This window comes from Saccopteryx leptura, chromosome 5, assembly GCF_036850995.1.
Source record: "Saccopteryx leptura isolate mSacLep1 chromosome 5, mSacLep1_pri_phased_curated, whole genome shotgun sequence".
In the NCBI taxonomy this organism is placed as follows: domain Eukaryota; kingdom Metazoa; phylum Chordata; class Mammalia; order Chiroptera; family Emballonuridae; genus Saccopteryx; species Saccopteryx leptura.
The window spans coordinates 147,854,055-147,915,002 of record NC_089507.1 but is presented as its reverse complement, the minus strand read 5'-3'; the positions used below and the strand labels follow the sequence as shown (position 1 = coordinate 147,915,002).

At 52.1% G+C, this 60,948-nt stretch overlaps 1 protein-coding gene across 1 annotated transcript; it reads right to left on the bottom strand.

Annotated features, from left to right (window-relative positions):
• Nucleotides 1–7,770: 7,770 nt before the first annotated feature.
• Nucleotides 7,771–10,253, bottom strand: ID2 (inhibitor of DNA binding 2). Its single transcript, XM_066385879.1, has 3 exons — nt 9,758–10,253; nt 9,374–9,425; nt 7,771–8,529 (listed from the first exon to the last, which is right to left on the bottom strand). Exons 1-2 carry the CDS (start codon nt 10,103–10,105, stop codon nt 9,381–9,383), a joined length of 393 nt encoding a protein of 130 aa, XP_066241976.1. The 5' UTR covers nt 10,106–10,253; the 3' UTR covers nt 7,771–8,529; nt 9,374–9,380.
• Between the last annotated feature and the right edge of the window lie 50,695 nt (nt 10,254–60,948).

The following is a 60,948-nucleotide window of genomic DNA, read 5'->3' as shown; positions in this document are numbered from 1 at the left end:
ACGTGCAGCCGAAAGCCCCCCCAAAGCACCCCGAGACACAGAGCCCCACTGTCAACGCAGGCCTTCAGGTCGGGGGAGCTGCCCGTCTGCCCTGTGCAAAGTTCTCCTTCCTCCTCCCTGGAGGCCACAGGGCTGCTGCTGGTGAGTCAAGACTGGGAACTTCCCTTCCAGCGGCAGGGGGTGCAGGGTAGGGGCGCCACCTGTGGTATGGAGGAACCTAAGGACTGGCAATGAGTTGGGAGCACCAAGCCACACACTGGAATGACCTGTTCCTACAACCAACTGAGCATATATATATATATTTGTCCTGAACTTGATATTTGGAATAAGAGGCAATATCCTATGCTTCAAAATTCTGTTTGTGGCCGCCAAGTAATCACTTTCTCATCAGCAGCCCGATCACTTCCTTATAAAATTCTCCATCACCTTCTGGCTGTGCCTGAATCAATAACGACCCCAGTTATCACGTGGCCGTTATTACTACATTAGTCATTACAGTCAACGTTACATTAGCAACTGCAAAACGGCGGTTCTCTAATTCTGTCTTTCTCTCCCGGTTATCTGAAATATAGTTCATCCTGGTCAGGCAGCACAGATACATGATTATCTCCCTTTAGTTAACCATTTCTTAGAATGAATTAGTGCACCTGGGATCCAGAGTTTTATTTTTATTTTTACCTACTGTCTTAGACTGGGAACCAGCCAAGGAGCTCTGGTCACTTGGTGGTTAATGGGTCAAGAATACAGACGGTAGCCTGACCTGTGGTGGTGCAGTGGATAAAGTATCAATTTGGAATGCTGAGGTTGCTGGTTCGAAACCCTGGGCTCGCTTGGTCAAGGCACATACAAGCAACCAATGAATAACTAAAGTGGAGCAACTATGAGTGATACTTCTCACTTCCCCCATCCCTTATCTCTGTAAAATCAATAAGTAAAATCTTTAAAAAATAAAAAAGGAATAGAGACGGTAGAAGGGGTGGGTCTTACTGCTACGCTGTCACTGCATCCAGGTGTTTTTGGTGGAAAGCTAGAAAATAAATATTTTTTAAAGAGAAAAAATGAGTGTAAACTTGTTTTCAGTTCAGATATATTATTTCTGGGCACTTACTTTTTAATTTTAAACTTATACCTTATTTCTCTTACACTGACATTCTGGGTTCCTAATCCCATCAGCATAATTGCTTCTTTGCTTATCTTACATGTATGTACATTCCATAGTCTAAAAATAACCATATCGCCATTACTACTCACAACATGACAACGGCTCTCCTTGTCCTTAGGACACATCCACCTGGAACGCACAGTAACACGACTATGTTCTGAAGTTAATTGGCATGATCCTTCTCCCTGTGTGGGGATGTCACCAACTTGACATACAATCAGATTCATTTGTTTCCATTATTTTTAAAATTTACATATTGCTCTTTCCAATTAAAAAAACACACATATTCTAAAGTCAAAACCACCTAACAAGATTTGTTCAGAAACACCACACTTTCATTGTCTCTTCCATTCTGTTCTCTCCCTCCCCAACCAATAACCATTTTAAGGGACTTGGGTTTATGCTCCTGCTTTATTTCTCTGAAAATATAAACAAATGTGCACCTTTATATGTATGTTATATTTTCCTCCTGACACAAAGATTAGGGTGCTATGTACGCTTCTCTGTATTACGCTTTGACAATGTTATGTCCTGGAATCCCACGTCAGGGTATAAAGCTCTTCCTCATATTGGCTCTGGTAACCTGGAGCATATATTGTTTCACATTTTTTGCAAGTGTAACTTTGGGATAGATTCCTAGACGTGCATAGCTGGAGGAAAAGATAAGCTTATGTATACAATTTTGCTAGCCATTGTCCAATTCCTCCACATAGGGACTCCACTATTTTATCATTGACACTGTCTTGCCGGCAGAGTATCTGGTCACTTTTGAACTTTTTTTCTCCGTCTGCTGGGTGAGAACTGGTATCTCACATAGTTTCCATTTGTATGTAACTTCATTATGAATGAAAATGACCACTTTTTTTTTTTAATGTTTAAAGCCATTGCATTACTCTTAGCTGTGAACTCTTTGCCTCATGTTGTTGGACTTTTTCTTCTTAAACTTGAGGACCTGTATGCAGCGTGGTGACTTGAATACAGGTTGGTCTAATGCTCAAGTTCAAGTTGCTTGCATCCCGTGACGCACTCCCCAGCCTGTCCCAGCCTCAGTTAAGTCTGCCATGTCTGCTGGAGCTTCTCATCCCGGCTTCGCACCCAAGACCATGGCTTCATCTTCACGGTCCCGTGCTGTGTTCTGGGTATTTCTTCAGCTTCCTCTGCTTGACCGGCAATTCTCTCCTGGTAGTTGAAAAACAATTATTTATTGCGGTAAAATATGTTTAATATAATATTCATTATCTTAATTATATTTAAGTGTATAGTTCAGTGCTGTTAGGAACACCACCATCCATCTCAGAACTCTTTTTGTCTTGCAAAACGAAACCTTTCTACCTTTTCAACCCTAACTCCCCTCGCTGCCCTCCTCCCCTCCCTGCCGACCCCCGGAACCCACTCTTCTACTTTCTGTCTCTATGACTTTGACAGTACTGCGCGTAAGTGGTGTCCTATAGTATTTGTCTCATGGTCACTGACCTATTTCACTCAGCACCATGTCCTCAAGTTCACCCACATTATAGCATACGTCAGAACTTACTTCTTTCTTCTGGCTGAGTCACGTTCCATCGTGTGCCTGTACCACATTTTGCTTCTATGTTCTGCTGAGGGACACTTGGTTTGTTTTCATGTTTTAGCTGTTATGAGTAAATAATGTGGGCATACAAGTGCCTCTTGGAGACCCTGCTTCAATTCTTTCAGTGATCTGTGCCCAGAGGTGAAACGACCAACAACTGGAACGTGCGGCAATTAGATTTTGGAATGTTTTGTGGAGCTGCGGAACCGTTCCTTACAGCGAGCGGCTATTCCCACTTTATATTCTCACTCACCGTGTACGAGAGTTCCAGTGTCTCCATGTCCTCTAAACGCTATTTATTTTATGGATTTCATTGATAGTACCCATCCTAATAGATGGGAAATGATATCTCATTGTGGTTTGGATTGGCATTTCTCTAATGATTAGTGATGTTGATCATCTTATCATTTTTTTTTCTTTTTTGGCCATTTACATATCTTATGTCTTGAATAGAAATGTCTATTCAATTTCCTTTCCCCAGTTTTGAATTGGGTTGTTTGTTGTTGTTGTTGTTGAGTTTTAAGAGTCTTCCACATAGCCTGAATATTAATACCATATCAGATGTATGATTTGCAAATATTTTCTCCCATCCTTTACTTTACCTTTCACCCTGTTGATAATAGTCAATTTTTAGGAAGTCCAGTTTCTCTATTTTAATTCTTGTTGCCCATGTCTTTGGTGTTGTGTCTAAGAGATCATTAACAAGTCCAATGTCGTGAAGCTTATGCTATCTGCTTTCTTCAGAGGGTTTAATAGTTTCACTATTGCATTTGGAGTTAATTTTTTATGTACAATGTTAGGTAAGGATCCAGCTTCATTCTTTTGAAACGTGAACATCCGGTTTTCCCAGCACCACTTGTTGAAAACACTGTCCTTTCTCTAGTGCATGGTCCTGGCATCTTTGTGGAAAATCATTTAACCACGCACATGAGGGTTTATTTCTGGGGTTGCTAGTCTATCCTGTCAGTTAGTATGTCTGTCCTTATGCCAATACCACACTGTTTCGATTAAAGTAGCTTTATAGTAAATTTTGAAATAAAAAAAGTTGAAGGTCTCCAACTTTGTTCTTTTTTTTAAAGATTGCTTTTAGCTATTTGGGGATCCCTTCAGAGCCCATTAAAATTTTGGAATGGATTATTTTTCTATGTCTGTAAGAGAAAAAGACATCATTGAGCTTTTTGATGGGGATGGTGTTGACCCTAGGTTGTTTTGGGTGGTGTTGCCATTTTAACGATACTGTTAAATTTTCCAGTGCATGGCACGAAGTGCCTTTCTGTTCACTTATAGCTTCTTTGATTTCTTCCAGCATCGCTCCCTCATGCTCCATGTGCATCTTTCCCTCCTCAGCTAATTCCTAAGTACTTTGTTCTTTTTGGTGCTATTGTAAATGGCATCGTTTCCTTCATTTTCTTTTCAATTCGTTTGACATTCGTGTACAAAAATGCCCCAGTAGTTTTTAATTTGGCTTTTTAACCATTTCATTTAGTCTACAGTGTCAGTAACATATATATCTTGTGATGTTTCTTATGTTTTCAATTAGTTCTTTGATTTCTTTAATATTTTTACCATCCTTATTTATAGCCTTTATGTCTCTTTGGTTTCTAACCTTTCCATTGTCTACTTAACCTCTCACAGCAAATTGGTTTTCTGTGGTTAAAAAAAAAAGTAAGTTTTAAACTTAACTTTTAAGAAGCCACTAAACAGGGAATGTCTTGTGGTCTCTGCACTGAGGGCTTCCCTCCAGAGACCTTTTGTCCTATGGCTGCCAAATACCCTAAAGGCACCACCACCCAGGGACCCATTTTTATGTTAATTTATCAGCATTCAAATTTCTCAGACTAACTGGTTGGTATATGTTTGGACCTCCATTTCCTATGAAGACAGACCTAGGCTATGAGTTTCCAAGGAGACATTTTTTCCCCATGCTGAGCACAGGCAGACAGACAGGCTTCCTATAACCTTCCTGGGCTAGTGAGTGCTGATGATATGCTTTAGCTGAGGTTGCAGGCCTCACGCATCCCGTACGGCCGTCTCAGGTCCAATGTCGTGCTTCACATTGTTGCAGAACCCTGTCTCCAGTTCCTGTTGGGCCAATGCCCCCTAACTGGCTCATGTGGGCAGCCTCACCCAGGACGTTCACAGGATGTGCCTGCTCTTGTCACTCAGACTTCCGGTTCCCTCTTCACTGTCCCAACATCCCTGCAGCTGCAAGCTGGTATGCCTCAGACCCTCACACGTCTACAGCTGTGTGCTCTACTCAGAAGCCCCTTCTCCATGGACTCAGTCGGTCCACAGACTGCGGTGTGCCCTCTGTCACCCACTTTACATCTCTGAGCTCAGATTCTGTTCGCTGGAGAGACCATAGCCTGCCCTGCCTCAGAGGCGCCGCCCACAGTGTTGAGAACTGAAATTAAATGTAAACTGACCTGTACACTTATTGTTTGAGGTTAGCGTGACCCTGATTTCAGAACCAGATAAGGACAGCACAAGAAAATAAACGGTGGCTCCGTTTCCAGTAAAATACTGGCTAACAGACCTGAACGGTGCTGGGCTGTTCAAGTAGGACGGACTAGAGGAATGCACAGAAAAATCAGTGTCATACACTGGAGAAACAATCAGCACCGTAAAAATATTTTACCGAACGCAAAACAAATTATGTGTTAAAATTCCCAACAAATAAATGAATAAAAGCCCTAACAATGGAAGGGATCCCCCTAAAAGTGAGAGACTGTATATTCCAACAAAACCCTAGAGTCGTGGCACACATCACGGGAGAAAGTTTGATCCGTTCTCACTAAAGATCTGGAAGGAGACAAAGGCACCCACCTTTCCCCATGCTTCTGTAACATCAAGTTGGGAAGTCCTGGTTAATGCTGTTCAGCAGTTTTTGGGGGAAATAAATAAATAAAATCAAACAAAAAGTTAAGGAAAAAAGAAGGGAAACCGGTCTGGCTTTCCTTTGACATCACAATTCATCCCCCCCTTCCCCCGTCCACTGTCCAATGATAACCTCTTTGAGGCCAGAGATCAATGTCTGATGCATTTATTAGAATCCAGGACAGTCCCCGGTCGAGAGTTGAGGGGAGATACTTGTTCACGAAAGGTTGTAAGATGCACCGGTGGGAAATGGCGGCAGCGCCCGTGCTGGAGAGGTCATCTCGCATAACGTCTTCATCCACTTCCGAAGGCTGCACGCATTTCCCGGTGGTCTCTCCAGCCCGTGGCCCACGAGGACCCCTGCTCACCAGCCGCCTTCCTCACGCCCGCCAGCAGGTGGCGCTCGGCCTCCATCGGCCGGACCCCAAAGGGCGTCCTGGCTCCTGCGCGAAAAGTCCCGCCGAAAGGTGCCGCTTTTCCTCGAGGCTGCTGCCACTCTGGGTCCCCGTCCCAATGTTGCCAATGGTCCCCGGCTCCCAGGGACCGTGCCGGTGCTAAGCAGGGCCCCGCCCCGCCTGTACGGCTGCCCCGGGAAAGGCAAGGAGCCCGTGCAGAAGACCGTCGGTCCAGGTCAGTCCCCTCACCTCTCTGGGCAGACCACGTGTGGGTTACCGCCTGCTGTCCCTGGAAAGACAGGACGGGGATGGGTAACGGCCAACAGGTCCTCGTGCTTCCCTCCCCGCCCTCACCCCACGGGGACCCAGCCCATCGGCACACGCTGGGCGGCCTGATGACAGGTGGCCCCGAGGTCAGGTGGCAGGTCTGAAGGGTGGCCTGCCCTGCAGCAGGATGACCTGCCGGTCCAGTCCAGGTGCAGTCAGAGCCCGCTTCCCTGGGGGTATGATTATCAACAACGATGGCCTTGGGCACTCTGCTTCTTCAAAGCGAGGGCTCACCTGCGGGTGGGGCTGGAGCCCCCAGCTGCCATAGGCCGCCCCCCACCCAGGGCCAGCGATGGATTCTCTGGATTGTGTGTGTGTGTGGGGGGGAGGGTAGACTTGGTGGGGCCAACTGAACACCTGCTCACCTGGCCCTAAGAGAGTGGTCCAGGTGAAACCCTATCCCTGCCTGCCTTCCCCCTCAGACAGGATTTCCAGGACCTACTACCCCCACCCTCACACACCTAGGGCAGCCTCCTTCAATCTGAGAACATAATGTAAAGATATAGGTGCATGTGAATTTTTGAGACGTTATCTATAGTAACTATCCATTTTAAAGCAGGGTCACATGTTGCCACATCAGGGCTGCCATGGCATAAGCACGCGGTTGTTGTCCCCTTCTCCCTCCTTTCCTTTTCTGGGAGGCCAGGGGTGCAGTCAAGGGTGAAGGGCGATCTAATAGCCACCTGTGCTGGAAAGTGGGCCAGGCCCAAGCCCTGCCTCCTGGAGCAGGCTGAGCTACAGGTGGAGGGGAAACAGGGGCAGCTGGGGCAAGAGCTCAGGGGCCTGGGATGGCTTAGTTCCATGGCACAGTCAAGAGGAGCCAAATGATTCCGAGGGCTTCCTGCCCATCCCCTAAATCAGGGGTCCCCAAACTTTTCACACAGGGGGCCAATTCACTGTCCCTCAGACTGTTGGAGGGCCACCACATACAGTGCTCCTCTCACTGACCACCAATGAAAGAAGTGCCCCTTCTCAAAGTGCGGCGGGGCCTGATAAACGGCCTCAGGGGGCCGCCTGCTAAATCTTACTCCATTCTGAATTCTGCAGAGCCCCTTCTTTTCTGAGGAACATGCCCTTTCATTTACTCAGGAAGTGTCTGAACACCTAAGACAGGTATCCTGCCCTTCCAGACTCCAGGGTGATTTTGAATGAGCAAAGGCTTGGGGTCCGCTGCAACTGCAGCTCCTTCTAAGTGTGAAATCAGCGACAAGGCACAGAACTAATTTTCCCAGAGGGACTAAGAGAAACTTCTGCATATAACCTTCCTGGCAGTGACCACACATCCGAGAAGATCCTCTGCACACCAACTCCAAGACTTAGAGGGAGGAGGAAGGGGTGAAAGAGAAGGGGTTAAATAAAATGTGGTGAGAGACAGAGACAGAGAGAGAGAGAGAGAGAGAGAAAGAAATAGATCTGAAAAATCATCCAGAATTCAGATATTGAGTCCAGACATGTTTTATTATAGTCTTATACAGTCTACATGAATTTGAGCTTGTACTGATCTGGGTTCAGGTATAACACAGCATGATAAAAATCAAAGCACTGGTCTTCTGAAATCAAGCAGGCAATCACCATTCAATAAACACACTTGATTTATTTTGTATAAAAGGGTTAAGTTTACAGCTAAACTTTTATAAAAAGTTTAGTGTGAGTAAGTACATCATTACACTTTGTATGCAGAAATAGACATCTCTGCCACTATACAAGAAAACTCTAATTAAAGAGTTCACAAGGTTTCACTCAATATATATATATATTTATATATAAATATATACACAGCATTCAGTAGGCTTGCGTCAAAAAGGTAATTTCTGACCAAAAGACTTCATTTAAGTAACTGAATACTGGATCCTTCTGGTAGTCACGCTCCACCTTTAAAAAAAAAAGGCAAAGTCTGCTTAAATTGGGCAATTCCTTGTGATTTTAACGTTTTCGCTCCCCATGGTGGGAATAGTATATAAAGAAAACCTTCCAACTGCAGAAAGGACATTAAAAGTCTTTTTTTTTTCCATAAATAACTAATATCACAGTCCAGGTCAGAAACACTCAGGGGAAGATGATCTGATCCTTCTTAGTTTTGCTTCCATTTTTTTTTTTTTTTAAAAAAACGTCCATCAACTTGTCCTCCTTGTGAAATGATCGAAAAATTAAGTTCCTGTAGATTTGTTGTGCAAAGGAAAAAAAAAGTCACGGAACACCTGCAAAAGATTGCGAGAGAAAAGCAAGTTTAGGAGAATGCAACCTAAGGGCAGAGGCGGGCAGACTGGCGCCAGGAGGAAGCCACAGTTTGAACATTTAACCAAACACTCAAAAGATTGGGCAAACCCTGGCGTCCAGATGCAACGCTGTACACACTCAGGCTCGACAGCGCAAATTAAACATTAAAACAGCAGAGACTCCAGGGAAAAACTTCTCCAGCGCAATCTCCTATTTGGATCTCCAGCGGCAGAGCTTACAGGCGCCAGTCTGCTTCTTGTAACAATTATTTGATTGAAAACAGCCCTTTCGTTTAACAGATAGGGAAGTCGGATCCCACATCACAGGGGCTGGCTGAGGCACAGGGCAGCATTGCTCGCCTAGCCGAATCCCACAGGGCTCAGTTTTGGGAAGCAGGGAGGATCCCTGCGGAATTTGTGGCGATAAGATGAATTATACGGAGGTTAGTACCTCATCCTACCAGAGCAACGGCAGAAGGCAGCCAGGACATTACATTCCAGACAGACGCCAATACACGCTTTTCCTTGGCCACCTTCATAGGAAGTTATTGGCCTTTTTTTTTTTTTTTTTAAGGAAAATGTTCTGTGATCTTGAGTAACCAGAGGTAGAAAGTCCCTATATGCAGATAATGTACTACCCGTCATACATCTTAAGTATACATTCACTTTGCTAAATCAAAATTTTTACAGATACACAAGTACCCGCACCGCCCCCCCCCCCGCCCCAACACACACACACACACACACACACACACACACACACACACACACGAAAAAATGCTCCAAGGGGCAGTTTAACCAACGGGAGCCACAAGCAAACACTCACCATTTATTCAGCCACAGAGTGCTTTGCTGTCATTTGACATGAACTCAGAAGCCTGCGAGAGGAGATAAAAGGCACACGATGTTAGACCATCTTAAGGAAAAAGGAGCTATTTTTAAAAGTAGTCCACTATATAGAACAAGTCCCACTAAACACACGTTTACATTATAATGCAGATCAGAGACCGACAGGTCAGAACTTAACAGCAATTCCACGCACGGCTCAATCCACAGCAGATTCGTAAAGACGTTAAAGTTATATTCGCTCGTCAGTGAACTCACCGATCACAGCCGTCTGGACAAAGGGGCTGGCTGCTAAACGGCGGCCCAAGGCGATTGCCGGGGTTGGCGGCAGCGAGCGCCCCCCCTCCCCGGGAGCAGGTCTTACCTGCAAGGACAGGATGCTGATGTCCGTGTTTAGGGTGGTCAGCGGCGTCCTGGACGCCTGGCTCTGCCCGGGTCGCTGGTGGTGCAAGCTGACAATAGCCGGGTGCGAGTCCAGAGCGATCTGCAGGTCCAAGATGTAGTCGATGACGTGCTGCAGGATTTCCATCTTGCTCACCTTCTTGTTCTGCGGGATGCTGGGCACGAGCTCCTTGAGCTTGGAGTAGCAGTCGTTCATGTTGTAGAGCAGGCTCATCGGGTCGTCCACCGGGGTTTTGCTCCGGGAGATGCCCAGGCTGTGGTCCGAAAGGCTGTTTTTCCTAACGGACCTCACTGGGCTGAAGGCTTTCATGGCTGACCACGGGGAATGAAGGAGAGACCGGGAGAGAGCGCAGGCTGCCCTGGACCTCGGGTGGCCGCCGCCGCCGCTGCTGCTAATGCTGCCGCCGCCTCCGCCGCCTACAAACCCTACAGCACTAAACACCGGGCTCCGCTCAGAATGAAGCAGAGAGCGCGGCGGGGCGGCTTTTATCGGCATTCTCGGGCCAGCTTCCTTGCAATTTCATTGGAAGAAGGCGAGCGTCTATCTGGCCGGACGGGCAACCCTATTGGTGCGCGCGGGCGCGGGGCCAGAGCTTGGTTTTTCCGCATTTGCAGCCAATCGTCGTGGGGTAGGCGGGGCGGGCGCGAGCCCAGCTGGGGTGGTAAATAGAGTACAGTACACGCCGGGGCAGGAGGGGGAAGAGGGAGGAGTGAGGGGTACGGGGCCTGAGAGGAGGGAAGGACAGGGAAGAAGGAGAGAAAGGGGGGTTCATAAGAAAGGGTGGAGGAAGGGGAGTGCCCGGGAATGTATGCATCTAAATTCTAACCCCAGTGGTGAGGCGGGACCCTAGCCCCATGTGCGGGGTGGGGACACGGACGACCCCTTGGAGCTCTCGGCAGCCGTGGAATCACAGCGCCCTGGGCAAGTGTGCGGCCCGCAGAGGGACAGCGACAGTTCACCCAGGCAGTGTCATCGCATACACAGCATTTCTACACAAAGGGGAAAATCCAAATAAGTTTGCTATTGACAAGTGACAACACAGAGTGAGTTCCATTTCTTTGTGGAAAAAATAACCCACGTGCGCGAAAGGCAGGTTTAGTGTGGGATCTTGCAACCCCGAGCCACGCGGGTTTGGGGTGGGGTGTTGGGGGGAGGCGTTATTATAAACTCAGTTGTGTGCGTTAACCTTGCGGATCGCCTTGGAGCTCTGCAAAGCTGGACGCTCTTGGGGTGCGTTTTCTAGAAGGGGCAGAACTATTATAATGATCCTGCTAATCAGAAATCAATAATAAATATGTATTTTCCGATGGCTTTAGGCGACCCCTCTGTTTTGGTCGTTCGACCCCCGCCGGGGTCGCGACCCACAGGTTGAGAACCGCTGCATTAGGGTAATTTGTAAATATATTGAAACTGTATTTACATACATTGCCCTTGAGGCTGTGGGTCTGCCCCACAGCCTAGGTGGCAAAGTAATGTAATTAATTATGCACAAATAGTGATTTCGGGTGTCACATTCCAGCACCTACAGTACTTTCAAAGCTTTGTGATAGGTAGGTGTTCCTAGCCATTGATCGACAGCGTGCACGCTATTAAAAAAAAATCTGTCATATATGAGGTTTGGAATCTTTTCAACACTAGTACTGAATACAGCTTCAGGATTTTTTTTCCCTGTAAATCTTTAAAAACTCATTTCTGGTGTCTAAATATAAAAAAAAAGTTTGCAGCTCTTGATTGAAATACTTTTAGTTAATTCACACATAATTCTAGCTTAACTGAAGACCACAGTACCTAAATTAGCTGTGTATTTTGAAAATCACACTTGGCCCAAATACAATCAACCGGAAAATCCGAGAGCGATGCAATATTTGTAAGTGTTTTGTTTTCTGTTTTGCTCTCCACCTCCTTTGCATTTAAAAAGAGGAAGGGGGCAGAACGGGAGAAAAAGCAAAGCTTAATAACGGGGAACTATTTGTTCCCCATTAATGATTAATTCCTCAGCTGGTGGGCCCGCCCTGTGCCTGCCTCAGGGCTTCTCTTTAGGGAGGCGGTGTGGGTGGTGCTTAGGTGGATGTCACTTTCAGAAAATCCAGCCACTTCATTTTGGAGGACGGAGGTGGATGGAGATTTCGTGACCAGCAGAGAAATCTGCTGGCCCAGGGCCTGGCCCTGCAAATGCCGCCTGCGTCTCCGTTCCCAACAGGGTTCGATGAACAACCTCTCCTCGGATATGAAATCTGGAAATAATTTAATACCTGAGTCCCCTACAGCTCCAGGCTTTTTTGATGGACTTTGTGTGCATGTGTTTCTGTCACATACGTGCCACAGTGGAACAGATTTTGTTTTGACACTATTTTGGTTCATGATGTTATACTTTGACTATTTTACAATAATAGCCAATGTAAACAAACTTCTTTGGGATTCTCAAATTATTACTTGTGATTCTTGGACATTGCTGCTCTGAGATACTGATGCATTCCTCGCTTTTCCCAAGGACAGTGTCTGTTAACATCTGTGCCAGCCTCATTAGCCATCCCAACAGCGGGGCTCTGGGCTGGGTGGGAACACGAACGGTGCAGCGTGCCTTTACGACATACTTGCGGAGTTGATTAAAGCAGCGCCTTCTCCCGTGATCATTTTTGTACCCTGGTGTAGTAAAATGGCTAAATATGGTGAAAGTTCTCTGGTGTTTCTTTCTTTAGCTGCCATGTCAGAGTCCAGTCAGCTTGATTGTGTTGAATTCGACTCCATTGGCAGGCTACCCAGTTGTACATTCATTTAAAGATCACTTTAAGGGGATTATGAGGCTGTATAAGTTAATGATTAAAAAAAAAAAAAAAGTCCTGAGTTACTGGTATGTCTGTCTGTCTGAGCAAGCCCCCAATACGGAATCACCTGTACAAATGATCTTTCCATGGGGGGATTAGTGCTGGTGGGGGCATTTTCCGGGTAGGTTACACCGCAGCGAAAGACCCGTCAATGGGTGCCTCTGTGGATTTGCATTTGAGGCCTCCAGAGTTCAAATGGTCTCAGCAGCAGAAAGGGCCCTGGATTGGCGAGATCCGTGGGTGGCGAGAGGGTGTGAAGGGCTGCCGGCGGTGTGTGTGTGTGTGTGTGTGTGTGTAGACACCGTCCCCCACTTAAAGCATCACACCGGAGCTGGAAGTCCCCCTGCCAGGCTACAGGGCCCTCTGTTTCCAGCCCAGGTCAGGCGGCGGCTCACCAGCATGTCCAGCCCGGCGCATTAATCAGAAGCAGCCCGGCCTGGCCCGGGCGCGCGCGCGCTGCAACGGGAGTCGGGCGGAGCCGGCAGCCGGGCGCCTCCAGGTCCTCCCTGCACATCTGGCCCGATTGGGAGCGCTCGCCTTTCTTCCCCCCTGGTTTTGTTCTCGCAGCTGTGTCCATTCCGCCCGTGACCCCTCGGATGATCCCTGACAGGTGATGAATTGGCGGCGGCGGCAGCGGCGGCGGCGCGCGCGGGCCGGCCGCGGCGGGGCCGGAGCCGGAGCCCCGGAGCAGACTCTCTGGCGCCAGGCGCGTGACGCCGCCCATTCACGCCGCCGGGCGGCCTTGTCCTCGCGGCGCCGCTCAGGCGGCTGCCATGGCAACCGCGCTGTCACTCAACGCGCGCGACCAGCTGATCAATGCCTGCGAGGCCCGGCGGTCCCAGGCTCGCCCCAGCCGGGCCGCCCGGCCCGCGCGCACCTGCAACCGCCGCGCGTCTTAAGTTTCCAGCGATTTGGGGGAAAGGAAGGAAGGAGGATGCAGAGGAAAAGAAAAGGGGGGTCTGGGGGAGAAGAAGAAGAAAAAAAAAGCAGGGAGAGGGAAAAGAAAGAACTCTTCCTTTTTGCCGAAGGAGGCATCATATGGCTTAGAGGTTGCCAAAGCCAAAGGTTTTACTTTAATTTTGTTTTTGCAACTGAGGTCTGCAGGGTGGGGCTGGCGCGAGGGAAGGGCGGACGGGCATAAGGGGACTGCCATAGCGGATGGCGAGATTTATTGATCGCTTTGGGTCCTAGGCAGGGGTGACTGTGATACTGGGCTCCTAAAAATACTTTGGGAAGACCCTCCCCACACACAGACACTACCCCCTGCCTTCCCCTTCGGGACCCCTGGAGGTGCCACTGAAAACCACCATCCTTTCCCAGAACGGCACCCCTCTACCGGTGTGGCGGAAGCGGATGTGTAGCGGACCGGGCACGCGGAACCTGCCCGCGAAGAACCAGTATCTGCTCCCTCATTACCATTACAAAGCGGGCCGGCGTCTTAGCCCCTTCTAAGGCCGCCTTTTTCCACCGAGACCATCAGGAGGTCAGAAACTTCCAAGGCAGCCCGCGGACGCAGACGCCGCCTCCGTCCTGGCTTTCTCTCTAGGGAAAGTTCCAGGGTCGGACCAGATGCCAACATTCCCGACAGTTCATGGCATCTGCATCCCTTGAGGGGGCTCCTCTGCAGTTAGGGTGTCAGCAGCAATTATTTGTCGTGGGCCCTGGAGAGGCGTTCTTGATGGTGGATGTCCTCTGTTGGCCCTGAATCAGGGAGAAGGGCACGCCTGTTCTCGACTGTTATCTGGTGTCGCAGAGTCTGTTGTGGTTTTCTAGGAAACAGCATCTGGATTACATGAGGATTCAAGTTTTTTGCTTTCCTTGTTTATTTAATACTTGGCAGGAGGGAGCCCTTACCCTGAAACCAGATAACCGAATTTGGGCTTAAAACAGCCTCAGATGGGGGGGGGGGGGGCAAGGAGAGGGGAAGAACATGAGCAAAGCCACAAAAAGCAAACAAGGGGATGTTTATTTTTCTCCCTTTGGGTATTTTGGAAAACCTGCCTAACCTCTCTAATTCTTGTCGCGCATAGTTAATTGCACTAAACAAAACACCTCGGATACCGCCAAGGCTTAGCAGTCCTGCAGCCCAGTTCGGTCCGTATCCTTTCGAAAATTCGCGAGGTTCTGCCTGCCCGGAGCCTCAGCTGCCCCCGGGAAAACGCGAGCGGCGTCCACAGCTCTCAGCCGAACCCAACTGCTTGCTCTCAGCCGTCTGACCTCCTGGGGAGATCGGCTTTCAGCGCCTTGCCTTCAAAGAAAGCAAAGTTTGGGAAGTTTGGCGGAGGGGCCCAGTTAATTACCAGCACGGCAAATATTTAGTTACAAATGCTGTGAAGTGCCCGGGTTTGTGGCTGTGTTTGGCTTTCACAAAGGATTTTCCTGGGACTTTTGTTCCGGTCACCAAATAAAAAAAAAATTTTTTTTTAAAGAAAGAAAAAGAAAATTAACTTGAGCGAGAGATAACGTCTTGGAAAACAATCCTGGGCCGCCTGAGAGCTGGAAGGCGCGCGCGCGCGCGCGCGCGGAGGGGGGGGGCGGTTGGCGTCGCAGAGTCTGCACCACCCGGGCACGCGACTGGGGGTCGGCCCCCTGTCGGGATCCCAGGTCACCGCGGAGTCCCCGGCAGCGGCTCCACAGCGCGCATTCCCGGGTCCCCGGGACAACCGTCGTACTGGGGGAACCTGCGGCCGCCCTTCTCCCGCCAGCCAGCCACCCACAAGGGCCAGCTTGTCCGGAATCAAGCTGCATCCTAATATTATAACGCAGCACCAAAAGCAGACCCCGAGGCCCTGGCTTGAGAGTCCTTAACAAGAAACACATTGTACTTTTTGGCCGAAACCACGTTTGCGCGCCGGCCTCGCGGATGCCATGCGCCAAGTCCATGACTTCAGTTGGGAGGAACCTTCCCTCCCTGCACCATGTGCGCGCCCGCCACCCCGCTGGGCCTAGCGCCCTGTCTGGCAGCCTGCTGGGTGCGGAGGTGCTCAGGACAGGGCAGGGTTCGCGGGTGGGTGGGGCGTTCCATGGACATGTGCTCTGCGATGGCCGCGCGGGAATTCTAATCACTAACTGCCCTCTTGGGTGGGCTGGTGGAGAGACTTTTTTTTTTTTTTTTTTTTTTTACAGAGACAGAGAGAGAGTCAGAGAGAAGGATAGACAGGAACGAAGAGATGAGAAGCATCAATCATTAGTTTTTTGTTGCGCACTGTAACACCTGAGTTGTTCATTGATTGCTTTCTCATATGTGCCTTGACCGCGGGCCTTCAGCAGACCGAGTAACCCCTTGCTGGAGCCAGCAACCTTGGGTTCAAGCTGGTGAGCTTTTGCTCAAACCAGATGAACCCACGCTCAATCTGGCGACCTCGGGGTCTCGAACCTGGGTCTTCCGCATCCCAGTCCAATGCTCTATCCACTGCGCCACCACCTGGTCAGGCGAGACTTGTTTTTAAAATAGTTTGACACCTTTCTCCTTCCCCTACCCAAGTTTCTGAGGCTTTCACTCCAAGATTCTGCCCTCGGGTGCACCCACACCCACACCTACACACACCCATCTCCCTCCCAGTTAGAGAGAACTCTGTAAAGGTGTCTCACACCCTCTGAAGCCAGGGGCCTTCTCTGTTTCAGTGCAGGGGCTGACCATCTGCTCCTCACTGGAGGAAAGGCTGTGGGAATTAAGCTGTATATTTTATTTCAACCATGCCTGCTTTCCCCAGAGTCTGTGTGTGAAGAACCCAGAGGCATTCCATTTCAAAAGAAGAAAAGAGCAACACGGTGGCGCTCTTTATGGGTAGGTTAAACATTCAGGTTAGGTTAAGAATAACCATTTACAAGCCTGCTCTCAGCTCACCTAGCTTGCTCTTCACTATATCCCTCCCCCCCCCCCCCAATTTGGGAACTCCAGGAGCTGTCCCCATCCTAGAGCAGAAGGAACTGAGGCACAGGCCAATGACAGATTCCTCTGTGGCCCACACTCCCTAGGAAAAATACCCTGTGGATGGAGGATGCAGGGCTGTGTGACCTTCACCCCAAGCAGGGGATTGATTACTTTTTTATTTTGAAATTTGTTCCAGTCCTGCAGGCTGGATTGCCTAGAACCAGGAATTTGTAAAACACTTTGTTCTCACCTTCCTCAGAGTTCACATTGAGCCACTGAGTTTGACCCTTTATTAACAAAAGGTCAACTGAGATCTGAGGACTTTGGAAACCTTAGTGTTGGTGAGCATCCCCTTTCCACACAGAGGTCTGGTGCCTCCTTCTAGAAATTCTGATTCAGGAGGCAGCCTTTTGGACAACCTCCTGAGGAGATGCTGGTGCCATAGTACAGGAGTCACACTTGGAGAAGCTCAGTCCCCCAAGCAGTGGCTATCATTGTCCACTGGTTAAGACAATGCTTTAGCCAAGTGAGCCATCCAGCCAGGACTGTCCACTGGTTAAGAATGAACCATCTTGGACCCTATGAGAACCCAGACATTTGTTTCTAGAAAACTCAAGAGGACAAGGACAGCTTATTATATTTATCCCCAATTTCCCTTTTTCTTTCTTCCTGCTGTTTCAGTACTCTTTGGCCACTTTCTTTTCTGTATCAAGATCATTCTTTAGATATTCTTTTAGGGTAGGTGGGCTGTTGACAAGTTCTCTTCATTTCCCTGCATCTGAGAAAGTTTTGTTTCCCCTTTGACTCCTTGACTCCTGAAGGCTATTTTTGCTGGATCTAGAATTCTGGGTTGGCATTTCTTTTCTTTCAGCTTTTGATGTGTTGTGCCATTTTCTTTGGCCATCATGGCTTCTGATGGGAAGTCTGCTGTCGTTCAACTTGCATTTTCCTTTCTGGTTAAGGTCCTCAGTCTTTCTCTGTTTATTTTATCTTCAGTTTTCAGAAATTTGCCTTTGATGTATTGTGGCATGAGTTTCTTTGTGTTTTTCCACTTTGGGGTTCTCCCAATGTTTAGACCCTGTAGGTTTAAGTCTTTTGCCAAATTTGGAAAATTTTCAGCCATTAATTTATTCACATACCTTTTCAGTCCATTCTCTCTCTTTTTTTCCTCTCCTTTCAGGATCTTGATGACAAAGAGTGCTAGCTCTTTTGTTATAGTCTCAACAGGCTCTGCTCATTCTTTTTTTTTTTTTTCTTTTTTTTCTTTTGTATTTTTCTGAAGCTGGAAACGGGGAGAGACAGTCAGACAGACTCCCGCATGCGCCCGACCGGGATCCACCCGGCACGCCCCTCTGGGGCATCACTCTTTTGCGATCAGAGCCACTCTAGCGCCTGGGGCAGAGGCCAAGGAGCCATCCCCAGCGCCCGGGCCATCTTTGCTCCAATGGAGCCTTGGCTGCGGGAGGGGAAGAGAGAGACAGAGAGGAAGGAGGGGGGCAGGGTGGAGAAGCAAATGGGTGCCTCTCCTATGTGCCCCGGCCGGGAATCGAACCTGGGTCCCCCGCATGCCAGGCCGACGCTCTACCGCTGAGCCAACCAGCCAGGGCTCATTATTTCTTTAAAGTTTACTTTCTGTTGTTCAGATAAGCTAGCTTCCATTGTTCTGTCTTCAAGTTCATGGATTCTCTCCTCTGTCCTCTCCATTTTGATTTTGAGCCCATCCAGTGAGTTTTCTGTTTGTTTTGGCTATTGTGGTTTTTTTTTTTTTCTAAAATCTCCATTAGATTTTTCTCTATGTCTTCTTTTTCTTTGCTGAAATTTTCTTCTGTGGTTTGAGCATGTTCATAATTGTTCACTGAAAGACTTCTTTTGCTAGCTGCTATAAAAGTCCTTACTAGTTAATTCCAACTTTATGTCAACTTGTTGTTGGCAGCTGGTGGTTGTCTTTTCTCATGCAAGTTGTGCTTTTCCTAGTTCTTGGTGTGACATGACAAGGAATTTTTGATTTAGACCTGGACAAGTTGAGTGCTATGTTATGAGAATCTGGGTCTTATTTAAATCTTCTGTTAGAGAAGGCCTCTGTTGAAACCACCCAGGCTAAGAGTGGGAGAGGTGCTTCCTTACTGCTCCCCATGTGACCTCTGCAGAAATTGTGGAGGTGGAGGGCTCTTACCTCTGGATGGCACTGAGTGTCCCAGCTTGTCACTGTGCCTTCTCTAAGACCACCTGGTAGGGAAGGAGGGCCCTGCCTTGTTACTGCTGGGTGAGGGTGGAAGTCCTGGCTCCCAGGTGACCTTGCCAACACCAATGAAGGGTCCATTGACTGTGAGCAGAGAAAAGTGCTTCTGCTCCCCATTCCACCTTCTCTGAGACCATCTTATTGTAGAGGGAAGCTGAGACGAGGGCCCGTCGTGACCGCAGGGTGAGGCGGGAAGTGTAAGCTCTCCATGCGGCCTTTGCTAATGGGGGTGGGGTTAGTGCCACAGTTTTCTCTGTGGTGCTTGGTTAGGATGGTCATTGTCTATGGTGTTTTGTCTGATCAGGCTGCCTCTTTCCTGGTCCCCTGACTGTGTCCATTGGTGTTTCTGGGTGCAGTGTCTCCAAGACCAGGTCCAAGATCTATGAGGCACAAAGAAAACCCAGAGAAAATTCACCATGGTGTTCCTCGGGCCCCACAGCCACTAGCCTCTCTGCCTCTTCTCCCTTCTAGAGTCTTCTGCTGCCAGTTTTACACCTAATGCTCAGGGTTTTTTAGCTTTGTCTAGCAGGAGGAAGAGAAGTACATCTATCCATCTTTTCCAGACCTGGATATTTTTCTATGTTCATTGTTAAATAAAACAGAAAACAGAGAGTGGTGACAGTTGTTTAAGGAAAATGATTCACATTTCTATATTTTGAATTTGCATAGCACATTCTCATAGATCTCATTTCATGAAGTCATGGATGTTAAAGAATATTACTTAACTGTTATCTTTGCAAGCCCCCACTGGCCCTGCCAGCCCAAGTGTAGAGGCCTTGTTAGGTCTCACTGTGGGATCCCTGGCTTAGACGAGGGTTATTCTCACCTTTGACTGGAAGGGTTTGTTAGCGTTCCTCTAGGCCAGGTTTGATTTGTGCCACTAGCAGCTTTCGGGGTCTTTCTGCAGAGGGGAGCAGAGGAGGACTCCCCCCCACCCCAAGGGCCGGGTCCCACTTGTCTCTGCTGCCTGCTCTTCTGCCGTCACACAATGACAGGGCCCACTCATGACCAAGCAGCCTATGCAGTGGCACACAGGAAGGGTGCCACGTCGTAGGGAGGGGGCTTTGGTGCTTCCATCTTACAGAGGACCCTTGAATTATGCAGAAAGCAGAGCAGACTGGGCGTAGGAGGGGAAATGCAGAAATCTTGTATTTGGGTGTCTTCCCGGGGAGGAACTGTCACTCGAAAGCCCAGTAAAGGGGGTTGGTTCCTTGGCATAGAGAGCATGCTGTGCGTTCATATAATTATCCCTGAACAAAAGCAAGAGGAAACATGCAGGAAGCTATTTCCATAGTTCTGTTATTAACGTTTACGTGAATTAATGAACATGCAAACAGAGCTGATGAAAACATGCCAGTAGTAAAACAACAAAGGTAGTTCTAAAGGGAGATGTCACCGGCTTATGAGCAATCAGATCTTACCGCAGCTGGGTGAGAAGACAGGATTTCCAAGCTCAGAAATTGCAGCCAGTGTGAATGGAGGCACAGATAAACTAGAGCTCTAGGTTAGGCCTGGGTGTGTGCATCTGTGCATCCATCCATCCATTCGTCCATCCATCATCCACCCATCCACCCATTTATCCATCCATTTATCCACCCATCCACCCATCCATCCATCCATCCACCCACCCATCCACCCATCCATCCATCCATCCATCCATCCATCCATCCATCCATCCATCCATCCAAGAAATAGTTACTGAACACCTACTATGCCCCAAACCCTCTTCTAGGAACTTAGGAATCATCAGTGAACAAAAATCATAAAAAAATTCCTGCCCACCAGGATGCTACATTCTGATGGGGAGAGACAAAGAAACAAACTTGGTGAGTGACTCAAATGGGTTATTAGGTGACGAGGAAGGCTATGGCGATAAAGCTGGAGGGGAAGGGGCAGTGTGCGGAGCAAGGGTGGTGACGGTTTTGAATAGGGTGGTCCTGGTAGGCTGCGTTGAGAAGGTGACATCTGAGCAGAGACTTGAAGAAAGTGCATCTCCCTGCTCACCCTGCTGGGGACATGAGGACAGTCAGTGCATGAGGCAGGGTCAGGCAGGCATTGGGCCCACCTGTGGGTGGGCACTTAACCCTCACGACTGCCAAGGGTAGCGGCTACAGATTCAAAGGGCTCCATTTTGGGGGAGGAAGAAGCTGAGACTCAGAGAGGTTAAGTAACAAGTTGGAGGTCACAGAGCCACTAAATGTCAGGATCTGGGAGCAAAGCTGGGGATGGAGGATCCATTCTCTGCTCCTTGGAGTCATGTATGGGGACAACAGTGAGGAAAGTTATCCTCAAGTGGAGCAGAGCGACAGAAACCCAAGGACAGTGTTTCTGTGTCTGCTCAGGAACTGATGGTCACCTGGACTGCGCTGGGACGTTGCTGTTTTATTCTTGCAAGCACTGCTGGCAGAAACCTGGCTAGAACAATCTGGAAGCTCCTTGAAAATGTGGGTTTGTAGACCCCTAGCCCTGCCTGTCCCCTATGAATCTGGCGGTGGAGTGAGGAATAGGGCCAAGGACTTGACGTTTTTCACAGGATTCCTGAGCTGTCCAGGGAGCATGCCTTAAGAAACACTCCCCAGCTCCCTAGACCCCTGTGCCTTTTAGCAGAGGTGGAAATCTGACAACAGAACCTGCCTTTTAGACAAGCCCTCCCCCCCGCCCCCCGCCCCCCGCCCCAGTGATTCTAATGACCATGTGGTGATTGGAAGTGGCCATTTTCTCATGCAGTGGAGGCTTTGACTTTTGGGGACGTTGTAGGAACCACAGGAATGAGCCACTTCAGCTTTCCTCATGGACCATTTAAAAACATAATTACTTATCATCAGAATAAAAGAGTTCATTCATTCTCAGATGGAAGCTGCACAACGGAGAGATCAAGGACAAATTTCTAAAGCAACCAGATTTAAGCAACCGTTGCATTTTGATAGTTGTGAGGTTCTGCTTTTCGTTTTCACTGGGTAGAGTGAGTGTCCCTAGTCCCGTCCACCTCTCTGGCTCCCATTACGCTCCTCTCCTCTGTCGGGGAAAGTTCTAGTAAACACAGATCAACATGACCTTGTGTTTTGTAAGAGCAGCGGTGGTTCCCCCGTCTGTGGATTCTCGGCCTGCCTGTTCAGCTCTGCCATCCACCTTCCATCCTTGGTCTCTCGGGCCCTGGCCCGTGTCTGCCTCGGCTGGTTTTGACGACTGCCCTCCCCCACCCCCACCGCACCCAGTATTTCTCCAGGTGACTGACTCAACGTGACTTAGCAACCTGACTTTTTAGGGGAGCCAGGATAGTTTGCCACACAATATGGTAACATTCACATTGTTTAGCCAAATCATTGTTAATGAAACATACCAGGGGAAAAAGAAAAAAAAAGAGGCCCAGATGTGCTCACAGCCAAATTGGAGAGATCAACTCAGGGGTGCAGAGAACGAGTGTGAAAAAGCCACTGTCTCCCTGGGGCCAGCAGCAATAACATGCTTCCGAGTGGAGAGGGACTGATGGGCTGTCCCCTCCTCAGTTTAAAAGATAAAACAGCCAGCCAAGAAGATGCTGGCTCAGATGGTTAGATGTCATGACCACCATGACTATATCCACTTTATTTATTTTTTTGAGAGGGAAGGTACAGTTATTCCAGATTTTTAAGCCTGGGGACTCTTTGACTGCTTGTCTCTCTAAGTGGCCTGAAGTGTGGCTCTTTGAATAGGACAGTGCAGCCCCTGACACTTGGCAGTCTCTGCGGATGGGATTTGAATGCCGTGAGTCCTGTGGGGAGGGCTACCCTCCCTGCAGAAAGGAAGGAAAGCCCGTGCAAGCACCCTGCCTCCCTTCCCCCAGACTTTCTGGGGTCACTGTGTCAAGCCTTCAGTTACAGAGCAGCTTTGAAGCAGCTGGTTTGGGCCAGCCTCCTGGTCCCGGGATGGCTTCTCGGTATTTGGTGCTCACGTGACCACAGGCACCGGATTCCTGGCCTTTTAGAGTTGGGTGTTTTCTGTAGCTGAAGTAGCTTGGTATGCTGCAGAAAGCGTGTTTGCTTTTTAGGTCATAAACTGGAGCTGGAAGACCGAGCGAGGTTTTATTTCTTTGCTTTAATGTCTCGTCTTTGTGCTGCACATGGGGAGTGTCTGGGAGTAAGGATGGAGAGCCAGAGATTGCTGGTGGAGAGGTTTTTGCAAACGTCTAACCTGCCTTGTGGGGGTGGTCCTCAGGGTTCCGTCCAGGTCCGAGTTTGTCACGGAGGGTGAGGTGGCCTTCACAGGTTCTCAGTAAAGCACCTAACACCCTCCGGAATGTTCTAGTATAATAAGCTCTTAAGGGGAGGGCCTCCTCCCACTTTGCAGCGCAGGAGTCCCAGGACCTACAACAGTGCCTGGTGCACGGGAAGGAAGGAAGGACAGAGCCTTCTACAAGTCAGCTGTAATGACAGGTTCTCTACATCAAAGTTGATTCACTGATTCTCCTATAAAAATAAAATAATTGGTGTCTCCAGTTGCCCCTGAATCAGCGGGAACGGGGAGATGGGGAGGTCTGTGTGTACACTGGAGAATGTTTGGCTGAGCAAGGCATCCCAACAGGGCGTTGAAGAGCATGGCACCCACACACCAAGTGCAAGACACCCTAGCCTAAACACAGGCTTGTGTAATCACTGACGAATGGATTTTGACCATTGGGGACGAGTACCAAATGGAATGTTGATCTGGGAGGGGTCAAGAGCAAACTAGCAATTGATTGCTTTAAAGAAAAAAAAGGTGATACGTGGTCTGAGTTTCATTTTGCTGCTTAATTTTTAACTGGTAGCAGCTCCTCTGAGTTTGCTTCTTTGGTTTCTGCCCTGTTCTTGGGCAAAGGGGAACTTTGCTCTCAACGTCTGCCCACCGCAGCACGTGCTGAGAGATGAGAAACAGAGTGGGGCCCAGCCTCTGCTGCCCTCAGGGAACTCACAAACAAGGCCGCACGGGTGGACAGACACATGTGTGACACACACATCTCGCCTGGCCCCCAACGGGAGACGGTCGTGGGTAAGAGACGCGTGATCCATGCGCAGGCATCCTGGACATTCTAGGAGATGGAGAGACCTGGACGCATGGGCTTCTTTCTGTGGAATGAAGGCTGACGTCAGATCTTGATGGACTTTTTTGGACACACGTCTTCTACCTTGACAAGACTCTACCCTGGGTGTGAGAGAGCCCATGTCCATGTCCAGACACCAAGTGGCTGGCTATGTGGTACCTTTAGACGGTAGGAGGTTTGAGTGGGGTTACACACATGGCCACCCTGGACTTGGTCGTACTCAAAAAAGCAGGGAGAGATAAGTGCAAACACCACCTAGGATTTTACTGCTTTGAGCAACAGAGTGTAAGACGGAAGGACGTGGAGGCGAGCCTGCTAGCATGCTCCCGACTTAGACATTACAAGGCCAGGCAGGCTTGCAGCTGCGGCGGGGACCGTTAGAGCACCAAGCTGCTGCAGAATTCCCTCCTGTTGCATTGCCCAAAGGTACTGCACTTGAGAAATCATCTTCATTTGGAATGTTATCGTTGCCATTTCAAAAGGGAGGGGGGGGGATTCATTTCCTTTTTCATTAGTTTTACTGTCACTCCTTTAAAAGTTTATTCCCAGGGAGCACTCCTATGATGCCCTGAAATTTCTGACTTATCATACACCTCATGAAAATCAGCATTTTCAGAGCGAGTCCTCGATTGATCGGGAAGTTGGGAATTCATCCGGGGAGGGATGTACCACTCCAGTATGCACTGTAGTGAAGACCTCCCCATTGAGTTCCCCCTTTCGCCTGTAAAACAACCCTGCCCGCCCCTCCCATGCGCTCTCGTCCAGTTGGGACAGGGTTGGTTCCTTCCTTGCCTTCTCAGTGCTGTGGATACTTCTTTTGCTGAGCTAATGATCTTTTAAAGAAAGATTGGGGAGTTGTAACGATTTAATTGCAGAAAGGTCAGGAGTGATCGAGGAACGTCTACGGGCGGTTCTTAAGGCTCAGAGAGGTGTTAGCCTACTTGCTCCTCTCTTTTTCTGCATAAAACCACCCCACGTCAATCCAGAGAATGAAGTGCGGTGGGCAGTAGTGCATCAGGAGACACGTCAGCCCACTCAATATTCCTAACTAGACTGAACAGAAATCAGCCAGGTCACAAAGCCAAGAGGCGAAGCTGAACCGTGACTGGGAAATTCAGACCCAAGCCTCCCACCTGGAGGGGATGAAGACATAAGACATTCTCTGGAGAGAACACGGAGCCCCTCCTCTGCTTTCTGAACAAGCAGGGTGGGACTTGTCAGGACTGAGGTGTGGTGAGGACACCAGTGCTCTAGGGTGGACAGAAAGAGGCGGAAGGAGGTGCCGCCCAGTCAGCCTTCCACTCTGCTTTTGGCTGAAGGCAGGGTGAATGAAAGCTTGTGGCAGAGAGGATGCAGTTGGACAAGTAGTAATCCTCATGATAATCAGAACCTGTGAGCCCAGGGGGAGCAGGTTGCTGAGTTATGTCCTTGTCACACATCTTTTAGAAGAAACTCACCCATAGACTACCATCCCTGTGCCCACTGTGGGTTAGATATGTTCATTCATTCATTCATTCATTCATTCATTCATGTATTTAACTTGAGCATCAGTACTGTGGTAGCTACTGAATAGGGGCATAGCAAGTACAGATGAAAGATACAAATTTGAAGATGAGTCAGATGAGCAAAGGTGTATGTTGTAATGCAAAATGCTAAGTTCCAGGGGTGGCGAGCCTGGGGTGCTCGGAGGCCTGGAGCAGGGGGCTTACCCCAGACTGGGGAGCATGGGACATGGGAAGCATGGGGCCTTAGGAGGTGGTGGGTGTGGTGGCGATTTTAAATAATAACGATAAGGTTAGGTAGCAGGTGGTACCCGCAACGCCAGGAGCTGCCGTGATGCCTGAGGTGGTTACCTGACATGCTCCTTCCCCCCAGAGGTGGGCACTACTGTTTTCCCTTTGGCTGTGTGAGCATGGGGTAGGGTTCAAGAAGAGAAAGTGGGGAGCGGGTACCGGTTGGGGGCATTAAGAACACCAATGTTGCTCCGATGGATGGGACCTAAGGCCAGGCCATGTCCTGGAAGACTCAGGAGTGTAGAGCTGATCCCATGGGCAGTGACACTCCTGGCAGGTAAGCACTTGATGTAGGTGGTGAGTGGGGATTTTGAAGCAGGTGGGTAAGAGTCCGTCTCCAGGGAGCTCCATGGAGTCTTCACAGAGGGCTCCCTAGAGGGGGCAGAGGAGGAGAAGAAACTGGTTAGGGAGTGAGGACTGCTGTGACCAGGAGGGAGGGTGCATCACAGCACTCCATCAGCTTTAGCCCTCATTCCGATGAAGACACCGAGGCTCAGTGTGGACCTCAGAAATACAGCAGGTGTGTTGGTCAATTCTAATGCTGCTTTCTTGACTCTGAGGTGAGCAGGCTTCCACTGTACCACAGAAACTGAATGACTGTCCTCTTGGGTCTGCAATAAATTTTTTTGTCTAAATCTTTTCCTCCAGCCCTTCAGGCTACCATTGGGTCTTTTTCAGGGTCACGGGAAGGAGCAACCCTTTCCTCTGAGCTTGTCCCTTTATGTTCTGCTTCAGTAGATGTTTGTGAGCTGAGTAGAGGGCCATGCTCCTGGCTCATGTGGGGAACTAGTGTTTCTGGAAGCAAAGCAGGTCCCATGTGTGACGAGAGAACTCCCGGTAAAAGCAGACAGGGCTCCCTCCTTGCGCCAGGGGATCCTGCGGCAGTGCAGTGTGCTGCAGCCCGAGCTCCCCCTCCATCCCCCTTGCTGTATGCTCAGACCTGTAGGACTTAACTGATTCACTTTAACTGAAATACACATTTTCTTTCTTTTTTCTTTTTTGGACAGAGATAGAGAGACAGATAGAGGGACAGACAGGCAGGAAGAGAGAGAGATGAAAAGTGTCAATTCTTCATTGCAGCTCCTTAGTTGTTCATTGATTGCTTTTTCATGTGTGTTGACTGGGAGGCTGCAGCAGACTGAGTGACCCCTTGCTTAAGCCAGCGACCTTGGGCTCAAGTCGGCAACCTTTGGGCTCAAGCCAGCGACCATGGGGTCATGTCTATGATCCCACGCTCAAGCCAGTGACCCCGTGCTCAAGCTGGTGAGCTGGCGCTCAAGCCAGCGGCCTTGGGGTTTTGAACCTGGGTCCTCCATGTCCCAGTCCAATGCTTTATCGACTGCACCGTCACCACCTGGTCAGGTGAAATACACATTTTTAAAAAATATTTAGTTGCTCATGGTAAGATCTGTTCAAAATGAGCTGAAATCAGAACTTAAAAGAGAAATTTGAGATCTTCCTTAACCTTGGAGAAGTCCACTTCCTGGCTAGGACCCAAGAGTAAGAAACTCCATCTAAAAGCTCTAATTATCTTGACAAGTGAAGGAGTCAGTAATGACGGAAGAGAAGGGGCTTGACCATAACTAACTTGTGATGAGGGCACGCTGGGAGGAGATGAGCGGGCCCAGGGCCCCGAGGGAAGCCTCCCCGCTGGGGAGCTGGGAGGGCCGCAGGCCCAAAGAGTGTGTGTGTGGGGGTCCGACCGCAGGCACAGACTGACCCTGTAAGGAGAGGGCTCCTAGCTCCTTGTCCTGTTTTTCTCTATGCCTTGAGGGAACGTGCTGGACGCCCACGCGTTGGCACCGCCTCCTCAATTTTCCTTTGCAACCTACAGTCTAATTAATTGCCAGAACCCCTTCCCCCCATCTACTTTTTAATGATAAGCCGGGAGTCTGCAGGCCAGTCGCCACTCAGTGCCTGCAGAAGCCCTGCCCTCTCGGTGGTTGCCACTTCCTGCCCGGTGCGTGGCTGCTTCCGGCACGATGCGCACACAGCCGCCCGATCCCGGCCCGCACTGGGGGCCTGGGGCTGCGTGTGCACTGGACTTGTTCTATGGGGCACAGAGGAAAAGGGTGTTGAACAGTGTGAAAAGGAAATCCTCCAGCCCCTTCAACTTAAGTGTTTAGTTAAAAAATGTGCCCTGGCCGGTTGGCTCAGCGGTAGAGCGTCGGCCTAGCGTGCGGAGGACCCGGGTTCGATTCCCGGCCAGGGCACACAGGAGAAGCGCCCATTTGCTTCTCCACCCCTCCGCCGCGCTTTCCCTCTCTGTCTCTCTCTTCCCCTCCCGCAGCCGAGGCTCCATTGGAGCAAAGATGGCCCAGGGGCGCTGGGGATGGCTCTGTGGCCTCTGCCCCAGGCGCTAGAGTGGCTCTGGTCGCAACATGGCGACGCCCAGGATGGGCAGAGCATCGCCCCCTGGTGGGCCCCCTGGTGGGCAGAGCGTCGCCCCTGGTGGGCGTGCCGGGTGGATCCCGGTCGGGCACATGCAGGAGTCTGTCTGACTGTCTCTCCCTGTTTCCAGCTTCAGAAAAATGAAAAAAAAAAAAAAAATGTGTGGACGTTCCAAAAGGTGGAGGGGGCTTTTGCAGATGGTTTGCGGGAAACCAAGGCGGGAATTGAAGGAGCTTTCGGCTCAACCATTCCTTCCTGTGTCTTCTTCTTTCTCTCATTTTTTTTCCCCCAGACATAAAGGGAATTATTTTAAAAAGAAAAAACAAAATAAAGTGAACACATACCCACAGCAGCGAACACCGAAAGGGGGGTATTTTAACAGTGGAAACGAGCCAGAAACAAAACACAAAATCAAAACCAGTGATTGCTGATCCTGACTTCCTATAAAAAATTCAGTGTTTTGTTCCCCAAAGATGTTTGCATCGATCTTAATTTCTTAAATGTTGCATGAAAATATGATTTATCTTGACCACTGTTTTTTTTTTTTACAGCCCCTTCAATTTTGCCCCCAGGGCTTCCCAAACCCTCACTGTAGTCTCAAACCCTGGGGCTGAGCCACTGCATGAGCCGTGGGTGTCACCCTAGTGCAGCTTCACCCATGGAGGCCTCCCCTGACTCCTCTGCCGGAGCCTCCCTCTCCATTCTTTGTCTGACAAAATCTCTTTATCCTTCACTGGCTTGCTCAGATATGCCCTGCACTGTTAAGCGTGTTTAATTCCTTTGCCCCTTGGAGGGTCCCCCCGCCCCCAGGCTCTTACAGCACCTGTGCTCACCTGTGTGCTCTCTCTAGCCCTTATCTGCCTGCAGGTAAATTTCCCCCATGCTTGCCTCGGGTCTTTCTTACCAGATGGGGAGCTCTTCAAGGTCAGGCACCATGGTTGCTTGCTTTCTTACTTATTTATGTATGTATGTATTTATTTATTTATGTTTGTTTATTTATTTATTTATGTGTGTCTTGCACAGTTTTCTTAGTATGTGGTTGATGGGCACCCATTCCGTGGTTACAGTGGAATGATTGGATACTCACGATGGTGTTTCTGAGTATAAATACACCACTATGAGTTTGGAAAAATGGAACTGACCACCTCTCCAGAGTCCCTTCGCTCTGTTCCCATGATGATGGAGACCCTTTCCCCTGTCCAATCCAGTGATTGGCAGGCTCTGGTTGGTGGCGGTGGGGTGGGGCCAGAGCAGGAAAGTTGGTCACACCTGAGAGGGCAAGCCTTTGGAAGCTGGGGAATAGTCATCATGGTCACCTTTACAGGAAGTCTTGTGGCTGGAGGAAGGGGGTAGAGGAGGGGGCGAGAGGAAGTGTTTGGGAGGACAGCCACCAAATACCGACTTGCTGGCCAGCTGGAGAGTTGATTAAGAGATAAGTGAGCCCAGCGGTTGCACCACAGGTATGATGGGTAGGGGGGTGGGGCCGTGGGGAAAGCTGGGGAACCCGTGGTGGCGGTGAGGGGGTTGCGGGGGCATCTTGGGGCACCCTAAAGAAGGAAAGTGATGAATATGTAACATTTCTCCCCCCAAAAGTCCATCTTTGGAGTCATCTGTATGTATATTTTCCCCTTGAAACTCAGATCAGAGAAACAAGGAAGTTCAGTGCTGTGGACAGGCTTACTGGTGACTCCAGCCAAAACAACTTGATAATATTTTTAGTTTTACTGCTCTGGGATATTTAAGGAAGATAAATAGATTTTGTAACGAGACTACAGTGCACAGACTGTTTGGCTATTAAAAGCTGGACTTCTGGAGAAGCGATGATTTAGGAGGGTCATAAAAAGGGGAAGGCAAAAACAAAAACAAAAATAGTGGTCCATCAGAATCCCAGCGAGTCAGGTTCGGCACAAGGGCCGGAAACAGCCAATGCCACCACTGTCTTGCTGGGCACGGCCCATGGGGCTGCAGCTCTTGGTACCCTCGGGGCTCCCCTCCGTGTGGCCTCTCTCTATGGATGTCCCGAGGATGGAGGCATCGACCCTGAGCTGCTAGGTGGGCTGTCTGCAGCTCAGTGAGGCGCCCCCCCCCTCCGTCTTCTTTGGGGGCCAGCAGGTTGCTTCCCCTAGTGCACTGCATGTGTGACGGGCCAGGCGTCATGCTGGAAACACCACTGAGAGCGTCCAGAGGGGCAGGGGAACAGGGAGAAGGGGCCTGGGCTGCTGGTCCCGGAGCAGGGGCTGGGGCCCTGCGAGGCCCCGAGCAGCCGTGCCCTGGTGTCCCGGGCCCACCTTGGGTTTGGAAGCCGCAAGTAATCCCATGCATTCCTGCTTCCCTGACTCCTGTCTGGCAGGGTGAGGCCGGAGGGGGTGGGCATGCAGGGGGCAGGCCCGCCTGCAGGGTAAGGGTTCCAGCCCCAGTGAGTCAAGGGTTGGCTCACACCCAGTGCTCCCTGTGACCTCAGGAGGCTTTGGCCTGCCCTGCATGGTCTTGTCTGGTGGAATCTGGGCTGGGATGGAGCCAGGGATGGAGGGGTTGGGGGGATGGGGGGCGATAGCACTCAGCTTCCAGCAGGGCTGCCTGCGGGGCCTGCTGCAGGGCGCTGCTGGGGGCATCTTGATGGGAGGCCTGGCTCCCAGGGGCAGGTTGTGTGTGCGCCCCCCTCAGGTTCTCGCTTGCCTGTGTCACACACAGGGGGGCAGCTCGGCCCCTAGGGAGATCTCTGCATGCCTGTGACCAGCACTGGACACGTGTGAAGGGCTCTTTGCCTGCGGGAAAGCAGAGGTGTGAGAGAAAGCAGGTCTACATTAGGTAATAGACCTGCAGAGAAGAGAGAAGAGAAGAGGAGGGGAGGGGAGAGGGAGAGGGGGAGGGGAGGGGAAGGGAGCTGTTGTTAGGAAAACTGAGGAGTGAGGGTGTGGTCCTAGGTCCAGAGTCCCTTGCCATCTTGGAAAGAACCTCTGAAGCTGGGGTTAAGGGTGGTCCTTCCCTGCCTCCTCCCCACCGTCCCGACACTCTAGCCATGAGGAGGAGGTGATGACTGTGATGGGGGCCCAGGGTGGCAGGGAACAGGCCCACCTCTGGTCCTGATGGGTCCCTGGGCAAAGGCACAGCAGCTGTCCCTTCTTAGAGTCTTCCCCCTTCCTCTTCCCACCTCCGGGTCTATCTGGCATCGTGAAGGGTCTGTAGTGGCCTGTGGACACCGAGTCCTGGAACCCAAGCTCCTTCCGTGCATCCCACATGAAGCTGGTCCTTGGAATTTGGGGTGACCTCATCGGTAATGTGGCTCCCCTCGGGCGATGCGCCCAGGGAAGAGGCCTGTGCAGGGATCTCTGGAGTCCCAAGTCCCCAGGACATGGATCAGAAGTAGGGGCACGTCCCCTCTGGGCAGACCCTGTATTGGTTTGCTAGAGGTGCCACAGCTGGAGTGGCTTAACAGAACCGTATCACTGCCCAGGCCTGGAAGCCAGAGTCCTAGGGATGTTAGGTTCCTTCTGAGGGCTCGAGGGAGAATCGGTCCCCACCTCGCTCCTAGGCTTTTAGGTGGCACTTCATGTTCACATGGCGTTCCCCCGGAGTGTATCTTTGTATGAATTCACCCCTTTATGAGGACATCAGTCATATTGAATTAGGGCCCACCTTAATGACCTCACTTTAACTTTTTACCTCTGTAAAGACCTTGTTCTCAAATAAGGTCCCACTCTGAGTTTCTGAAGGTGAGGACTCCCATAAGAATTTTGGGGGAAACAATTCAACTCACAACATACCTGTAGCCGGTGCGGAAGTACCCAGCCCAGTAAGGGTGGGTGTGGGGCCCTTGACAGTTCCAGGTCCAGGGCTGAGTCTGAATGCTAATTATCTGGGCAGGGCGGATAACAGAGGTGAGAGGCTGTGATGACACATAGGAGAGGCTGTGGGGCAGTGAGGCCTCTCTGAAGGATCACCGAGTGTGGGGGACACAGCGATAGGATCTGTGCTTCAGAGCCCTGCTCTCAGCCCAGCTGTGCCCTGCACCAGTGACGTCAGACCCTGGTGGAACCATCAGCATTCCAGGGCAGCGAGTCGGCAGGGCGCCGCTCTGGAAGCCTGGCGGAGCTGCTGGGGTGTGGGGGGAGGCTTAGTGGGGGTGGGCTCCGGGGTCTAGTTAGGAGATGGTGGCCGTACCTCTGGTGGGCCACGCTGAGGGCCTGAGCCCATGTCATGCCTGGGGACAGAGGACGAGAGGAAGAGACCCATTTAGGGGACACTTCTGAGGTGTATGTCCTATGGGTCTCAACCCTGTGTTCTGGGTGGAGGCCTGGAAGACATGACCGAATCCACCAAGGCCTCCATGGTCTGCTTTTTGGCCCCCTGAGCCCACACCCATGGAGATCAGCAGGCAGAGAGCTGCTTTTTAAAATAGAACCGAAAGAAAACACCAGTCAGGGATGTGTTTCCAGGTCCGGGGATGCTGGAACAGTGCCATCGTTACTCAGACTTCTGAAAGGTGTTGAAAGAGAGAATAGGGTGCTCACAAAAAGCTCAAGCCAGGCTGGCCTTGCTTCTCGGTGCCCTGGGACCAAGGCACAGGGCTTCTTGGTGCCCGTGCGAGCACACGCGCTGCCGTCCTGGCTGGCAGTCTGAGGTTCATCTGACAACTGGTCAAGAACATCTCATCCAAGCCATCATTTGCATGTGGGCACCGGAAACGAAGTGGAACAAGCCTGAACGCTCAGAGCCCAAATGGGGGGCCTGGCTGTGCCACGGGCTCCCCCGCCCCTGTCTAGTATGGCCCGCGCCTGTTGGCAATGAATGTGACATTTATTCTTCTTGGCTGTGCACGGAGTCAGGTGAGGTTATTGCAAATAGAATAGAGAAATATTCATCATTCCTTCCAAAAGGGGTTCTTAAATGTCAAGTCAAATTAAATGAAATCCTTGTATTAGGCAGAACCCATATAAGTTGCAGATGGCGTCGTCCTACCCCCCCTCCCCCCAACCTCTCAGCTTCTCCAAGACTTGATTGACCTGGGCCAGTTTAAACAGAGTTCAAACACTCTTATTAGTTGAGCAAATGTTATTCGCTAGAGTCTGGGCAAAATTCATTAGCTAACCCTGTCTCTTCTTCCTTCCCTGTTTTTTGTCTGTCTTTCCTTGCTGGACTAATTAGAAGGTTCTCGGACAGCGAGTTCACAAGACAGACACAGTGTAGCTCTGCGCTCCACCTTTAACACCTGCACTCCATCGAGAATGGCCAGTGCTTGGTATCTAGGCCTCAGCATATGGGTTACAGCTCTGGGCAGGCAGCCCAAGGCTTTGGGAGGAGAGGGTGGGAGGGAAGCTGCTGGGCGGTCCGCCGCTGTGAGATGAGCTGCAGGGGGTGGGGGTGGGGGACAGGGAGGGTGATAAACGTGCCCAGCTCCCAAAAGCGGGCCCTCTGTAGCAGATGTAACTTCTGAGATAACGCTAGCTGGACAGGCCCCGATGGGGTGGAAAGGGTGGGTTTGTCGGGGAAGGGCACACCTAGGGCATTTTATCCCTGGGGCACCTCTAGGACCTGATTTCCATGTCAATCCAGGGAGGAGGCCCAGACTGAGCACGGCAGAGGCTGAATGCAGACAGAGCGGATGGGCCCTGAATGAATAGTGAATAGGGAACCGGCTGGAATCTGCCTCCAGCTTTGTTCTGCGATGGCCTGCGTGGGGAACCCTGGGGTTTTGCTGCACAGATGGGAGGAGGGGGCAGCGCTCACTTTCCAAGGGCCGGGGTGGTGGTGGTAGAGGAGGAAGCTCCACATCTGTGCACCTACTTTAGTCCTCACTGAATTCATTCAATTTCCTCACTCCGCGAAAACCAACTTAGCTTTGGGGGAGTTAGAGATGAAAGAATATGCAGCCATAAACACTTACCATTTTTCCCCAAAAAATTGAAATGGAAGACACTTGTATTTTTTTTTTTAGGTGTAGAAGTAATTGAACACGTGATTCAGAAATCATGAAAAAGACTATTGAAAGTTGAACGGCACGTGCGGCTGCTCCCGAGTGCCCCTGAGTGAGGGGACCGACAGGTGGGTGGGTTCTTGTGCGGGGAACCGGGAGCAGAGGGAACGGGGCCGCATCTGAAGGGCCCAAGCTGTAAATCAAAGTAGCCTGGCATTATCTAGTTTCCTTTCTGGCTTTAAAAGTTGGAACAGATGTCACAAGAGAGGACAAAATGGATTTTACCCACCGAGAGAGGCTTTCTTGCCCTCTGTAATAGGAAGTGTCTTGAAATGCTAATGTACACAGTTTGTGTTGCCGGGGTTTGCAAGGAGATGGTGGGAAACAGCTCTGATCCCAACAAAACCTTTTGTTATTAATCAAGAAAATCTGGTCTTCTGAAGCAGAAAAGAGCTGGAAATTAGTGAGGCCACTGGCAACGAGGCCACAGGGAGCAAAAAAGAAAAAAAGAAAAGAAAAGAAAACTGCAGGAGCAGATCCCAAAACTTTCCAGGGGAGAGACAGGGTCTTAGGGCCTGGCTGCGTTTCCACGAGCCCCTGCCTTCTCTGCACCTCCCCGGAGCCCCTCTGTGCAAAGGGAGGGCGGGTTTCTCTCATATCTGTACTTGAAAGTTGTGTGTTTTCTTTTTTCAGCAATTTCAAGAAGCGAGCTGGAAGCACAGCCATGAAAAGCGTGCTAATGAAGTGTGCTAAGAAAAGAGAGCTTCAGCACCGCGAAAATCAAAGTGGAACGCTTTTTTCGCTCGGCTAATGGGCTCGATTATGAGATTTTACAGGCTCTTTTATACACTGGAATTTTATTTTGTGCTGGGGAACAGGAAATTTCTGTTTGGTTTTAAACATACATGATCACACCACTAAATAGTCCTAAATTTAAAACTGTGAGAGTACAAGGAGACTTGATGTCTGGGGAGGAAGGGCCGGGACAGCCCCTCCACGGGGTAGCTAATAAGAGCAGGCCTTTCGGCTATCACTCCAGGGCGGGGAAACCAAGGCTGCGGCATCTCTGGTTGTTTATCCGCCTCCCCCCTCCCCTGACCTCTCATAATTGGAGGTCCGCTCACGGTGTCTGCCGTGGTTCCCCTGGGATCAGGTGTGTCCACCTGGCCTCAACTAGAGCAGCTAATTCTTTGTCACATGGACCAGCCTCGGCCTTGTAGGTAGGGTATTCAGCATCATCCCTGGCCCCTTACCCACGGGAGGCCAATGGTAACCCGTTGCCCATTGTGGCTGTCCAAAACATCTCCAGGCCTAAAATCACCCTGGGTGAGAACGACTGAACCAGATGACGCATCTGCCTCAGGGTGGTTGGGAACCACATCTAAGTGCACAGTGCTCGGCTGGTGTTGGGCACAGAGCTGGTGGGGTGAACCCGTGTCGCTGGGGCGATGTGACCGAGTGCTATGTAAAGGATGGGCAAGGGGTGAGTCAGTTACAAACAGCAGGTTGGTGACTATGCCAATCTCCGCCCCCCTACCCCCCTTCTCTGTGACACCAAAGATTTTGCCTTTTCCCAGTCCTGGGTTTGCTTCAACTACGGCGGGTGCAGCGTCACGCGCAGACCCTGGGAGCTCCGGGGGCCTCCTGCAGGTTGCGTGGACATGGTGTGATCACTCCACAAAGTTTATTCACTTTGACAGGAGCTCTGGGAGAGATGGGTGGTAATCCACGGCTCAGAGAATTCATGTGCGTTCAGATAGGGCCAGTTCTGTGTTGCAGGGAAGACTTCCTCACCGTGCTGACCGTATTGAGCCCAGGAGGAGCAGAGGTCAGCACGGAGAGAGGGTGGGGGGGGCACAGAGACGCGGGCAGGCCTGTCTGACCTCCCTCAGGACAGGGTGCTGTGCAATGTGTCTCTGTGCGGAGTTCAGGATCTGGCCCCCAGGGAGGCAGGGTGAACACCTATGGACACCAGGGCCCCTGGGCAGCATGCTCCGCCCTCCCCGCCCACGCTGGCCTTATCTGGAGGGGTCTGGCCCCCTTTCCCTGGACCAGCCCATTCAGGGACTTCACATGCACATTCTCATTGTGTGAGAGGCCAGCAGCTCCAGGGACGAAGAAATCACATTCTGTGGGCAAGCTGGAAAGTGTGGGAATGCTCAGACATGGCTTCTAAGGAATGAAGGCATCTTGCTTTTGAGTCCTTTAACTTCTCAAAGAGTTTTGGGAACACAGCTTGTAGGTGGGTCAGGGCCAGGGGGAGAGAGAGGTGTCAGCAAGTCCCTTTCCCGGCCTTGCCAGGCCCGGGACCCACCAGTCTCTCAGAGGGCCACCTTGGTGGTCAGTATTCAGGCCATGAGTATTTCTCCTTGTTGACCTCCCCCCCAACCCTCCTTCTCCTAAGTGCTAAAACAGGTCCTGCTCAAAGTCTTCCTCCACGCTCAGACATTAAACAAGAGCTGGAGGTGTTTGAAGCTGCAGACTGTCCCCCCAGACTGAGGTTTCACCTCATGGAGTGGGGGTGGGGTGGGGGGGTGAGTAAGGAGCTGAAAAAGGGCTCTATTGTAAACACCTTAGAAATAGACAACAAAGGAAACCGCTGACACCCCCTGCCTGTCTCCAGCAGGCAGTCAGGGGAGGGAAGGGTTTTGTGCCAGAGTTCAAAGCCCCGAGTGGAAGCTAATGAGGACCATTGTACTTGGGCAAAAGACAGCACTTATCGGAAAGGGTGTTAGGTTACCGGCCTCTGGTTTTTGCAGATTGTGAAAAGACAGCCCCTGGAACCTGGGGGTGGGGGGTGTCCTTTTCCTGGGGACGTTTCCTAGGAGGTCCCGTCTGGGGATGTCCCTGGGGATTGCACGGGGTGTGTGGTCTGTACCCACAGCAGAGGAGTTCACAGAGGTAGGGGTGGGAGGGGGGGCTAGGTGGTTTGGAGCAGCTGCACCCCTGATAGCTGGAGTCCTGGAAAGTAGGCATTGCCGAGGGATTTCAAGGTATTTTTTTGCGCGCGGGGGGGGGGGGGGGTCACGGAGGGTGCAGGGCGTGAGGATGGGATGAGCTTGGGGAGAGCTGACACTCAGAGGTGGACCCCAGAGCAGCAGGTGCCTTTTCTGATGGATCTCTAGACTAGATCCAGCCAGTTCTCTGATCCTAAATTCAGGAACACTGGATGGAAAGTCAGCTGCTGTGATTTAACATGACATTGAGTGAGTAGCAGCAGATGACCAGTTGTCAGAACCTGCCTTGGCCTCCAGGCCACCAGGGACTTCACCCCCCTTGTGCTTTGGGGACTGTTGGGTCACATCCTGCCAGCCGGCCACTGAGGAGGAGGACTCCAGCCCGCAGGACCCCTCCACGAATGCCGCTCTTCCTTCCCTTCGGGGGACTGGGTTCACATCTGCATCTCTGCCAGGTGCCCCTCAGGGGAAACCTTCCTCTGCCACCTGCTCTGGGCTCGCTCCTTGTAGCTTGTGTTTTCCTTTCTCACCTACAGAACAAGAAAGACAAGAACAAGAATGGAAAAACTCTGTTCGCGGAGGAAAGCACAGGATCTAGTCCCATCCACAGGAGGTGTGTGTGTGTGTGTGTGTGTGTGTGTGTGTGTGTGTGTGTGTGTGTGACATTGCCCGTGACTATGAGAGTGAACTAGGAAGATGCAGGAAAAACTTCAACAAGAATGAGGTTGAGTGGATGGTAATGGAAAACAACATTGGTCAATAATTGTGCGAAAGTAGGTCTGGTGCCATCTCCCTCAGCTGACTCAGATGCTCCCTCCCCCTTCCTCCCAAGTCCGTTCTTATCAGGTCTTCTCTGAGTCTCCAGTTTCGTAGATGTAAACAGCTGTCATGCAGGCTGGCTATGGGGATGGGGGGGGGGGACACCACAGAGTGGAAGGAGGCAGTTTAGGAATGTGAGGGAGAAACACACAGTGAGGGAAGAATAGAGACATGGCCAGTGCTGTCTCTCTCATGCTTTCAAAACCAGAGAATCTGGGCAGAGTCCCTGAGGGCAGAGGGGCAGTTCGGGCAGACTTTGGGGGCTCAGAGGAACCTCGGAGGCTGAGGAAGGCATGTACGGAGGTCACAGTGAGGGTGGGGGTCCTGAATCCGGAGCACACAATTCTCAAGCTCCCAGGGTCTTCGAAGGCTCCGAGCCTCCAGCGGCATTTTCAGAACAACATTTGCTTTAATTCACTTGAGTTGGAAGTGTGCTTGCTGTCAAGGTCCTGACTCGAAACCCAAGGCTGGGGTCACCGCTGAGAACCCGAAAGTGGGAGCCCAGTGGGGACATTGTCAGCACCTTCCGTGATGAGCTGGGATCAGTCTGGGAGAGGCGGGGTGGGGTTGGGGGGACCAGTGGAGAAACAGTTTCTCCGTTTAACCAGACTGCCAGCTCTGTGCACGCTCCTCAGGGCCCTCAAGTCATCTCTCCTCTGCGAGCCCCTGGTCTCCGGCTCCTAAACGCAGAGGTGGGCCGAAGGTGGCTCTGCGGGGCCTCGCAGACCTCTGACAGTACTCAGCCAGGAACCTCTCGTTGACTTGAGCAAGGCCTTTGAGTATGGGTAGCCCATGGCTCCGCCGGCCTTGGCAGCTGGGTTTGAGAGATGGCGTCCCCAGCACCCCAGGCGTAGTGTTTGCACAGTGACTACAGCTGCTGACAGGTCCCTGAGCCCTTCTGTTTCCCATCTGCCCTCACGACAACCCCACAAAGTGGGTGCGTTTCCTAGACGAGACACTGAGGCTCAATTGCTTGTCCACGGTGGTGCAGCAAACTTGGTAGAGAGCTAGGTCTAGGGTGGGACCCCAGCCCCACTCTCCAGCCAGGGCTGTGTGGCTGGGGCAGGAGAGAGCTGCTGGCTGAGGGACTGCCCCTCGTCTGAGCGCAAAGCTCTTCATGGTCTGGGAACAAGTAACATTTCAAAAACACTGTGGTTTGCTATCCAGGGCCTTGGGTGCCAGCGAGCCCTTCATTTGACAGATACATAAATTAGCGCGGAGTCCAGGCCTGGTCTTTAATCTTGTCACTCTCACTCTGGTCTGTTTTCGGGAGAGACAGGACGAAGGTGGCCCGTGTTCGTCCCTGCGACAGTGTCCCTTGGTTGAGGAGTCTGTGTCAGGAAGTGGCTGTCTTCTATCAGGAAGTGGCTGTCTTCTACTTGTTTCATTTCCTCAGGTTCTCACAACCTCCCTGGAGCGGAGGGGCAGGGCTGTTGTTATCTTCGAGATATGGAAACCTGGTTCTGGCAGATGCGTGATTAGTGTCAGATGTGGGGACAGTTGTGTCTTCTGAAAGGATATGTGCGCGTCCTAACCTCTGGTGCCTGCGAATGTGACTCTGTGTGGGCAACCAGGGTTTCTGCAGATACAATCAAATAAAAATGTGTTCCTATGGGTGGGCTGAATCCAATGACTGGAGTCCTTGTGAGACCAGGGGAATTTGGATGTGTATTTGGAGAGGAGGGAGAAGCATAAGGCATACGATGAAGGAGATGGAGATTGGAGTGACCCCCCCCCCTCCAAGGCGAGGAGCATGGAGGATTGCTGGGGCGACCCTGCCCCCGGGGCCCTCCCTGGGAGGTGGCCCTGCCAACACCTTGATTTTGGCCTTCTGGACACCTGAACAGGAAGAGAAGCAATGTCTGTTGTGTTCGGCCACCCTGTCTGCGGCAATCTGTGTGGCAGAGCCTGGGAGTGAGCACGCCACGCATAATGGTTCACCGCGTTTCCGCCGTGCATGTAAATCATTCTACAGCAGCTTCTGTGGGGTGCGGGGCAGGGGGGTGGCTGGGTGCTGGCTATGTCTAGCTCAGAAGCCAGTTTTCTCTCTCCCACACTAGAAAAGGAGGTGAAGGATGGGACCAAGAGGGCCTGATGGCAGAGAAAGGGATCTTGTTGAGGTGGAGACAAGAGGGTGGGCAAGCGAAGGCCCGAGGAAGGGACTGGGGGCAGGGGCAACACCGGGATGGAGCAGAGACCACAGCCCAGGGTCGGAGATGTCTCAGAAGCCAAAGGAGTTGGAACTTGATGCCATCCATAATGGGGGAGCTTTGACGGTATACGCTTTGATCAAGGGATCAATCACCCTTATGGGCCCCTTGATGCAGCACAAACACTTGACCCATCACCAGTGGTGTTCCCAGAAGAAGGAGGAAAAGCCAGAGCTTCCTCAGGACCCAGGGGTCTTAGGGGGGCAAAGGGAGCAGGGAGGAGGTGAGCCCATGGTCCAGGAAGGGGTGAGGGTGCCCCATAGAACCACCTGCATCCATGGGAGACAGAAGGATGGACAAAGAACGCGGGCTCGAGAGCCAGAGCACCCAGGGGAAAGGACAGCCCAAGGGGTTGGGGGGTAAACGGGGATGGGAGTTGTTGACCGAGCATCCATGACTCCCGATGATGATGAACTGCACAGAGGCATTAAATATGGCGCTGGCGAGTGACTCAGAAGCCGGGCATGCTAGTCTCGTAAGGAGAGCGACCAGGCTGTGCTGGACGCGAGATGAAGGAGGTGATTATGTCATGAATGCACGGGGGAGGCTGGTAGCATTGCAGAAAGAGTTAATCATTAAACCGTTTGTGCCGTGACAGTGGGCTGGGCTGGCCTGGCCTGGCCAGGGTCCTCTGGGGACTGACCCAGCGCCTCACCCGCCCATCGGTATGCGGCCCACACGGGAAGACCACAGGAAGCTGGGACTGCAAGGCCTTGAACACCAGGCATTTTCGTTTTGAGACCTGCCAGGACAGGAAATTAGGGAGGCTGATTAGGAAAATCAATCTGGCTGGACTTGAACTGGTCAGAGGGGAAGAGAGGTGAAGGGCAGGGAGCCGGCATGAGGTGAGGGCTGAGGGAAGCCCTGGACTCCCCTGGGAGGCGGGGGTTTTCGCTCCTCTTTGCCCATGGGGAAACTGAAGCTCAGCGAGGGTATGTGGTCGGCAGAAGGCAGGGGCCGAGCTGAAATGAGGGTACGGCGTGCTGGCTGCCGAGCCCCCATGCAGTACTGCCCCCACCACGGCTGCTGGAGAGAGTCCCCCCCAACTTCCCCTCTGGCTCTGCCCCCTCAGGCGGTTGTGGGAGAGGCTGGAGGAGGATGTGGGTCCCACACCACCATCCCCTGCCCTGCTGGCCTTGTGGCCTCCATAAAGGGGTTGACAGTGCTTTCCTCTGGTGAGTGGGGTAGACCAGGTGACACTTCAGGATGCCACTCCATTCTAAGATTGCACGATTCATGGTTTTCTGAGATTTGAAGTGATGAAGAATGTCATTATGTTTAAACAGGCCAGGCTCTGGGGCAATTACAGGGACAAGTAGTCACTCCTGAAGGACCAGTCCCCTGTGTCCCCGAGCCCCCAGCAAGGCTGGCTGTGCTTTGGTGCAGGTGCCACGCCCCAGTCCCATTCCTGGCCGATGAGTCGTGCACGAGGCACAGGGAGGTCCGGGCAGTCCTGCTTCTTGCCCTGCAGTACCCTGGCCAGCCACGCCTCTCCAGGGCAGGCTCCGCATCAACGTGATGAGGTGCTGTGTCTTGGGGACCCTCCTGAGCTCCCCAGGGCTTTGTGCGTCCTGAAGTCTTGTCCTTGCTGCAAGGCCCCTTCCCTTGTCAGGGTCCCAAGATATCCTTGCTCTGCTCTTGCAGGCGTCCCGTGGCCAGGGCTGCTCAGGGCTCTGGGGGGCTGAGGTCACGCTCCAACGCAGCCTTTCCAGTGGACTTCCTTTCCGTGACTTGGAGAACAGCAGGAATGCCACCTCCTGGGCCCACAGAAGACACATCCCAGTCTCTCTGTCAGCTCAACACAGGACCTACAGGGCTCCAGCACCAGGAGCCCACAGGGTGCAGAGTGGGTGTTGACCACTGATGACAAAGTTGACATGTGGTTGATGCTCCGGGGGCCATCTGGCTCCCCCCTGGAGATGTGAGTGTCTCCTTCTTCACAGCATGTCCCCAAAAGAGCTCTTTCCTTTGACTGTGGTGGGCAGAATAGTGCCCTCCCCCAAAGATATCCCCGTCCCAAACCCCAGAAAGCTGGAATTTTAAATGCAAAGGGACTTTGCAGATAGGATTAGGGTTTTGAGATGGGGAGATTTCCCCAGATTATTGTGACGGGCCCGATGTAATCACAGGGTCCTTACTCCGGAAGAGGGAGGTGGGAGAGCCAGGGTCCCAAAGTCGTGAGGTCAGAAAGACTAAGTCAGCCACTACTGCCTTTGAAGGCAGATGGGGTCACCAGCCAAGGGGCATGGGTGGCCTCTAGAAGCTGCTGGGGAAGGCAAAGGGGACAGACTGTCCCTTAGAAGTTCCGGAAAGGATGCAGCCCTGCCAACACCTGGATTTTAGCCCGAATGAGACCCAGTTAGGACTTCTGGCCTCCAGAACTGTAAGATAACACGTTTTGTTTAAGCCACTAAATTTGGGATACTTTGTTAGAACAGTGATAGATGATGTGTACACCAGGTGATGTCTCTTCTTGTGACCTATCTCAGGGAGGAGATCTCTGTGTCTGCATGTCTGGGGGTGGAAACGGGGCCACAGAGGGTGAGGGTCTGTGAGCTGGCAGGTCCCGGAAGCCTCTCGCCCATGGACCAGCATGGTGAGGCCCCATCAGCACCATCCAATTACCCTATTACCCCTGGACCTGGAGCAACGCTTTCCGGGTTCTGTGGGGGCAGGTGCAGAAGGTGACTGTTCTCTGGGCTCTGGAAGCTGGTCTGTGTATCTGGACAAACAGAAGGAGAGCAGTGGGGACAGAAGGAGAGCTCCCAGAGACGTATACCCTGTGCTCCCTGTCCTGGGAGACCCAAAGCCACGGGCTTTAGGCTAGGTCCCAAGACCTGGAGCCTCCATGGGCCCAGCCCCCACCCAGGCTTCACAGCCCTGTGCTGTGAGTGAGGAGTGACCTTGGTTTGGGAAGCCTCTGAGGGGCCCGGGTTAATGTCTCATCCCCACGCCCCCGGCTTGTCTCAGAGGATTAACTGGGTTTAGAGGAGTCCCCTGGTCAGCGGAGGGCGTGTTGTGTGCTCTCGGAAAGCATGAGTCTGAGTTAATATTTAAGGGAGGCCGGGAGGCCAAGGGAACAATTGCAGGGTGTTAGGGGTCCCAGGAGATAACCTGGGCAGAGTGGTGGCCGCTAAGGGGCAAAGGCCGCCCGGGGAGGAAACTTTACTTCTCCTTGCCGAGCTGAAGGGTTCCCACTTAATAACTCCTCCCTAGTCTTCCCTTGCCGAGCTGAAGGGTTCCCACTTAATAACTCCTCCCTAGTCTTCTCTGTCCCAGCCGTTTGGGGGAGGGCGGGCTTAGGGCTCACAGCATCTGTAGGTTCTAGAACAATGGATATATCATTTTGGATGAAGGCGGTTATAGTTGGGCCCAGTTGGAATAGGAACTTTAAAGGTAGATCATTTTGGAAAATAAGCTTAGGGGACTTTCCTCTTGGGGTGTCAGTGAAACCCCTTGTAGTCCCCCCACCCCTGTATAAAGAGCATTCACTAGCACTGATTCAGTTATTCTTCGAGGACCTTCCTGGCTCCCTGAACCCCAAAAGGTGAGCCTAGACCTCCTGTAAGAGTATGAATGCATGACAAAGGCAGTCTGGTGCCCTTTAAAACACATTTTTTTTTTTTAAATTTTATTTATTCATTTTTAGAGAGGAGAGAGAGAGAGAGAGAAACAGAGAGAGAGAAGGGGGAGAAACAGGAAGCATCAACTCCCATATGTGCCTTGACCAGGCAGCCCAGGGTTTCAAACCGGCGATCTCAGCATTTCCAGGTCGACGCTTTATCCACTGCGCCACCACAGGTCAGTCCTTTAAAACACATTTTAGATCAAAGTCTAACATGTAGAAGACGAAGGTGCACTTTTATTTGGTGGCTTCTATAATGACACCGTCCCCCCCCCGTCCCCCCCCCCAATTCCAAGATGAGGAAACCAAGGCCCAAGGCTGCAGGAGGGTTGGGTTGTTTGCTGAGTCACACAGCAGGTGCGCAGGGGGACAGAATCTAGCCCCAGGCCCTTCTGTGGCTGAGGTGTCCTCTCTGCAGGGAGGCCACTGGCTGCCTAGGTGCTGAGTAGTTCGCCCCAGGCCAGCAGCCACTAGGACAGACCAACGTTTATCAGATGGTTCCCAAGCTCAGGCCCTGGCTTTGATGCTGGGGGCAGAGAGACAGGAAAGGGAAGCTAGAAGGTGACACATTTTTCCACTTTTAAAATTTGCTACATTGACTTGTCAAGTGGAAACGAGAACTGGGCTGATTTCTGGGTGTTCGCACACCTAAAAAAAAAATCTGGGAGGTGACAGGCAACGCTTCTTAACTTCCTAAGGTGCCTGTCCCTTCACTAGATCTGTCTGAAAGGCACAGAACATCACAGAGACGAGTCTGGGTGTGTATCTTGCTTGATTTGAGAAGTCTGTAAGGATCACTTCTTTCTCTCAAATGCCATGAAAAGCGTCAGCCCAGGACTTTTATTTTTTATTTTTATTTTTTAATTTTTTTTCTGAAGCTGGAAACGGGGAGAGACAGTCAGACAGACTCCCGCATGCGCCCGACCGGAATCTACCCGGCACACCCACCAGGGGCGACGCTCTGCCCACCAGGGGGCGATGCTCTGCCCCTGGGGGGGGGGGTCGCTCTGCCGAGACCAGAGCCACTCTAGCGCCTGGGGCAGAGGCCAAGGAGCCATCCCCAGCGCCCGGGCCATCTTTGCTCCAATGGAGCCTTGGCTGCAGGAGGGGAAGAAAGAGACAGAGAAGAAGGAGGGGGGGAGTGGAGAAGCAAATGGGCGCCTCCCCTATGTGCCCTGGCCGGGAATCGAACCCGGGTCCCCCGCATGCCAGGCTGATGCTCTACCACTGAGCCAACCGGCCAGGGCCAGCCCAGGACTTTTAAAAGGAGGGTATAACTGTTGTACGCCACCCGTCAGCCCTCTGGTAGATAACTGGTCTGTGGAAGGTTCACTCCTCTCACCTGAGTGGCCAGCTCGTTGTCCTAGGACCAGTGCCTACCTGCCTGCCTCTGTCTTCCTAGGTCTTTCAATGGCCTCTTGGAGACCGGTGTGAGCCTGGGTCACTTTGACCTTGTTCTGCTCCTTGAAATGAAGGCTTTTGTCACTATCCAGTTCCGGGTTCACAGTCATCCCCTCCACATCGTGGTAGATGACCACAGCCCTCAGTGGCACGGAGACACAGGGCACCGAGCTAGGTTTGTAGGGCACAGACCAGGCTGGGGAGGGGGCAGTGCCCTGATGAAAGAGTGGTCTGATGGCATAGAGAGTGAGCCGCCTCTTTCATCCCTGGCACCTCTGTGACACAGGGGAGGGGGTTGGCCAAGAGACTGGCTGGGGGCTGTCCTGGCTCAGACTTAGCTATGTGTTGACCAGATTTGGAAGGGGGGCACTGGGAGGGGCCCACGTTTTACAAAGAGAGAAGAGTACCCAGATTTAAAGTCCTCTGACCTCCCCACCCTCCACCTGAGGAACCCTCACTCTGACTGGGAACCCTGGTGGGTGGTCTGGGGGGTGACTGAGTCGCTTGTTGTGATTGTAGGTAGACTTGGGCTCTTCTCTTGGTGGCCCCCATCCCCATTTCTAATGGCTGAGCACCAGCTGGGGCTCTGGTCCTGCACCCCAAGTGTCCCCCACATCCTCAGCTTGCTGCTTCCCGTGGGGCACCCTCTGCTGCTGATGGGCTCCGGCATCCCCAGCTTCTGTGTGACGTGGGTGAAGCATTGGGGTTGTGAGAATTCAGCTCCCTGAGAATTCAGCCCTGTGAGTGAGGGTTCCATGAGTTCACTGTCATGAAACAAAAACAGGAAAACTGTGGGCAGCGGCAACCCTCCGACATAATACAGTCTGTTATCAGAGTGAAGGGCCGCTGTGATGGGGAAGGGGGGAGGCTGAGTCACGGTCCTGTGACCTCAGAGGTCCCTAGAAGGTGTGTGCTTCTCTATCCAACTCCCCTAGGGGTAAGGTCCCCGCATACTTAGTAGAAGTATGACCAGGGCCACAAAGGACAGGTCCACCCCTAGCTGGCCCTTGGATTCTCTAGATGTTTTCAATCCCAGCTTAGGCACTTGTGAGCTGTGTGACTGAGGGCAAATGTATTGACCTCTCTGATTTTCTACTCCCTCATTGGTAAACAAATAAGATGATACTTCAGCGGGCTCTTGTGAAGGTGCCAGCCATCTGACCCTGGGCCTGGCGTTTGTCAATGCTAGAATGTCACTTCCCTCCACTCTCCTGCTATCTTTAAAATTGTTCCTCCCCTCCCTTTCCTGCCTCTGTCCTTGTCCTGCTGTAGGCAGCTCTTCTGAGCTTGCTGTCTGAGAGGTGTCCCTCTGTGGCACCTTCCTGAAGAACCCCTGTTGGTCCTGGCCCCTGGGACAGCAGTGAGGCTGGGGAGGGAGCTTGGAAGGCCAGGAGGAAGGGGCTACTGAGTGAGCCCCAGGCTGACCGGAGCAGGAGAAGCCCCGGCCCCAGATCTGCTGGGAGCCCAGTGGGCAGTAGCAGACTGGTTCCCAAATCCGACGCCTTCCTTTTCTGAAAAGAAAAGAAATTTTTTTCTATGTGGCCCCTTGGCTGTAGACACTGTTTCCTCCAGCGCAGGACCTGAAGGGATGGGTCCTGGGCAGCAGGAGGTGGAGGGGTCTGGTAAAGCCACCCTGTGGGGGCAAGGTGAGGCCCTGACCGGTCACTGGGAGTCAAGCATCAAAGAGTGAGTGAGTGTGTGCGCGCTGGAGAGTGGGGAGCAGGACATGCTTGTCTGCTGTCCCCGACCCCTCCAGAATTGTCTCTCTGCCCTGGCTGCCCTCTCACTTGGTGGCCCAGGTCCCGGGCCCCGTGGCCATGGGGAGAGCAGTGTGGACGGCTGTGCTGTCCAGACTAGCCTCCCTCCATTAGTGGAGGTGTCAGTGGGTGTGGACACTGCTCTCTAACCCCAGTGGAATCACAATCTGCACCTCCTGCCGTGGATCCGGGGTGGGGGGCCCCTTTGCTGGATGGCCACATGGAGTGTGGGATTCTAGAATGGGCCTTAGTCTCCCCTTTTCTTTTGTTAGGCAGTGAGGTCAGGGTGGCCAGGAGGCCACACCCAGGAAGGTCTGGGCTCCTGTCAGGCAGCACCTTGGGGTGGCCCTGGGGTCCTTGAAGTCTGGGGTCAGCATCTCCCCAATGACTGAAGGGAGGGGGCTCCTCCTTGTGAGACGCTGGCTGAGGCTCACAGAGGGTCCCACTGAGGACCACTGCCCCCCCTGGGGGGGGCCCAGTCCCCAGAGGCTCTGCATCCTTCAGTCGCTGAGACCCGTCCTCGACCCAGCCCCGGGGCCGCTCCCAGCCTTGGGGGAGGTTTTATGGGGCTGCGGGTGGGGAGAAACAGGTCTTCTCTCTGTTTGCCCATGACACCGGGGTTGCTGCAAGCTTAACGGCTCAGATAACACTTGATCACAGCCCTTTCTGCTCAGAGAAACTCCAGTCACTGAGGGATTTCCTATTTATCTTTTACTTTTATGGCCATTTGGTGAAATGGCCGTGACCACAGCCTGTGTGTTTAGCTGTAGAGTTCAATTATACATTGATCAGGATCTCTCTGTCACACGCGTGCTTGCGCGCGCGCGCACACACACACACACACACACACACACACACACACACCCTCGTCCACTCCGGTCTCCACTGTCTCCAGGGCCTCCTCATAGCTGGGCCTGTACCTTTCCGTGAGCCACACACCAAGAAGCACCAGGCCGTCCGGCGTAGAGCCCTGGCCCTGCTGGGTGGCATGCGAGGGGCGCTCTGTGGAGGCCGGGGAACCTAGTTGAGGGCACAGGGCTGGGCTGGACGGGGGTGGGGTGGGGTAAACCCTGGCGTCTGGCCAGGTCCCCTTCTTCTCTCCAGTCAGACCAGCTGCACTCTTCTGTTTTGTCTCCTGCAGCTCTTCGTGAATTTTCTTTTGAAATGATCGTTCTCTAGCTAAAGAGCATTTGAAAAGGGTGGGACTGCCTCATGCCTCATGCAGCCCTAAGACCCACCCTGGGGGAGCTTACACGAGGAAGCCTCTGCATTTCCACAGCCCCTGATTCGGGGGTGGGTGATGTCAGTCTGGGTATGAGGCTGCAATGGAGGGCTGGACACTGAGGGAGGCTGGTTTGTGGGGTGCGGTGGGGTGCTGGAGATGATGCTGTAGGGGTGGAGGAACGTTCCTCTTCCGAATGCTTTTGGGGGGATGTCCAGGACCCTCTTCCCTTCTCTGGGCAGCTCATCTGGGACCCACCTGGCAGTCCTTCGTCCATCTGACCATGGGCCTGCCCACCCATTTATCTATCCGCGTGTTTGTCATCCGGGCAGTGCTCCCCATCTGGGCCGCCTCAGTCCTGCCCACCGTCCCCCGGCGGCTGGGAGCTGTGACCTGGAGAAGTGGCAGCATGTGGTCAGTGTGTGCGCTGGCTAACTGTGTGAACCTGAACCCCTACAATGGAAGCCCCTGCGAGACCGAAGGGGCCAGGGGCACGAGACCCCGTGGTTGAGCGAGTCCGGTCTGGCAGGCTGATCAGGGTGTAAGAACGGGGTGGGGAATTGCAAATGTGGGCTGTCCCAGGGTGTAGTTTCTCTGAGGGGTCTTCCTGTCATAACAGAGGGCTCCTGCAGGTCACCAGGCAGGTCGAGAAAGCAGGGCATCAGCTCCTAGTGATGGCTCGGCTCAGACTACCAGCAACAAGGCCTGGCTTTTGTCCTGGTCTCCCACAGATGCCCGGGATCAGGACCAGGAGTCAAGGGGATAGACCAGATGTCTACATTGAGAAAGCCTCTGCCAACAGGCTGGGCACACTCTCACTTCTTGTGACTACAAAGCAGGTGGGGCGGGAGCCGGGTTGGGTCCTGGTCCCAGCTGCACCTCTGACCTTGGCTGACCCTGGGCAGATGCTGTCTCCTCGGGCCTTTGTTTTCTTATCCGTGCAATGGAGGAGGCCTCAGGAGACCTGGGATTAAATGTAAGGACCAGAGGTTGAAGATTGAGTATTTATTTCCCTCCTTATTAGCATCGGAGAGGAGGAAATGAGAAGTTAATTTTGAGGCAAGGCCTGAAATGTGACTCTCAGAAGTGGGAATTTTATGACTACTTTGGGATTTTGCACTGAGTTCTTTCCACAAAATTTAGGTTTGTAGGTTAATTATAAAAACATTACCAGGAAAAAAAATACCCCCCCCCCCAATCCCTTCCTGATGTTTCATGGCTGATTGATCTGGTGGTCGAGTTCTCTTGTCTCTCTCCCTCCGGGCTGTTTGATGTCTGTGTCGGGACCGTTTTCCAGCTCTCTGGCCTCAACAGCTGACTGTAGGAAGGTGAGGGAAGAACACGAAGGCGTTGGGTTTTGTTACATGTCGGCAGCTCTGGTGAAACCCTGCGTTTCCTCACTCGTCTGTTCCTCTGTTCACAAAAAGCCTTTCGTTAGAAAATAAAGAGAGAAATGTTGGGATCAAGAAAGGGTGTGGAGAGACCATTCCAGAGTTTCCTCTCTCCCTGCTCTCTCGACCCCTGCCAGTTACCATGAAAGAAAAAAAAATGATAAAAATGGAAAGTCAGCCATTGACGCTACCCACGATGGAAGGAAAACAGTGGAAGGGCCGCCTGTGGGCTCCGGGGGCCTTGAGCTCTGTGCTGAAACTAAATTTGGCATTCACACTGGTCTCAAGGACTTGGAGAAATTTGAATAGGGTCATTGTTTTCTCTTATTAAAGAAAGCACCGCCAAGTCCCATGACAATGTGTCATGCGTCTCATGGAAGGAAGCATATTAAAGACAAAAGTCATATTTCTATTCCTTCAGGCTCCATTTTACAGGCGGATGGGGCAGGGAGGAGCTCACTTATTTCTAAACCTAATCCCAGGAGTTTTAATCCTCAATTAAGCCCCTGGGCTATGCCCTCCCCTCTCACGCCCTCCTCTATGAGAGAAGAACGGTCTTTGGGAGCATCGGTACTTCTGTGGAATGCGTGGAGATAAGGCTGTCTCTCTTCTGTGGGGCATTTTCTACCTCTTCTTCTGAGTCCAGATGTTTCAGGCCGGTCAAGTTCATCTTCTTTTTTTTTTTTTCTGAAGCTGGAAACGGGGAGAGACAGTCAGACAGACTCCCGCATGCGCCCGACCAGGATCCACCCGGCACGCCCACCAGGGGCGACGCTCTGCCCACCAGGGGGCGATGCTCTGCCCCTCCGGGGCGCCGCTTTGCCACGACCAGAGCCACTCTAGCGCCTGGGGCAGAGGCCAAGGAACCATCCCCAGCGCCCGGGCCATCTTTGCTCCAATGGAGCCTTGGCTGTGGGAGGGAAAGAGAGAGACAGAGAGGAAGGAGGGGGGCGGGGTGGAGAAGCAAATGGGCGCCTCTCCTATGTGCCCTGGCTGGGAATCGAACCCGGGTCCCCCGCACGCCAGGCTGACGCTCTACCGCTGAGCCAACCGGCCAGGGCCCAAGTTCATCTTCTTGAAACAATTACTCTGGAGTCTCCTGATCTGTGCCAGGCTGGACTGGCAGCTCTCTTGGCACCTGGACTGACTGTCTTCCGGGCAACGCCATCCTCCTGTTCTCTATCTTTTAAAAATTGAGCTGAATTTAAGCATTCTATGCACACAAAACGCATACAAAGCGTAAGTGCTTGTCTTGATGAATTCTCACAAAGCACACGTGCAGCTGTCAAGATAGAGCATCGCTAGTGTTCCTGGAGGTCCCGTAGAGCTCCCCCGTTACCACCTTATCTGTTCCCCAAGTAACCACTCTCCTGGCTCCTAATAAAACACAGGTAAGTTTTGCTGTTTTTACCTTTATAAAAACGGAAGCAAACTTTTTGAGAAGAACATGAGTTCTGCTGTTGTTGGATGGAGTAGTCGATAAATGTCAGTGAGATCACACTGACTGTTCAGGTCCTCTGTTCTTGCTGACTTTCTTGCCCGTTGTAGCTATCGGTGACGAACGGGGGTTGTTGAAGATGCCAACTGTAATGGTTTATGTGTTCACTACTCCTCACAGTTCTTTCAGTTTTTGCCTTATGTCTTTTGATAAGTGTTATTTTATCATAACACTTATGATAAATAAGTGTGCTCTGTTATTAAGTGTGTCTATGTTAGGGATTTTTATGTCTTCTTGGAGAATGGACCTGTCCTTTATCAGTGTGTAACACCCCTCTTTACCCCTGACAGTCTTCCTTATATTGAAGGCTGCTTTGCTGATGTGAATGTAGCTCTTCCGGCTCTCTGGTGGCTAGTGTTAGCATGATGTGTCTTCGTCCACGCTTTTCTTTTTGGCTCCTCTAGGTCTGTATATTGGAAGTGGGTTTCTTGTCCTCAACATGTAGTTAGGTTTGGGTTCCTTGAATCCACACTAATAAATGCTTTTCATTGGTATATTTTGACCATTCATATTTGAAGTGATTATTGATACAGTTGGATCGAGATCTATCCAACCATCCTTTGTTGTATAACACCACGTTCCCCCTCTGTTTCCCTGGTAGGTGATTCGGAAAGGCTAGAGTGGTCTGTAGTGAGAAGACTGCCCTTCCTCCAGCGGGGATGAGGCCATCAAATCCTGAGCCCTCTGTGGGTTTTGCTGGGTAGGTCTGCTTGTTTGTGGCATGACAGCCCTCAGAGCTGGGATGTGAGCTTTGGAGAGCCCTGAGTTCTCTCCTCGAGATGTGCCCTTTACCAAGAGCTGAGGGGCCATGCCCACCCAGAGATTGTTACCTCATTTTCCCCTAGAACATACTTGAGGGAAATGAGACCTTGAATTCCTGTGCAAATGAGCCCAACCCTGCTTCTAGGACCAAGGTGGTGCTAGCATGTTCACACCCAGGCTGAGGGCAATCAGAGGTGGCCCTGCGGGGAGGTGCGGCTGGAGCAACGGCCAGGTCCTCTGTGTGGAAGGTTCTGGGGGTGGAAAGAAGGGAAGGGCCAGCTGTAGGGGCTCTTCCTGTATAACTGACCTGGAGTTCTGTCCTGGTACGGAACTCAGAAAAGCCTGAGGACTCCAAATCAGGAGCTCGCTGTTAGGGGTTTGAGTGATGGCCTCACCCCAGAACCTCAGAAGGTGACCTGGTTTGGAAATAGAGTTCTTGTCCATGTCAGCAGTGAAGATGAGGTCATACAGCAGCAGGGCCAGTCGCTCAGTCAATAGAACTGGTGTCCTTATGAGAAGAAGGCCTTGTGAGATAGAGACACAGGGGAATGCCATGGGAAGATGGAGGCCATGACGCAGCCACAAGCCCAGGGACACCACCAGGAGCGAGGAGAGAGGACGGGAGCTTCCCCCTCCCAGCCTTCAGAAGGAGCCCGTCCTGCGACGCCTTGACCTCCGCCCTCCAGCCTCCAGGACCGTGAGGGACCATGAGGGACCGACCACGTTTCTGTGGTGCATTTGTACAGGTGGAGGAGCATGGGTATTTTAATCCCTTAAATAAAGCTTATTATCTTGGTTTAGCCTTTTCTTTTTTTGCAGACTTAGGGCACACAGCTTCCTTCGGGCCTCCTGCTTAGGCCTTAGGATGTCAGAGCTGAGGGGGTTTCTTATGTCACCGGTCTGGCTTACGGTCCGACTTCATCAGGCCTGCTCTGCCTGTTACCTGCGTCCGCACCTCCCGTGGCTCTTCCTGCTGTGTGGCCTTGGTGGGTCTACACCAGCACTGTCCAGTAGGATATTCTGTGATGACAAAAATATACCATGCCTGCACTCAGTATGACAGGCGCTGCCACGTGTGGCTCCTGAGCACTTCAGATGTGGCTACGGCGACCTAGAAACGGAATTTTAGAACTTACTCAAGAAAAGCTATAAATGTAGCACACACGGCTGGCGGCTACCGTATTATGGGATGCAGCTCTGCCCTGTAAAGCTGTAAAGCAGAGCACAGTTTTGTCCTTGAGGGACCAAGAGAGGTGATGCTGTAAGGGAATGTGTCACCGCCCCCCCCCCCCCCGCCGGTGTCGCCTTTGACCCAGTTAGTGTCTCTCACAAGTTGTGCATTTTATTTTAAACAGACCTTAGAACTCACCCAGCCGTGAGGAGCTACAAAAGGAGAGGTCCTGCCCGGTGCGGTAGGTGAGCCCTGTTATGCGGTTCTGGGTGCATGGAGGTGGCATTGGTTCTGGTCCCTCCTGTCATAGCTGTGGACCTGAGCGGACGCGACTATGGTCCTAGAATGACCCATCTCCGGGCGGGCTGTGCTCACGGCAGCCCACCTGTCCTGGTCACTCTGGGGTTCCGGGCCCCCTGGCTCCGTCTGCAGGGGTCCAGCCTCCTGCCGGTCAGGCATGCTCGGGGCTCCCGGAGTCCGCACCAGGCACATCTCCGGTGAACTTCCACAGGGGCCTCCCAGGCCCTGCGGCCACTTGGCTGCCAGAAAACAGATTGGATTGGTAAAAATATGTGTGTGTTCTCACAGAACCCGAGAAAATCACACCTCTACTTTGATTCAAAAAAAAAAAAAAAAAAAAAAAAAAATCTCTGCCGCTCCAATCATTGCTTCCTTGCTCGTAAGACGGCAGGCCCTATGCCTGCCAAGCAGCTAGCGGAGGAGCCAGTCTACCTCCACCATCGCACCTCGCAAAATACCTTTATCTCGCTGATTGGCTCTAAAATATACAGGAACCAAGCCATAGGCTTCTGCTTCCAAACAGTGATCCCAATGCAGACTGTCCCCAGAGGTGGAGGGAGCTCACGCTGGCTGGCCGCATGCTCAGGGGCCAAGGAGCCGGTGGGGTTTTGTAGGTTAGAAGTGCAGTGTGGCAACCAGACCTTGAGTCAATGAGGAAGAGTCTGTCTGCAGAGAATGGGGCGTATTTGAGGGCTTGATAGACTGGGGGGGAACACCAGTGCCTCTTGGGGACCGTAGCAGTCTTACTTCTAGCCACCGTCTGTGCCCAAGCCCCAGCTCTCCCCTCCCTGACCATTTGTGACATCCCGTTGGGCTGGAGTGATGAGAAGTGTCATCTGTCCTGATGCTGGAAGGTGAGCAACCTGTAAATGTGGGGTCGCCCCCCCCCCCCCCTCCAGCCCTTGGGTCTTTTTTGTATGTGGTTCAAGAGTTTGACCCTGGATGATCACCATCCTACAGAAGCTGATGTACTCAATTGAAAAGTGATAGCTCTGGCAAGTTTCTCTTTCCCAGAATCAACCACAGCTAGTTTAGAATGACAGGACTATTCTAGAATGTCCCCTCAACACGCTGTTCTGGAACAAGCCTGTCCCTTGACAGTGGCTTTCTGACCTGAGGGGCGATCTCAAATGTTACCCGCCTTGGTTTTCCTACCGGTGACCCCAAAGGGTAGTGTGAGAAGAAATCAAGGTAGGAGACACAAAAACACTTTTTTAAAAACATGACTGACTTTTGTGACTATTTCAGGTTTTTTATATTTATGAACATTTTTGCTTGTCATAGAAACAGCTTCTGGTTGATTATGTGCTGTTCCCGAGATGACTAGTCCCTTACCTCCCCTTGAAAAAAAAATGATATCCACCCTTTGTGGCCCAAATTTACTAGTTGTTTGGAGGATTTGGGAACTGAAGTTTCCCTTTAGGATTTTTTATTTTCTAACAGGAGGGGACCTGTAAAGGGGGGAGCTGTGGATTGGAGGTCTGTGTCCCTCACCCCCAATGGCATGGTGTTTGGAGGTGACGCCTTTGGAAAGTAATGAGATTGTGAGTGTGCCACCCCCATGAATGGGATCAGTGCCCTTATAAAAAGGGACACCACAGAGATGACCTGACTCTCCAGTGACTCTCCGTGAGGACACAGCAAGATGGACACCCACCATGCAGTGTCCTGGTCTCGTCCAACCCTCAGAGTGGTGACGAGTAGATGGCGGTTGTTCAAGCCGCCTGGTGGGCGGTATTCTAACCCATGTGTCAGCTCCTGTGGCCACATCAGATTCCCAATGCTGCTGCTTTCCAGGGAACAAAGGGTAGTCAAATAGAAGAACATGTACCTTTGTGGTGGCAGCAGCAGCTTACTGAACTGAGAAGGAAGTCAGGCAACGATGAAGCAGAGACCCCATCACCTCAGAAGCCAGAAGTGACAACGGCAGGCACCCGCTAAGGCCTGGACCCCAGGGGGCCCTCCCTGCCTCCAACGCTCCCTTCCTGGGCATCTCTTTGAGCTGGAAGTCGTCTGGCTCAGAGCTTCCTTGGTGAGCTATCTGCTCTGCTCGCTCCCAGAGCGCTATCTGCTCCTCTCCCGGGCACTCACGGCCATCTGCCTCCGGGGGTTATTTCTGAAAGCGCCTTATCTCCTTCTGGACCACTGGGCCCCAAGGGCTGGGCCTGTCACAAACACCTGCTATCTCCCTGGTTGAAGGTGAGGGACGCACAGGGTTGTCAGAGCCAAGGCCAGCCCACCTGGTGTCAGATGCCCTCCCTGGGTGACCAGGCAGAGTGCTTTCTCTGTGCCAGCCGGCTGGTGCACAGGGAACACATGGGGCAGTGTCCCCAGTCAGCTGCCACCTTGGAAATGAGAACCCGGCTGGGAGAAGCGATTCTGGGAAGGCCACAGGGCTTGGTTCCAGTTGCCCGTCACCGTCCCTCTCTGCTGCTCTGCACCTAGTGTCTGCCCATTAAATGTCACCTCTCTCTGCTAGTCATTCTTCCCTCTGCCTGGTCTGAGCCCTTGTCCTCGCCCCCTTGGACAGGCAGGTGGGCGGTGCTCTCGCGTGTCCGCCTGCTTTGGGGTCCTCTTTCCAATCAGCTTGCTTACAGCAGCAGCCTGCCAGGGTCCCCCCCTCATTCTCCTTGCCCTCGGCTGCTCTCCCCAACAGCCTGCTCTCCAGCCACAACCGTCTCCTGCAGTTCCCCACATACGTGATGTTTTCGCAAGCCCTCTGGCTTTGCCCACAGGCATCCTGTCTTCCAGAACAGTCTCGATCTGCTGGCCAGGATCAGCGCACAGGTCACCTTGGATGACCTATCCCTGCATATCCCAACACGGCCGAGATACAGGCTCTCTCCTTGGGCTCCCAGAGCCCGTCATCGGCCCTTTGTTAGTCCTCCTCGCCCTTGAGAACACTTCCAGGAGAGTCTGATGTCACCAGCCAGACCGTGAGGGTGGACAGAGCTTCCGTGCGCCCGTCGCTACCCTCACAGTTTTGTTTGTCTTATTCCGTGGGTCCTCACGACTGCCCCATGGGCAGAGCTATTCCTGTGAGCTTCATTTGAAAGCATCTGGACAGATGGAGGCCCAGAGAGGTTGGGGAACAAGGCCGAGCTCACACAGCCAACACCTGTAGGAGGCAGATTGGCTCCAAGTGCCCATGTGTGGCCACGGTGCCGTGTGACTTCTGTCACCAGCAGCCTCAGCGATGCACCTCCTTCATGTCCACGTCTTTGTCCAGAGAACGCTGGTCACTAGCAGTCTGTAAGGTGCACACATGAGCATTTGACTCATATTTACCTTAGTAATCTCCCTCCTCTTTACATGGTCCATTTCTATGATATAAGGTGTGAGGAAAGAAATTCACGAGACGCTTGCTCTACTTGGGTCAAATGAACCGGATCTTACCCATAAATGGGAGCACTGCTCCCCTTCAACAAGAGGGTCATGGACACCTGTACCCTTTTGGATGCTTTCTTGGGGAAGTGGCTGCAGAGGTAGCTGACCAGCCACACAGGAGAGCCATTGCTAGGACATGCAGGACCACCCGACAGTACAAACAGCCTCCCAGGGAGTCCCGCCCAACACATGTTGGCTTATTCAAAGTGCTTTGCCCAATTTGTCATCACTTTCAGTAAGTGTGCAGAAATGAGGGATTTTAAAACGTCCATTCCCTAAAAGGCTGCCATGTCACTGTGGAGGGGCAGGGGGGAGAAGCAGGGAAGGGCACTGTTTTAGTAACAAAACACCCCAGACCAGGTGAAGGCACATTTATTGTCTCACAGTTCTGCAGGTGGGAAGTCTGAGTTCAAGGGTATCGGTGGAGTAGTTGTCTCTCGAGGCCTCTCTCTTGGCTTGCGGAAGGTGGGTTTCTCCCTGAGTCCTCATGTGGTTGTCCCTCAGGGCTGGTCTGTGTCTCAGTCCCCTCTTCCTATAAGGACACGAGTCATGTTGGAATGAGATGCACTCCAGTAACCTGGTTTTGCCTTCACTGCCTTTTCAAGAGCCCTGTTTCCAAACACAGCCCCGTTCTGAAATGTCGAGGGTTACGACTTCCGCCTCTGAACTTTGGGGACACAGTTCAGCCCCTAGCGGGCCCAGACGGAAGCTCCAGTCGCCCTCGGCTCCGTGCCCGGTGCCTCTGTGACCTTGGATGTGTCCTCTCCTTGCTGGGTTTCACTTTCCTTATCACTAACGCAGGGGTTCGGAGCAGATTGCTCTGTGTCTTCGCAGCTTCCAAGCCCTGTGGTGACTATAAATGCATCACAGCAGGAGGACAGACTGCTTCTGGGGCACAGGCTCTCCGCCTTCAAGGCCGCCTATCCCCAGCGTGGTCTGAGGTTTCCCAATATTTGACGACATGCTATGTTATCTCTACACGTTGGCAGGCCTAACACCCCACCTGGGCTCTGGCAGTAACAGCGGCAGCTGGCCAGCCGGCACGGTCTCAGCCAGGACAGCCTCCCTGACACACTGTTGGGTTTTTTCCCACCTGCGGAGTCCCCAGGTGGAAGCTTCCGATCACCCCCTGAAGGAAGGAACATATCTGGTACCTTCTAAGTGGAACAAGGGCACTTTCTCTCCAGGGTCATTCTATACGCAGGCACTGTCAAAGATGAAAGCCACAAAAGCAGCTAGGGGTGGAGATAGAAGTCCGCCAGGACAGCAAACCCTCTCGCTGCAGACGCAGAGGCCGACCGCCAGGTCGCAGTCCGGTGGTTGCGAGCTTGGCTTCCCCGATCCCTGGACTCACCCCAGATATGTGGTGACTCCAAACATGGGCAGGAAGCGGTTGCTTGCAGCCCCAGCATACAGGTCAAGGCTGCGCTGATGTGGCCTCTCGCTGCGTCCCCTGTGCCCAGCTGGCCTCCCCTGGTGACAGATCTGATTGTGGGACTCATGGGGCGGGCGGGAGGGAGGGGAGAGAACCCGGTGCTGGACAGCTCTGAGCGGGGCCACGTTCTCCTTCCACACTTGGCTTTGTGGAGGTCTCTCTTTACCACATTACTGAGACCGTTTACTTATTTATTTTTTTATGGTATAATTTGCCTAAAAGAAATGCCTTAAAAAAAAAAAAAACACCCAGGGGGAATGTTGTCCAATCAGGCTAAATTATTTGATGTTCTTTTGGGTATATTTTCAAAATTTGTTAATTTTGAGAACCAACATTATCCTTCCTTCTATCAGGGAAAACAGTCAATTGACCATAAAGTGTAAAGTTCTGATTTATGCGGAGTTGACCAAGGCCTAGGGCCAGGGGTCTGCCTGGAATGTTCCCAGTGAGAGCATGGGGGGGGGGTGTCTTTCTGCCTAGGGCTGGGCCTTCCTGGGGGGAGGAGGGAGCCTCCTTTCTTGGCAGAGTGTCTCCCCTGACTGCATCCTGAGTTGTCCTGTCAGTAGGGAATTCCGTTGGTGCGGGGAGAGAGGACATCAGGGAAATGTGTACCTTGATTTTCCCGAAGGAGGCGGGTCCCTTCCTGGGATGAAGGGCAGGTGAGCAGAAGCTCCAAAATGCATGTGACCAAGAAAGAGCGTGGGGTGGGGGGACCTCAGCCTGCAGCTGGGGCTGAGAATGTCCCCTGAATTGATTGGGGGTCTGCAACCTCCAGGAGACACGGAGGAGAGAGTGGCGGGTGGTAATGTCGTTGAGCAGAGAAAGCCGGCTTTAGAATCAGACATACCAGCCTGGATTCCTGCTCCAAAATTAGCTGAGTGACAAATTATTCAACCTCTACATGTTTTGTTTTGTTGTTTTTTTTTAAAATTAAAAATGAAGATTATAATACTGACCTCAAAGGGTTGCTGAGGGAATTGGATGAAATGCTGTCTGTAAAACAGCCTGGCTCATTGTAGAGGCCACATGGTGTTTTCTATTGGCCCATGAGCTCAAGACACCAAGGCCACACCTCCATCATGGTGAATGAATGAATGAATGAATGAATGAATGAGTAACCGAATGGATGGGTAGGGATAGTGCAGGGGCAAGCGGGTGGTCTGCCCAGAGAGGCCCCGTGCCCTTGGGCGATTGTCCTATAGTCAGTGAGTCACAAATGGTTGTGAGGGAGAGGCCTTGTGGGGAGGGGTCAGGGGATGGCCCCACCCAAATGAGACCTAGCCCAGCCTGGTTAGGCTCCAAAAATATTAGCTCCCTCTAAGGGGAATCAGGAACAAATTTAGAATAAAAAGAAGGCCCCTTGCATCTTTCTTAGATGTTTTCTTCATTGGGGGAAATTGAGTCAGTTTCTCCTGGTCTGTAGCTGGGGAGGAGGGAGGAAGAGGGGACAGAAGGGAGGGAGAGGAGGAGAACAACATGGGAAGTCTAAGGGACCTGTAGGACAGCACTGTCCCTTACTAGCGGGTCATCTCACACAGGCCACTCAACCTGCGTCGGCCTCAGTTTCTTTGTCTGGAAAATGGGGCAATACAGGAACACCAACCTCACGGGGCTTCGGTGAGGCTGATATTTGTATAGTATGAGAATAGAAAGCCCAGCAGGACATCTGCCTGCCTCCGCAGCCTGTGTCTGTCTGAAGGCTGTTTCCAGGAGCCCTGAGGTGGGGGCATGGAGGGGCTCTGGAAGGTCAAGAGGAGGAGTGGGTGGCCTCCAGCACTGGCTCTGGCTTCAGACCCTGAGGCACCCTCATTCCGGCAAGCAGGCCAAGCAGGTGGGGACATCACCATCACCGCTGACCTTGTCTAGGGCTGACGTAGCAGCTTGCCCAATCCAGGGGGCAGTGGTGTATGCCCTCTGTGCCTGTGCATATGTCCTGCTCTGTGCTTGGACAGGCATCCCCCACCTTGGGGGAGGGCTCTCTGACTCTCTGTCTGACTCTAGCTTTTCTACAACCTCTCCCCGACCACCCACCGACTCCCTCCATGTTCCAGACCCCTTGGTCCCTGTCTTGAGTTTCTGCCTCCTCTACTGGCCCTGCCCTGGGTCCTGATGTCCTGCTTACCACCGAGGCCCCTCCGCCCTGACCCCTCTGCCCTGGCCCCTGTGGGTCAGTCTTTAACCATTTTCCCTGCAGCTTCATGTTCCAACAGCCTCTGCGGGTCACCTCCACTGCCCTCCCCTCTGAGACCAGGACGCTGGGGCCAGTGCTACAAACAGACGCCCTTGGAGGGAAGTGGTTAATCTCAGCTGGTCATGATACCACTGGCTTTAGTTTTTTTCTGAATGGTCATCAGGAGTGGCAGAGCTCCTGTGCTGGTGACCCCAAGACTCCTGGCAGCGATGCCCAGTGAGGAGCCCTGAGTGCTCGGAGCCACACAGCTCGGAACTGGAGAGCTGGGCCTGGAAGCCAGGTCCCGGGCTTTTCTGTTGGGGCGTCCCCTGCACCGGTGCGGGCCTCCCTCACCCCCCCTCGCCACCCCCACCCCTGCTGGCTCCCCAGGCCCCCAGTCCCGAGAGAGACCCTCAGACACGAGCACTGTCCTGTGACCACACCCACATGAAGTGGGGCCTCCCCCATAGCCTGCTGTGCCTCAGTTTCCCCTCACCATCCCAGGGCACGGTATCAGAACTTCAGAACTTGCATGGAATAAGAGGTTCCTGGCCGGCAGTCAGACAAGTCGAAGAAGATAATTTTTTTTTTTCTCTACAAGAAATAAAGGAAAAGGCTGTCTTGCTAAATCAACAAAGCTGCTTCCACTGCTATTCATTTGGCCAAGCAACTCACTGACTTGTAATAGGCTTCGGTGCTGCCAAACCCATTTTTCACTGCAATCAAGACAGTTTGTCGTTGTAAGAGCTCAGCAGGGCTTAGGTCTGGTGGCGGGGCTGGCAGGCAGGGCTGGGTGGGGAGGTTACAGCGGATGGGCCTCAGAGTCGCAGATCCAGCCTTTCCTGTGTAGACCAGTATGCTGAGGTCCCTGGGAGTGGAGGTTGCCGGGACAGGGTGGCACCTGGGGCAAAGGACTCACCCTGTGATGTTGCTGATAGTGTCTTGCATGTCCTGA

Coding starts and splice junctions, on each gene's coding strand:
- ID2 (XM_066385879.1), bottom strand. CDS start 10,105: ATGAAAGCCTTCAGCCCAGTGAGGTCCGTTAGGAAAAACAGCCTTTCG. Junction 9,426..9,757: donor TCAGCATCCTGTCCTTGCAG/GTAAGACCTGCT, acceptor CTCCTCTCGCAG/GCTTCTGAGTTCATGTCAAA.